The 60,583-nt window shown below is 36.1% G+C and overlaps 5 protein-coding genes, 3 long non-coding RNA genes and 1 pseudogene across 13 annotated transcripts in view; 5 read left to right on the top strand and 4 right to left on the bottom strand.

The window, feature by feature from the left end:
* The window catches only part of LOC103956758 (polyphenol oxidase, chloroplastic-like), a 2,338-nt gene extending 1,745 nt beyond the window's left edge, over window positions 1–593 (bottom strand). Inside the window, exon 1 of the mRNA XM_048591010.1 lies at window positions 1–593. This exon is cut by the window's left edge and continues 1,745 nt beyond it. Within this exon, the coding sequence (XP_048446967.1) occupies window positions 1–578 (578 nt within the window). The 5' untranslated portion in view covers window positions 579–593.
* A 6,501-nt stretch (window positions 594–7,094) lies between these two features.
* LOC125480446 (uncharacterized protein At4g04980-like) lies at window positions 7,095–9,480 on the top strand (the record flags this gene model as incomplete). The annotated part of the gene is made up of 5 exons (XM_048591332.1): window positions 7,095–8,200; window positions 8,285–8,450; window positions 8,554–8,718; window positions 8,806–8,958; window positions 9,047–9,480. Coding segments are annotated over 5 exons (1,794 nt in total), but the record flags the coding sequence as incomplete, so codon positions are not given.
* Window positions 9,481–18,499: 9,019 nt separating this feature from the next.
* Window positions 18,500–20,489, bottom strand: LOC125480329 (polyphenol oxidase, chloroplastic). The gene has a single exon (XM_048591009.1). The coding sequence runs from the start codon at window positions 20,472–20,474 to the stop codon at window positions 18,693–18,695; it is 1,782 nt and encodes a 593-aa protein (XP_048446966.1). The 5' UTR covers window positions 20,475–20,489; the 3' UTR covers window positions 18,500–18,692.
* A 9,051-nt stretch (window positions 20,490–29,540) lies between these two features.
* LOC125480445 lies at window positions 29,541–30,119 on the bottom strand (annotated as a pseudogene).
* A 4,175-nt stretch (window positions 30,120–34,294) lies between these two features.
* LOC125480495 lies at window positions 34,295–38,026 on the top strand. 5 transcript variants are annotated; one of them, XR_007260854.1, is made up of 4 exons: window positions 34,299–34,663; window positions 35,454–35,747; window positions 36,101–36,603; window positions 37,735–38,026. It is a non-coding gene; the product is annotated as an uncharacterized LOC125480495 (long non-coding RNA). The 5 variants fall into 5 exon arrangements; XR_007260853.1 differs by having other exon boundaries at window positions 37,731–38,026; XR_007260851.1 differs by having other exon boundaries at window positions 34,301–34,663; window positions 36,101–36,558; window positions 37,731–38,026.
* A 947-nt stretch (window positions 38,027–38,973) lies between these two features.
* LOC125480300 lies at window positions 38,974–41,127 on the bottom strand. Its single transcript, XR_007260664.1, has 6 exons — window positions 40,915–41,127; window positions 40,746–40,813; window positions 40,312–40,523; window positions 39,438–39,509; window positions 39,113–39,275; window positions 38,974–39,036 (listed from the first exon to the last, which is right to left on the bottom strand). It is a non-coding gene; the product is annotated as an uncharacterized LOC125480300 (long non-coding RNA).
* A 5,575-nt stretch (window positions 41,128–46,702) lies between these two features.
* On the top strand, window positions 46,703–48,726 carry LOC125480501 (polyphenol oxidase, chloroplastic-like). Its single transcript, XM_048591445.1, has one exon. It carries the CDS (start codon window positions 46,722–46,724, stop codon window positions 48,537–48,539), a length of 1,818 nt encoding a protein of 605 aa, XP_048447402.1. The 5' UTR covers window positions 46,703–46,721; the 3' UTR covers window positions 48,540–48,726.
* Window positions 48,727–51,052: 2,326 nt separating this feature from the next.
* LOC103944387 (auxin response factor 2B-like) lies at window positions 51,053–55,003 on the top strand. 2 transcript variants are annotated; one of them, XR_007260858.1, is made up of 6 exons: window positions 51,066–51,724; window positions 52,721–52,803; window positions 53,723–53,818; window positions 53,945–54,001; window positions 54,093–54,191; window positions 54,643–55,003. XR_007260858.1 is itself a non-coding variant. In XM_048591446.1 (5 exons), exons 2-5 carry the CDS (start codon window positions 52,774–52,776, stop codon window positions 54,724–54,726), a joined length of 267 nt encoding a protein of 88 aa, XP_048447403.1. In that variant the 5' UTR covers window positions 51,053–51,724; window positions 52,721–52,773; the 3' UTR covers window positions 54,727–55,003. The 2 variants fall into 2 exon arrangements, 1 of the variants encoding a protein (XP_048447403.1); XM_048591446.1 differs by lacking the exon at window positions 54,093–54,191 and having other exon boundaries at window positions 51,053–51,724.
* Window positions 55,004–56,712: 1,709 nt separating this feature from the next.
* On the top strand, window positions 56,713–58,807 carry LOC125480418. Its single transcript, XR_007260819.1, has 2 exons — window positions 56,713–56,943; window positions 58,402–58,807. It is a non-coding gene; the product is annotated as an uncharacterized LOC125480418 (long non-coding RNA).
* Window positions 58,808–60,583: the final 1,776 nt, after the last annotated feature.

Genomic DNA, 60,583 nt, shown 5'->3' with positions numbered 1-60,583 from the left:
AGCTCGAGTTCTGGGAACCCGGCTTGGTCGTACGCGCCGTCGCAATAAGCGCAATGCACGGCTGCCTGTTGCTTGAAGCTACGTGGATCGTCGTCGGGTAGGGCTTTCATGAGCTCCATCGCTTTGTAGAATTTGTCCCTGTAGGCTTTGTCAACGGCGTGAGCCGGTGGCCTGATGCGGAGTTTGGCGGGGGCAGGCAGCTTAAAGTCAATGATTTTTGTGGCGGGCGGCGGGCAGCAGTTGGTGGCCTCTGCACCCGGTGGCAAGTCTGCAGAACCACATTTAGATACGTCTGGTGGGGCTATAGGCTTGGCAAAGGCGAACGGGTCTGTGCCCATACCCGCCACGCTGTATAGACCTCCAAGACCAAGAAGCACATTTCTCCTGTCTAGTTTGGACTGTGCTTGATCATTTTGGTCATTGTTTGTGGCTTTGCATGAGACCTTACGTGCGAAGGAACGCTTGGGCTTTGTGAGTAGGGAAACTTGGGAGTTGTTTTGAGAGAAGGGGGAGAAAGGTTTTGTGGCGGGGTTGGGAACGGTGGGGTTGGTGACTAGCGGAGGTGAGAGAGACGCCATGGCTTAGCTCTCTGGCTTTGTTGGGTACATTGACAAAGGTCAAGGAGGCTGCTTTTATAAAGGATTTAGGTGGATCCTCTCCGGATCCACACATCATTAACCTGCTAAGGCGATCCGAACCGTTGAAATTTGATCAAACGGTTACAAAAATTTTTTTTTTTAAATTATAATAATTATAACCGTTGAAATTAAATTTCAACAGCACAAATCACCTGCTCATGGATCCGGTTTCGGATTTTATGACCAATAACCATGCAGATACCCCGTAGTTGACGAAATAGAAAAAGAAAAAAAGGACCCCCAATCGCCCCACGCGGGGGGGTTAAGAGAAAAGGAACTCGCAGAGAATCTTCCCTCCCTGGTAAATATTTTAATCTTCTTTTCTAGGTGTTTAACTTTAAGAACGAAGGAGAAAATCTTTGACTAACACACAATTGTAATATAATAGGATATAATTTTTCAAACAATATATAATGGTACCATCTCAACGTAGATGTCAACGAATGCACTATAAAATGGTACTATCTTGAATATAATATATTTTAGGTTACATCAAGTAGGTAGCCCTATTCAAATTCACTAACTAGTTATTATTTATAGATAGTGTTTTGCTACAGTAATAGAAAACAATTATGTTTATGTATTCATTGATTCTTTTTTTCTTTAACAACTAATAACTTAACTCACTAACGATATCATTAATGAAGTTACTATTTGAGTCCTACAGTATATATCATCTTGTTATTGCTTCGCAAAGGGTTAAGACAAGTCTACAACGGGAGACTTTGATTATCTTGCAAAGTGGATTGCCTAATCCCTTTATTCTTCATGGTATCTTTGTCAACCCAACGTTTTCTTAGTTTAGTGTTTGGTTGCCTCTTTACGCAAAAGCTAGATATGCGAAGCGATCTAGCTAGTAACGTGAGTAGAATTTTCTTTTTTTTTTTTTTTTTGGAAACAGAGTAGAATTTTCTTTGGGCTAACGGAAACGCGTCTAATTTGTATGCGCTGTTTATCCTAAATCAAATTTGGTTTTTGCGATATGGAGGTGACATTTTGGATATGCGACAGATCTCGGTCACGGTGAAAATAATTGTTGTTATTAATATTTATTTTAAAATTGTACGTTGTGGATTTCTTGAAATTTTTAAATGTGTTAGTGGTGGAGAGGTTAAGGCCTAGTTTGGTACTGAGGTGATTCTAAAAAAAGCTGGGAGCTGTTTTTGTGTTTGGTAAACATTCAGCTTCAGCTTTTTTTCACAGTTTTGGATGAAAAAAAGCCAAAAACAAGAAGATGCAAAACCCAGCTTTGAAAAACTAGCTTTTTTTCACATCTGTTTTACATAAAAGTTTACCAAACACTATAATACTGCTTTTTTTTTTTTCAAAAGCACTTTTACAAAAAAGTTTACCAAACACTCTGCTGCTTTATTTCGCAGCTGGTTATTCTCACAGCACAGCAGAAGCAGCTTTTTTGCAAAGCACAGCAATACCAAACCAGCCCTAAGTCTACCAAATCCACTAGGCAATTGGCCAATAAGAAATAACTAACATGCCTTCTAAAAGGAAAATGATTGTTTAATTGATTTCATGATTTGTCATAATAGCAAATTAGCAATAGCTCTAGTTGATTTACGTACACAGCGCACATGGTCACCTCTACAACCTTTGACTTTCTACAAGAAAATGGTTGTTTAAAATCTCATCGTTGATCAGCTATTTTATACTACATTTTGACAATAATTTAATATATATAAGTTGCTTAAAAGGGAATCGGATAAAATGTATGACTACTAATATTATGTCAATCGTTGTTGTTTAATTTTCTTTTATGGTGCTTAAATACTTTACGTAACTCTTTTGATATTGAGCTACAGTCTAGGCTAAAAAAAAAAAAAAATATTGATGTTGGAGTTCGTGGATAGAAGACTATGATGACGATGAAGACAAAAGATAATGAAGTGTCAAGGCACTTAATTAAATAAAGGACATCAAATTGAGATTAGTTTATGGGTTATATTAATTTAATCAAGAGTTGGTGGATAGGAGATTATGATGATGATGAAGACAAATGATAATGAAGTGTGGGTTACATTAATTTAATCAATTCGAACACATGGAACCCATTAATTTGAATCCTAAGACGATAACCTTGTTGAAGAGAAATTGTATGACGTGTGGAACGGCATTGAGTATGCTCTTGAGGACTTTATGCTTTTGGTTTCTGTCCCCCATCTTCTCCTCTTGTTGGTCCCCCCAAATGTTTTTGAATATTAACATGTGCCAAATTATTCAAGTATTATTCATCGAATATTAACGTGGCAAATAAAACCAACAATAAAAATTCTACTCTCCAGCATAATTAATTAGAGGATAATAATTGCGTTTCCTGCACAAGGGAATATACAAAGTGACGGTGTGAGTAACTAATATATTTATGATGAAATCGTTCATTTTTTTTTATACATTTTAATGATTGAAGGATCTCTGATTCGACTAACATTTTTATAAGAAGATATCTGCATGAATTTTTAAAAATTAAATAACTTTAACTATAAAATTTATATGATAAAGATACATGATTAGAGAATGGTAAAATATGTGCATTCTCTCATAAAGGGAACACAAGTATGATTATTAATTATATATATCACCCCCATTAGTCTTTGTCTCGTAAAAGAATACTATTTGTTGAGGAGAAAACATTGCCCGTTGATGTGAAGTCGAACCGACGTTGCAAAGATGAGTTGAGCTGAAGTCTAATTTCTTAATTAAAATGTTGTAAACTCCCTTTGCGTTCATGATTCGAAACTCTTTTTTTCAAAATTGTTGTAATAATTTTGAATTTTCTCACTTTTTTTAATAACAATAATTTTATTTAAAGAAAAAATTGCTGTAAAAGAGCTCAATTTGCTAGAACTGATAAGCAACTGATCAAATTGATTAAAAATATAAAAGATAAAAAACAAAGACTACTAATTAAAATCTACTGGGTTGCTTAACAATACTAAAAAAAAAACACAACTTGTTGGAAATAAAATATAGAGAAAAGAGAATAAGAGGGACAGGAGAGATTAGGATGAGAAAATTAGTCTTCCATTATCATTAGCCATTTTACATAGGGCAACAAATACATGAGTTATCATCCAAAGGTACCCCAAGAACGTTTCTATATTATTATGGTGTTTATGATGGTTTAGTACCATACAATGTATAAAGATATCCACATTTTGTTCCTCGACACTCCCCCTTGGATGTTCATGTCTCAATGATAAGTTATGTTCACAGTTAATGATAGTTGCCTTGATAAAATCTTGCTTGAAAAATTCAATGGAACAAAACCTAAGCGAAGGAGAAAAACTGAACACAGTTTAGAAAACATTGATAATGTAACATCTCACATCGCTCAGGGGAGTGGATCCTGTAAGCGTTATATGTATATTCCCATCTCTACCTATCACGAAGCCTTTTGGGAACTCACTGGCTTCGGGTTCCATCGGAACTCCGAAGTTAAGCGAGTTCGCGCGAGAGCAATCCTAGGATGGGTGATCCACTGGGAAGTTTTCATGTGAGTTTCCAAAAACAAAACCATGAGGGTGTGGTAGGAGCCCAAAACAGATCATGCTACGGTGGAGTCAGGCTTGGGTTGTGGTGGGGCCCGGGCCGGGATGTGACATATCAGGTGTTTTATTTTAAATGCATTTAAGTATTAAATACATGATAGACCTATTCATAATTAACATAAATACTGCTGATATATTGTCAATTTTATAACTTTTTATTGATTTTATACAAAATCACCATTTTTATTTTAAGTTTCCAACCAATTATATCATTACACCTGGAGATACAGGACTGTGTTTCCTAAGCATTTATTAGAGCTTCTGTCTATGGTAATTGTTATTGATGTTAGCTTTTAATTTGGTTTTACATGATTGACCTATTTATAATTAACATAAAAATTGCTGATATATTGTCAATATTGTAACTTTTATTGATTTTATAGGGAGTCACCATTTTTCTTTTAAATTTCCAACCAATTATATCATTACACCTGGAGATATATGACTGTTTCCAAAGCATTGATAAGAGCTTCTGTCTCTGGTAGCTGTTATTGGTGTTAGTTTTTAACTAGAAATTGATGCCCGCGCGTTGCTGCGGGATTAGAAATTGTATGGAAGATTGATAAGCTGATTCTAAATCATCAAGTTTCCAACTGCGATGCATGACAATCAATTGAAACAATTGAAACGTTTTCTCTAAATTATTAAATAACATTTAACACAAACTGACTTGCAAATTCAAATGCAAGAATGCAAATGAAGATAAATTGTCAAATTCCATACATGTCAAACTTCATTTAGGAAATTGAAAACCATAAAAATAAATTGATAAACCCACAAAGATAGTTCACAATTATAAATGTTGAATGCTGATAAAATATATATTACGATGATCTCGGTTTCTCTCATAATTATAGAATGTTGAATGCAAACAACATACCCAAATTACCAATCAAACCAATCAAAATTTCCACTCCTTGGTTAATATCAGAGAATGACAAATCCAAATCTACGAACCCACACTGTCAACTGATTCCTTACCAAAATTATGGCAAGTATTGTTATACAATTCCAATAATGTTGTTCGAGTATTCCTTGAACATGCATCATTTGGTATATCCATCCCTCCCTCTCTCTCTCTCTCTCTCTCTCTCTCTCTCTCTCTCTCTCTCTCTCTAAAAGTCATTGTTAACAGTAATTATATAATAACAGGCTAAAAGAACTGTCAACTACGTTATCAAGGAAAAACATATGTCAATGAGAAATGAAGATAAAGAACCTTTACTGGTGTACTCGAGAAATTGAGAATCGTTATCTGCAAACGGCCTCCGATCGGATCACCTCTAAAATTCTAAGGTGCTACAGCTACTTTAAGAATAGCTTATGTCCAATACAACCCTGCAAGAATAGTCATTCTTCAATATTTAAGCAGGGCATTAAGATAAGGTTACAAATATAGTAAGCTCCCAATCGAGTATTTAAATGGAAGAGATATGTGAAGGCAGTCAAAGAACCCAAAAATATCAATGTTTCAAACGAATATCTGTCACAAAATTATTGCACTCGAACTACCCTAATAACACGTCATGGGCATACTCCCATGATTATCTGAAAAGATATCGTTGGTTACCGTTGACAATATATGGCATTCTCTTAAATTGAAAGCGTAAACAATGAAGCAATTTCTTTGGAAAACAGTTTTACAATGCAGTAGTTTTGAATTGGAAATTCAAAATGAACTTAGTTCAAGCTACAAAATTCAATAATTTAATAAATCAAGACAAATGAGCAAAATTGTCTTATATTAAACACATAGTTGGAGCTTGGAACGCATAAAATGAAAAAGAAAATTAGACCTTGCTTTCCCCAACTAATTTTCAAATGTATCTGTGTTAATTTGAAACCAATATTTATCCAATTAGAAAGTGTAGAGTCGTTCATATGTAAATTGTTTAACCTTGAAGCTTGCGATAACCACAAATGTTGGCGGGACTAATTGTTGCAACACAATGGAACTGAAGTTCTTTGCAACATCAATCCATAGTGTAACTCTTTTTTTTTTTTTTTCTTTCTCTTGAATCAATAGACATAAACAAAAAAAAGTTAGTAAGAAGTATTGTATTTACAACATTTGGAGATGATTTGTCAACATGCTTTTACCTAATATTTTGAATGTAGATTTACACTTGTTTTCAAGCCTTCTAATCAGCCACTTTTTGTTCTAACTCTTGTATTGCATTAATGTGTCCAAGAACATCTTGTAATCTCAAAGAAGCTTATGATAATTAATATAATAAAACCTAAACAAAATACCAAATTCAACTCCAATATAACGAAAAACTAAATTAACTTGTGGTGAATTGATGGCTTACTTTTTATAGCAATTCTGTAATTACAAATTCTTCTGTTAAATTACGGTGACCGGGAGATGTTGAAGCTGCATAAGCTATTTGAATTATGCCTACTATAATCAACCAGGGAAGAATCCTTTGTAACCAAATAGAGGTATTGGAGGACTGATACCCATGAAAGCTGATATGCATTCTATAAACAACATAACTCTACCAAGTTCACAATTCTCTTAAATTCCATTAAAAAAATCTACCAAACGGAAAATTCACTTGGAATTTACTGTTAAGCCAAATACCAAGAAATTGGAACTTATTTTGTAAAATAATTAACCTTTTCAAGTTGAAGTAGCTCCAATCTTGGGGTTGGCGACCTCAAGCATTGTGGCAACTCCTCTGTTCTCATCATCCAAAATTGCTCCTTTTATATAGAGTATCCATCAATGCATTGCTGCTCAACACCCAAATCATCAAATGCGAGAAAAAGCATATTCTAAGGTTTAAATGGAATTCCACAAATTCCCCAAATGGGCAACTCTAGAATTGTAAAGAAATTGTCTTTATCAAATCTTCAATTAATTATAGCAAAACTCAAAAAGTTTTAATCAGCTTACAAATCACCATTGCTTTGGACTTTGAGAGTGCAAGCAGTTGGGAAGCTGAATCCAATTGATGTTAAAAACTTGTCTCTTCACTTGTCGAAACAAGGAGCTCATGGCACCGGCGATGGTATGGAAAAGATTGAAAATTTGGTTGAGGAACCATCAATTGGGACAGAATTAGAGAGCAACCCTCAAAAGAAAATTGCAGCAACAGATGAGGAAGTAGTAGCCCCAAATCTGAGTTTGAATGAGAACTCTAGTGGAAAGGGAATAGACAACACAAGTGATGATGTTGAAACTCCAACCACAACCCCTGAAACATTGGAAGCAGACACCACAGAATTGTCATTGCCTTCCTCGCCGCCAACACTACCACAACAAAAATCAGCGCCTCCGCCTCCACCTCCACCTCCACCAGCGCAACAACTTTCACTGCCTAATACACAAGCAGCAACAAGAATACCAACACCCCCTCCACCACCATCATTACCCACATTGAAGCTAAATGTTGCAACACCGCCACCACCACCATCAATGCCCACCTTGCAGCCACAAGTTGCAGCACCTCCTCCGCCGCCACCAACATTAACACCACAAAATGTAGCAGCAGTTGGGGGGCCACCACCCCCACCACCTCCACCAATGACACCAGGATCAGTGTCAGTAACTCCACCAACCCCACCACCAACACCAATGATACCAGGGTCAACAATAGTGGCTCCATCCCCACCTCCACCAGGATCGTCAAATGGAGCTCCACCACCACCTTCTCCACCAGGATCGTCAATTGGCGGCCCTCCACCCCCACCTCCTCCACCAGGACCATCAAATGGAGGTCCTCCACCCCCACCACCCATGTTAAAAGGCCCATCAAATGGAGCTGCTCCACCCCCACCTCCTGCACTCGGCGCAGGAAGATCCTTGCGCCCCAAGAAAGACACCAAACTGAAGAGATCATCCCAAATGGGGAGTCTCTATCGCCTTCTCAAGGGAAAGGTGGAAGGATCTAGCTTGGATGGAAAAGCATCCAATGGGAGAAAGGGCGGAGTTGGAAGCAGCTCTGGCGGAAAACAAGGAATGGCCGATGCTCTAGCAGAGATGACAAAGAGGTATTTCTTGTACGGATAAGTAATCTAAGTACTCAAAGCCAAATAAAGCGAAAATCATATAAGTTTCTACTTTTTGTGTCTCAGATCAGCATACTTTCAACAAATTGAAGAAGATGTTAAGAAGTATACAAAGCCTATCACGGAAATGAGAACTACCCTTAGTTCTTTCAAAACAAAAGACATGAATGAGCTGATGCAGTTTCACAAGAAAGTCGAATCTGTTCTTGAACACTTGACTGATGAGTCACAGGTCAATAACCACTCATTGTCCGCTTTAGTTTTGTTCATTTCCATAGTAGTTATATGATCACTTCATGATCGTGTTTCATGACATGCCGTTTTGTGAATTGTAGGTGCTATCAAGGATTGAAGGGTTCCCAACAAAGAAGTTGGAAACAATAAGGATGGCAGCAGCACTGCACAAAAAATTAAATACAATGCTCACTGAACTGCAGAATTGGAAACTAGTGGCTCCATTGGGTCAGCTCCTTGACAAGGCAGAACGCTACTTCAATAAGGTGCATAAATGTTCATTTTATACAATCTTAATTACTTAATTGTCTCTTTCCATTTTCCATAAACTAATAAAAAAATGTAATACACAGATCAAAGGAGAAATAGACGCCATGGAACGAACTAAAGACGACGAAGCCAAGAAGTTTCAGAGCCAGAATATCCATTTCGACTTCAATATCCTCATCCGGATCAAAGAAGCCATGGTGGATGTTTCCTCAAGCTGCATGGAGATGGCACTAAAGGTTAGCAACTCAGAGTTAATTACTTTAAACAATCATATAACAATGATTTGGAAAAGAGAGTTTGACTTTGAATTGTTATATGATGCAGGAAAGGAGAGAAGCAAAGGCTGCAGAGAAGAGTAATGGAACAAAAACTGATCAGAAGCAAACAAAGATTTGTGTTAAAATGCTGTGGAGGGCTTTTCAGTTTGCTTTTAGGGTTTATACGTTTGCTGGTGGACATGATGATCGGGCTGACATGCTCACAAAAGAACTGGCTAATGAAATTGAGTCCGAACCGCAGCACCACTGAAACCCTAATTCCCAGATGGTCTTAAGGGCTTTGAAAGCAATAAATCGTAGTATTACCCATAACTTAATCTCCGTATGATTAACAGCATTCTGTTTTTGTAAAACCAAAAAAAAGTTCATTTTTCTTTTGTTGTGACCCTTGTAAATAATCCGGTCCAAATAAAATCTTGTAAAAAAATTAAGGCTTTGTATGTATTGAGTATGATTTTGATTAGGAATTAATTAGTACCACTCCAAGGCCGACATGAGTACAGATCTTGTCTTTGTTGTGTCCTTGTAAATTGTATCTTCTTTTATATATATACACACATATATACATATATACATACATGTCTGAGTTGTTACATTAATTAGTTCCATGAGTTGAAGATTTCATATTTCATATACAATTTTATGCTTAATAACCTTGGTGATACTGATACAAGTTTTTTATTTTATTTTTATCACTGGGATAATGAATATCCGTACTTGGGATCTCTTCTAGCATTGAATTACCTCTAGACTACAGTATCTAGATTTCATAGTTTTTTAACAAGTTAAGGGTTGTAGGTAGGGAAGAATTGACAGAAAAAAAAAATGCCAAAGGCACAATTAGGAAGAAAATTGGCCAAAAGAAAAACATCAGACACATAAAAGAGGCAATGTTTTAGATCAAGGCTTGCTCCTCCGGCTTCTGGATTTTTCTTGTTTTTGCCCTCTCTTATTTGGGCCTATTCCTATTCCGTTATTTCCTTTTTTTAAAAAGGGTTTTTTTTTTAAAGGATGAAAAAATAAAATATTTTTTAACTTGTTATTCACGAAATTTGAACTTATGTTAATCTAGCCTTGCAGTCATAATAAATCAACACTAATATATAGTCAGAAAAAGAAAGGAAAATAGAGAGAAAATACTAGTCTCTGAATTTACAAGAACCATGAATATTAGGTATGAACAGGGAGTTGTAATTAAGGATATACAAAGAATATTAGGTATTGAATGGAAGTGCTTTACCTAATAATCAAATCTCTTAATTATATTTATTCTTTAGGCAACAACATCTTCATTAAGTGTGTGTGTGTGTGTGTATACACACAAAAATAGTAAAATACTACTCTTTTCACATATTTGTACTATCTCTTTAATAGAGATATGACCTACATGTGTTAGCAGATTCTACCTCAATTAAAAAAATAATATAAATAGATGATAAATGTAGTATTACTCATATATATAAATATATGCTCCCTCATTTGAGCAAGTAATTAATTAAATAGATGAATGATGGAAGCATAGTGGCCATGGATATGTCACCTTTTTATTTTATGGTTTATCTATCAAATTCATTAAATAGATTGCTAATTTCTAGATGCAGCGAACAAGAACTTCATTTGCTCTGTGAGGGGGAATTTGAATTTGATCAAATACCTCATCTACATTTCACAACTGTAACACTTTAATTATGCTCTCAGAGTCACTGTTAGCCTTTATATAATAAAATTTAGCTAAAATAATCTTGAGATTAGCACAACTCTTTACTTTAATTTCTGACAATGAAAATCGAGAAGTGGTTCTTGAGTTTGTCTATCATACATCGTTTTAGTAATTCCGTTAAAAATCTGTCAATATCCTCGTTAAATTGTCACATGAGCAACCACGTGACCACCTTTTTAAAGGTATTTTTGGCAAATCAACCCTCTACTTAACTAGGATATTGATAGAATTTTCAAGGAATGATCAAAATTATTTATAATGGACAAACTCAAATATCACTTCTATTGATTTTCACTGTCGATGACCAAAATAAGGAGTTATGTCAATCTTAATAATTATTTTGGTTAAAAGGCCATAAAAAAAAAACTAATTAGTTAGAACGTCAAACGTTAAAGGATGAAAACGAATTTTCATAACAAATAAATCTGTAAAAAGAAAATTTTGAAGCCAAATCGTCATTAAAAGAGATTTTAAAAAGCAACTAAATTTCCACAATTTTTATTCTGTTATAAATAGATAAAAGTTAGAGAGATAACCTTTCTAAGGATAGAAACAAAGCAGGTGCAAAATATCACACTATGACTTTAGTAGCTATAACACAAAAAGGATGATAGATAAAGAAAGGGAGGGATACTGATATTATTTCTCTTGCTTTCTTTCGCAATGCATTTTATAACAGATGGAGTGCTCTATTTATAGAGCGACTCTCATAACTACAACCATTAAAAATATAATGATAATAATTTGAAAGTATCAAACACTATTCCTAAGTCATACTCTTTTTGAGTGGGCATTCACATCCATCAATCCATCAATTTTACAACACTCCACTTTAGATGCCTCATTAAAACCTTGCTTGGAAAAACCCTATAGGAAAAAACCTTAGCGAAAGAAAAATAGTACAACTTTACATGGATGGTTGATATAGTGTTAAGTATGCTTATGTTGCCTCGTTAAAACCTTGATAGGAAAAACCCTATGGGAAAATCCTAGTCGAAGAAAAAAGAGTACAACAATCATGTATCATTGATGCTTCCCCTGATATTTATCTCCCCCTGATTTTGCATTCTTCAAATTTAGCTAATTGGTAAGTCAACGTAATCTGATACTCTTCACTAACTTCTGAAACGTGCACTTTGGTAGAGACTTGGTGAACAGATCTGCCAGATTTTCATTGGAACGGATTTGTCTGACTTCAATAACTTTAGCCTTCTGTAGCTCATGTGCACTGAAAAACTTTGGCGATATGTGTTTAGTCTTATCGCCCTTAATGAATCCTTCTTTCATTTGGACAACACAAGCTGCATTATCTTCATGGATGACAGTTGGATTGTCTGTCTTCGAAGGTAGACCACATGAATTCCTGATATGATGGATCATTGATCTTAACCAGGAACATTCACAACTTGCTTCATGTAAAGCAAGTATTTCTAAGTGATTTGAAGATGTAGCAACCAATGTTTGCTTTGTTGAGCGCCATGAGATTGTTGTATCTCCATTAGTGAACGCATATCTAGTTTGTGAGCGGGCTTTATGCGAATCAGAAACGAAACCAGCATCTGCATATCCAACAAGGATCAGGTCATTTGTGGATTTTCCTAAGTAGAAAGGACTCATGTATGTTGTCCCACGAAGGTATAGCAAAACATCTTTGACCCATTTCCAATGACGCATTGTTGGAGTAAAGTTATACCTTGCTAACAAGTTAACTGAAAAAGTTATATCTGGTCTAGTACATTGCGCTAAGTACAATAAAACACATATTGCACTCATATATGGTACTTCTGGACTAAGGACTATTTCATCATCTTCTTTTGGACGGAATGGATCTTTCTTAATGTCCAAAGAACGAACGACTATTGGTGTGCTAAGTGGATAAGCCTTGTCCATGCCAAATTGTTTCAGGATTTTTTCAATGTAAGTTGATTGGTGGACCAAAATTCCATTAGCACAATGATCGATCTACAGGCCGAGTAAATATTTTGTTTTCCCTAGGTCTTTCATTTCAAATTCGCTTTTCAAATATTCAGCAGTTTTATTGAGCTATTCAGAAGTTTCAACTAGGTTCGTATCATCAACATATACTGCCCCTATAGCAAATCCAGAATTGGATTTCTTAATGAACACACAAGGGCAAATGACATTGTTGATATATCCTTCTTTGATCAAATATTCACTGAGATGATTATACCACATTCGTCCAGATTGTTTCAGCTCATACAATGATTGTCTTAATTTGATCGAGAGCATACATTGTGGTTTGTTAGTTGTTTCAGACAACTTAAGTCATTCTGGGACCTTCATGTATATGTCAGTAACTAATTCTCTATATAGATACGCAGTGATGACATCCATAAGTCGCATGTCAAGCTTTTCTGAAACCACTAAACTTATTAAGTAACAAAACGTAATTGCATCCATTACAAGAGAATATGTCTCCTCATAATCAATTACAGGTCTTTGTGAAAAGCCTTATGCAATGAGTTATGCTTTGTATCTTGCTATCTCATTTTTCTCATTGTGTTTTCTTATGAATACCCATTTGTAGCCCACAAGATTTACATCAGGCGGAGTTTGGACTACCGGTCCAAAAACATTTTGCCTTTCCAAGGAATTTAATTCTGCCTGGATTGCATCTTTCCACTTAAGCCAATCTTGTCTCTGTTTACATTCATCAACAGAGCGGGGCTCAATATCATCACTTAATATGATTTCAGCGGCTATTGCGAATGCGAACATATCATCGATGATTATTTCATTATGATCCCACAATTCATTTGTACATGCATAATTTATGGAGATTTCTTTACTTTCATGTACTGCTGTCTCTTCAGGGACATGTGTCTCATCAATAACATTTTCTTTTTCTGGAAGTACAGAATCATGAATGCGGATTTTTCATTCATTTTCTCTTCTTGAATGATTTCATTTGGATTCAGATGTGCCCTTGTCTTTCTCTTTCGAGTGGCTGAATCTTTTGAACCTAGGGGTTTACCACGCTTCAGGCGTGCACCAGATGAATCATTCGCTGCCACTTTATTTTGTCCAGCAGGGACATCAATTCTTGCAGGTGCATTTGCAGCTGGTATATGTGATTTTGTCACTTTCATAGTATCATTAAATGTATCTGGCATTTGATTGGCAACACTTTGAAGATAAACGATCATTTTCACTTCATTTTCACATTGAGTGTTACGTGGATCAAAATGAGACAAGGTGGGTACAACCCATGTCAGCTCTTGCCGTTCTTCTGGAATGATCTTTTCTCCCCCTAACGACGGGAATATTGTCTCATCAAAGTAACAATTAGCAAAACGAGTTGTAAACACATCAATTGTCAAGGGTTCCAAATATTTAATGATCGATGGTGAATCAAAACCCGCATAAATTCTCAGTTTACGCTGAGGTCTCATTTAGTGCGTTGCAGCGAAGCAATAGGCATATAAACAACACAACCAAAAACTCGTAAATGTGAAATGTTTGGCTGATGTCCAAACACGAGTTATACTGAGGAGTATTGGTGGTTGGTGGTTGGTTATTGGTCTCAATCGAACCAATGATGCAGCATGTAAGATGGCATATTCCCATGAAGAAACTAATAATTTTGTTTTCATGAGCAGAGTGCAAGCTATTAACTGAAGCCACTTGATCAATGCTTCTGCTAAACCATTTTGAGTATGGACATGAGGAACAGAGTGTTCAACATCAAAGCACAATGTCATGCAGTAATCATCAAAGATTTGACATGTAAATTCACCAGCGTTATCAAGTCAAATTGACTTAATGGGATAATTTGGGAACTGTGCTCGCAACTTGATTATCTGAGCAAGAAGTCTCGCAAAAGCTACATTCCGAGTAGATAAAAGACAAACATGTGACTATCGGGTAGATGCATCAACCAAAACCATAAAATATCAAAATGGTCCACAAGATGGTTGCATAAATCCACAAATATCCCCTTGAATTCTTTGCAAAAATGATGGGGATTCAGCATTAACCTTTAGTTGTGATGGTTTAATTACCAACTTCCCTTGAAAACAAGCCTTGCAAGGATTATCATTTGAAATAGTAATGTCTCTGCTCAATAATGGATGTCCATTAAAGTTGCTAATGATCATACGCATCATGGTGGATTCTGCTTCATGACAACATGTGATTCAATTGTCATTATGTATGTATAATACAATCCACGTAACTTCTCCAATATACGCTTCTGGGTATCATTGGAGGTAATGCATAGATACTCCACATTTTCTGCATTTTTCGTTTCAATGTGGTATCCATTTAAACGTATGTCTTTGAAACTCAACAAATTTCAAGTAGATCGAGTAGCATACAATGCATTCTATATGGACAATATTGTTCCATTTGATAACATAATTTGGGTTTTCCTTGAGCCTTTAATTACATCCGACTGATCTGATATTGTTGTTACCCTTACTCTTGTAAGCATCAAGCTTGAGAAATAGTTTCGATCACGAAGTATTGTATGTGTGGTTGCGCTGTCTGCAAGACAAATATCTCCGTCATTTCTCATGTTTTGAGAATAATCATAGCTTTTATTTATGCTTTCTGAGTAAAGGGAATCACAGTTAAAAACAACTTAGAAATTCAAATGCCTATTTTATTGAAATGCGAGTTTTTAAACTACAAGTTCAAAATAATAAAAGTACATCAAATATAAATGATTCAGTCGAACCGATACACTTCATTCCTCCTTTCCACAATGAAGTCCGAGACATCTAGGTGGGTTGTATTCAACTGTCCTAATAAGTCGCACACTAGATCAGGTATATCCATTGGTCTAGCCTGGTCGAGGAAATTAGTCTCGACACCCTTCTTCTTAAAGGAAGCTTGATATAGATCCACCAGATGTTTTAGGGTACGACAGGTACGCACCCAATGCCCATCGCCACCACACATATGGCAGGCTCCATCAGAGTTTCTAAGAGTATTGTTCATACGAGCTTTGTTTTTGGCGATTTCCATTTTTAAAACTCGGGCCTCAATTTTGCCTTGGAATCTGGTTGTGAAACTGACCACCATGATTCTTGTCTTTCCTGTTCCACCAGCCTTGCTTATGGCCACGTCCTAGTTTATGATTATCGCCACCAGAGGATATGGCGTTCACTTCGAGGGAATCAGCATTCCCTTCTAGAATGGTATAGATCCAGTAGGTCGGGACTGATGATTTTTCATCAGGAGCTCATTGTTTTGTTTAGCTACCAAGAGCAGAGATATCAGATGGTTGTATTCAGTGAAGCCCCACGCTCTATACTGCTGCTGCATGAGCACGTTAGAGGCATGAAATGTGCTGAAAGTCTTTTCCAACATATCTTCCTCAGTAACGGTATCCTCACATAGCTTTATCTGAGAGGTAATTATGAACAACGCATAATTGTACTTAGCCACTGACTTGAAATCCTGGATCCTTAGGTGAGTTCATTCATAGAGAGCCCTTGGAAGAATCATTGTTGTCTGGTGATTGTATATGTTTCTCAATGGCTTCCAGAGAGCTAACGGATCCTCAACCGTTAAGTACTCACTCTTTAGTCCCTCATCAAGATGGCAACGAATAAAGATCATGGTCTTCGCCCGATCTTAAGAGGATGAACTGTTTTCTTCCCTAATGGTATCTCCAAAATTCCCTGCTTCCGGATGGATCTTGGTATCCAGTACCCAAGTAAGGTAATGCTTCCCAATAATGTCCAGGGCAGCAAAATCAAGTTTTGCCAAGTTCGCCATTTTCTTTTCTTTTTGAAAGAAAAATGAGATGCGTAAGAATTTGCAATAATATGTATTCCTGGAGGAAAATAGCGTTAAAACTTCTGGTTCTTACAAATTTTTCATTTTGATCTTCAGACCAAAAATGATAAGCACTTGAAATTTCAAGCTCGAGATTTTCCTGATTAATGAAAATGACGATTGTACCGCATCATTCTCATCGAAACAAGCATAAGATGGACGATTATTCCGCACCACTTGAACAACAGGAAAATTTAAATATGCAGGGTAGGGTAGGTGATTATACCGCACCACCTAAAATTACAATAAAATTATGCAGAGCAAGATATAATCGATTTGAATATGCAGAGTAAGGTGGACGATTATACCGCACCACCTAAAATTTGCAGTAAAATTAAATCTATAGCTCAAGATGGGCGATTGTACAGCATCATCTTTGATCGCAGTGAAAATTAAATTTGCAGTTCAAGATAGACGATTGTACCGTACCATCTTTGATTACAGTAAAATTAACATAAATAAACACTGGGTTAGAAACCAGGAACTGCACCAAACAAGAAATCAAAGATATAAGTAACTATTAAATTTAGAACGAGAAGCATGCATGGTGCTAGCAGTTCATCGCGAGGGTGCATCATGCAGACAAAGCAGAAGAAGAAGAAAAACAAGAAAAACCTTAAAGAAAGCATTTTTTTTCTTTTCTTTCGGTGAATGGGGATGTAAACTATTTAAGGTTAGAGAGTCGTGCTGATAACGTGTTATAAATAGACAAAAGTTAGAGAGATAACCTTTCTAAGGACAGGAGCGAAGCAAGTGCAAAATATCACACTATAACTTTAGTAGCTATAACACAAAAAGGATGGCAGATAAAGAGAGGGAATGATACTGATATTATTTCTTTTGCTTTCTTTCGCAGTGAATTTGATAACAGACGAAGTGCCCTATTTATAGAGTGGCTCTCATAACTACAACCATTAAAAATATAATGATGATATTTTGAAAGTATCAAACATTATTCCTAAGTCTTACTCTTTTTGAGTGGGCATTCATTTATCCATCAATCCATTGGTCATTTTGATGGTAAGCTGTACTGCATTATGATGCATGTTTAAAGTGTCCAAACTATACTTTAAAGGGGTAATATTGATATTGCACAAACTCTAGAGACTCAATTTGTGTATGTATGACAGTGTTGTACCACCAATCTGGATGCAACTCTCTAAATAAATATTTCTGACGTATTTCTTTATTTTTTTGGCCTATTACGACACTACTATGTCTTTCACTTTGTAATTCTTACTGCAAATCGTGATATTTAGGTCAATTACACATAAGCCGACCATTTTGCAAAAAGAAGGGAGTGGTTGAGAACTCGATCGAGAGACGAACCGCTCAAGCCTGTCCAAAAGCATGTAAGTGCTTTATTTGTGTTGAATACACTATTTAACATTACAGGAAATGTTGTCTTTCATTTTCTTTTTCCTTTGAGAATTAGGGCTTACATCAACGAACAGATACGATATTATATAAGAGATGTTTGGGTAATTTATCCTTCAGTTTGGACAATTGGTTGAGAAGATTGGGGACCAATTTGCCACAAATTGTTGTTTGAAGGGCACTTTAGTTTCCATCATTTCACTTCGGAAGTCGTTCCTCTAGTTAGGTGAAGCACGCAAGGACCTTAACTCGTTCTGGTTAAATCCCTTTTATAGTATTTGGTGTATAGGATGATATTTTCTTCAATAAGCATGAGGTAATTAGGTGAGCTTTAGTAATCAAATATAAACTTTTAGGTGTGAAGTTCCAAATCATCCTATATGTTATGAATATGTGTATTATAACAGTGAATAGAAAATATAACGTGCCACTGTTAGAATAAAAAATAAAATACTTTAGAACTGAATAGATAAACATCACATAACAATGTTATGATGATACTGTCAAAGAGTAAATATTACTAGCTAACTATTAATGGTTAATGCATATTGGGGGCGTTGGGGGGGGGGGGGGGGGGGGGAATTAAGCAAGGTGAAATTAACGAACAAAATGATTTCTAATTCATATTTCATGGTGATGAAAATGCCACATCATCATCATGTTTATTTTGTCCACGAACATTGATTATTCAAAAGCAACAAAACCACCAAATTGAAGAACTGCAACACATGATCGATCCAAGCATGATGATGATCATACGATTCTTGATGCCTCGGTTGACATAACTTAACTAAGAAGCAAACTCAATCTTGATACCACCAATGTTGACAGCGCCGTACTTGGGCACCAAAGTCACCACCACGCTGTCATCGTCCTCCGCCTCAATTTCCTCCAACAAATCTGTCAGCCCTAACCTCAAAATAGTGTTTATCTTCTTCTTGTGCTTGTGCCTGTGCGGCACACTTACAAAGCTTCCGGCAAACTCCGTCTTGTCAGGCCCACTCGGCAAGTCATCGACGTCATTCACAAACACATCAAACTTCACAGCCACGTCCCTGTCAAACTCGATTCCCTCAATCACCAATATCTCCTCCTCATCCTCCTTGGCCTTCTTGCTCCTCTTCTTCTGCTTCGGCCTCTTCACCACCGTGCTTATCTTCGACCCCAGACTTATCGGGAACTCAGTGCCTGCCACCACCTTGCTGGACGACGCAACAGCTGCGTGAGCAACTCCCAGCTTCTTCGCTATTTTGCCCAATGCAACTTTAGCCCTTCGCGGAGTTGGCTTCGAGCTGAGCCAAGGAATGTCCACATCTTGGTATACATACCCAAGATTTTTGGTCTCCAAACAGTCCCTGACCTTGACTCGGACTAACTCTGCGTTCTCGTTGTAAAACAAGAATCCGGAGTCCAACCAGTCCTTGTCAGCAAGATCAGTTCTCTTACCTCCAAGAGTTTTCCAAATACTCCACATTCGATCGACATTCGAATGGTGTGCATAAAATACGGGGTCCCTACCAGCGGAGTAAAAGTTCCCCATGTCCTCAAAGTTGGGCTGGGTGTTGTCACCGGTCCATAAATGAACCGGCCCGTGTGGGGTCCCCTCGATGGAGCCGCCACCAGGGTCAGGCTCGTCCCCTGCCCTGTACGGGTTCCCAAAGAACAACTGAGCATTCTTGGAATTGGACACCATTTGCCTGTACATGATTTTGAGATTGGCGTTGATTGTGGTTTCCTTTGACACATTGTCCTCGGTCCCGTTGTAATCGAGATCGATCAGAGTCGGCGGCTGATGTTTGGCAGATCGGAACTTGTCGTAGAGAGGGGACTTTGGATCAGCATAAATCGCGGGCAGTGGCATGCCGGCTGGCGAGTCCCAGTTCCAGAACGGCATAGCGAATGTCGGGTCGTTAATGAGTTTGCCTAGGATCTTCTCGAAAAAGTACAAGTAGTAACGGTGGAACGGGAAGAAGAGCCATGAGTTGTGGACTTGGAGCTCGAGTTCTGGGAACCCGGCTTGGTCGTACGCGCCGTCGCAATAAGCGCAATGCACGGCTGCCTGTTGCTTGAAGCTACGTGGATCGTCGTCGGGTAGGGCTTTCATGAGCTCCATCGCTTTGTAGAATTTGTCCCTGTAGGCTTTGTCAACGGCGTGAGCCGGTGGCCTGATGCGGAGTTTGGCGGGGGCAGGCAGCTTAAAGTCAATGATTTTTGTGGCGGGCGGCGGGCAGCAGTTGGTGGCCTCTGCACCCTGTGGCAAGTCTGCAGAACCACATTTAGACACGTCTGGTGGGGCTATAGGCTTGGCAAAGGCGAACGGGTCTGTGCCCATACCCGCCACGCCGTATAGACCTCCAAGACCAAGAAGCACATTTCTCCTGTCTAGTTTGGACTGTGCTTGATCATTTTGGTCATTGTTTGTGGCTTTGCATGAGACCTTACGTGCGAAGGAACGCTTGGGCTTTGTGAGTAGGGAAACTTGGGAGTTGTTTTGAGAGAAGGGGGAGAAAGGTTTTGTGGCGGGGTTGGGAACGGTGGGGGTGGTGACTACCGGAGGTGAGAGAGACGCCATGGCTTAGCTCTCTGGCTTTGTTGGGTACATTGACAAAGATCGAGGCTGCTTTTATAAAGGATTTAGGTGGATCCTCTCCGGATCCACACATCATGAGCCTGCGAAGGCGATCCGGATCGTTGAAATTTAATCTAACGGTTACAAATAAAATATTTTTTTTAAATTATAATAATTATAACCGTTAAATTAAATTTCAACGGCATGGATTGCCTACTCAGCAGCTATGATGTGTGGATCCGGTTCCGGATTTTATGACCAATAACCATGCAGATACCCCGTAGTTGACGAAATAGAAAAAGAAAAAAAGGACCCCCAATCACTTGCCCCACGCGGGGGGTTAAGAGAAAAGGAACTCGCGGAGAATCTTCACTCCCTGGTAAATATTTTAATCTTCTTTTCTAGGTGTTTAACTTTAAGAACGAAGGAGAAAATCTTTGATTAACACACAGTTGTAATATAATAGGATATAATTTTTCAAACAATATATAATGGTACCATCTCAACGTAGATATCAACGAATGCACTATAAAATGGTACTATCTTGAATATAATATATTTTAGGTTACATCAAGTAGGTAGCACTATTCAAATTCACTAACTAGTTATTATTTATAGATAGTGTTTTGCGACAGTAATAAAAAACAATCATGTTTATGTATTCACCGATCATTCCTTTCTTTAACAACTAACAACTTAACTCACTAACGATATCGTTAATGAAGTTACTATTTGAGTCCTACAGTATATATCATCTTGTTATTGCTTCGCAAAGGGTTAAGACAAGTCTACAACGGGAGACTTTGATTATCTTGCAAAGTGGATTGCGTAATCCCTTTGTTCTTCATGGTATATTTGTCAACCCAACGTTTTCTTAGTTTAGTGTTTGGTTGCCTCTTTACGCAAAAGCTAGATATGCGAAGCGATCTAGCTAGTAACGTGAGTAGATTTTTTTTTTGGGAAACAGAGTAGAATTTTCTTTGGGCTAACGGAAACGCGTCTAATTTGTATGCGCTATTTATCCCAAATCAAATTTGGTTTTTGCGATATGGAGGTGACATTTTGGATATGCGACAGATCTCGGTCACGGTGAAAATAATTATTGTTATTAATATTTGTTTTAAAATTGTACGTTGTGGATTTCTGGAAATTTTTAAATGTGTTAGTGGTGGAGAGGTTAAGTCTACCAAATCCGCTAAGCAATTGGCCAATAAGAAATAACTAACATGCCTTCTAAAAGGAAAATGATTGTTTAATTGATTTCATGAATTGTCATAATCGCAATAGCTCTAGTTGATTTACGTACACAGCGCACATGGTCACCTCTACAACCTTTGACTTTCTACAAGAAAATGGTTGTTTAAAATCTCATCGTTGATCAGCTATTTTATACTACATTTTGACAATAATTTAATATATAAGTTGCATAAAAGGGAATCGGATAAAATGTATGACTACTAATATTATGTCAATCGTTGTTGTTTAATTTTCTTTTATGGTGCTTAAATACTTTACGTAACCCTTTTGATATTGAGCTACAGTCTAGGCTAAAAAAAAAAAAAAATTGATGTTGGAGTTGGTGGATAGAAGACAAAAGATAAAGAAGTGTCAAGGCACTTAATTAAATAAAGGACATCAAATTGAGATTAGTTTATGGGTTACATTAATTTAATCAAGAGTTGGTGGATAGGAGATAATGATGATGATGAAGACAAAAGATAATGAAGTGCGGGTTACATTAATTTAATCAATTCGAACACATGGGCAGAAGATTTGAATCCGAAGAGGATAACCTTGTTTAAGAGAAATTGTATGACGTGTGGAACGGCATTGAGTATGCTCTTGAGGACTTTATGCTTTTCGGTTCTGTCCCCCATCTTCTCCTCTTGTTGGTCCCCCCAAATGTTTTCGAATATTAACATGTGCCAAATTATTCAAGTATTATTCATCGAACTCGTTTGTATAAAAAAATTATCCTCGAGAAATTAAAAAATTCGAATATAAATGTCATAGATCTGAAAGTAGATTAGTTTATGGATACAGAGCTTTATAGATCATGCACCCACTTGTCACAACCACTTCTTTTATAAGCAGCAGGATGAAGAGACTCGTGGCACTTTATTAAATAACGAGGTGTACAAGTAGTGGATTGGGCAGATGCATGAAATTTATTAGATTAATTGGTTGAGAGTATTAATTTCACATAAAATAAATAAATTTGTACGTGTTTATAAGCAAATGAATTGTTATTGGAATTTTAAAAATTTCATTTTATACTTTAAATTTTATATATTTAGAAAGAAAAATACACTGGTAAGAAGTGTAAAATAAAAATTTGAAAATGTCAATAACAAGTCACCAACCCCATGCGGTGGGGCAACTCTGCAACAAGGATGACAGCTTGAAGCTCTACATATAAGTATGATGTCCAAACTCTGAGAATAACCGCTAAGAAAATAACCCGTAAAATCACATAAGACCCCATCATAAACTGCAGAACCCGAATTACACTTAGCAAGAGCACCTATATTCCCTTTAACACAATTATACAAAGGAGGATGCTGAAGAATGAGACCAATAGGAGGAGCATTACATAACTTAGTTAGAATCTCGAGTGAGACTAAGGCCTAGTTTGGTACTAAGATGATTCTGAAAAAAGTTGGTATCAAAAAAAGTTAGGAGCTGTTGTTGTGGTAAACATTCAGCTTTAACTTTTTTTTCACAATTTTGGGTAAAAAAAAAAACCAAAAACAAGAAGCTGCAAAATCCAGTTTTGAAAAACCAATTTTTTTTCACATCTGTTTTACATAAAAGTTTACTAAACATTATAATCGTCTATCTAATAGGTTAGAGTTGTAATATTACTGGAAATAGGCTAGAGTTGTAATATTACTTGTAAAATATATATATATATATATCTCCCTCTATCTAATAGACAAATATTCGTAGTTTGACAGTAGATCTGGTCAATAGAAAAGAGCAACATCAGGGTGGCTGGATTTACACGCATAATCGTCTGTCGTTCTCTTAGAAACCAGATTTTCAGCTTTGGAATAATAAAATTGGATTTAGCCACGAATTGTCCTGGTGGGATGAATCCGACATGATCTCTGTAGTTATTTTCCCCAGTCAAACTTCAACGTGCTTATTAATTGGTATTGGTCCAAAACCCCAAAAGCTAATTAATTAGGAAACGGGCCAGAAAGTTAAGCTTGTTGGAACTTGGAATTCGCTTCTTAACGTTTGAAGTTAAACTTTTATTTATTTGTTTATTGGTTATTATTTATTTGGTAGGGAAAGTCCAAATAAGACACAGAAAAATTGGATATCGTCTTATCGTCTGCTCTTCCATTAAAGTGTGTTACATCGCATGTTCATACGAGGAATAATTTTTTTTTTTTTTTGATAAATTACACTTTTATACCTTAAGTTTAGGATTTATTTTAATTCTTAAACATCTTCAAAACATTTCATTTTCATACCTGAAGTACTATTTTATTTCAAAATAATACCTCTGTTACATTTTCCATTCATTGATCTGTTAAATACTGACGTGGCTGCCACATATATGTCACATGGCTGACAAATGTCTGCCACGTGGCAAATAAAATAATTTTTTTATTTTTTTAAAAAACCTGAATTTTCTCAAAAAAAAAGAAAAAATTTGAAAAAAAAAAGGTAAATTACACTTTCATACCTTAGGTTTGGGGTCTATCTCAATTCCTTACAACATCTTCAAAACATTTCATTTTCATACCTTAAGTACTATTTTATCAAAATAATACCTCTGTTACATTTTTCATCTATTAATCTGTTAAATGTTGACGTAGCTGCCATATATATGCAGCGTGGCTGCCAAATGTCTGCCACATGACAAATAAAATAAATTTTTAATTTTTTTTAAAAAACCTGAATTTTCTCAAAAAAAAAAAAAAAACCCACTATCCCTCCCCCTAATGACCTACATCCCTATCCCTAATCCAAAACCCAAAAAACCTGCTATAAAAGCAAGAAGAAGAAAAAACCTCCCTCCCCAACCACCCCCCCACATCCCTATCCCTAATCCAAAACCCAAAAACCTGCTGCAAAAGCAAGAAGAAGAAAAAACCTCCCTCCCCAACCACCCCCCCCCCACCGGCGCCGCGCAACCTTCCCCCTTCCCCGCCCCCTAGGTCAAGATCTCATGATTTTCAATATGGGTGGGTTTTGAAAATACTTTGAGTTTGAGATGATTTTTGGATTGGTTTTGTGGTAGATCTACCTAATCTCGGGTGAAATTTTTGAGGGTGATGGGGGATGGGAGAAAGGGGTGGCTCGGGTGGGATGAGTGTTGGAAATGTGCCCTAAAACCAATCATATGATGATACTTTACGGACATTTTAAACTAATGTAGTTTAAATGTAAAGGGCAAAGATTATTGTTTGAGCCGTCTCATATAAATGTTATATGCTTAAACGATAAGTCCAAGGAATATGTGATTGGAAGAATGCGATCTAAAGAAGTTAGATTCATGAGACCATTCTTTCGTTGACACATCCTAAACGTTCCTGATCATAGGATTGTCAATTGGGCATTGACAGTCCGTTAAGATCAGTACGTGCTATGTCTTCTCTCAGGGAGAGTGACTAATCTCGAGTCATTGGTGTGTGTGACATCAAGACAAGTACGTAGGTGCTCAATAGAGAATGAGTTCACTGAACACGATCAACGAAGAGTTCTCATATTCATGTCACATGAGAACTCATGGTTGAGATAATGCAAATTAGTCTTTTGACCTGAGGCATCACAGTTGTCTTGTGGTTAGGTCCTTAATCTTTGATTATGTCAAAGTCACTCCATCAGGAGGGTGTCCACGACATCGTTGGGGTTAAGCCACTTAGCCATGGAGGCAAGTGAATGCGCAACAAGGGATCTCTAACCTTCAAACTGTTTGAGGGAGAATACTCTATGATATGATTAAGAATCTTTGGCCAAAATATGAATGAGATTTAGGAATGTATTCCAAATCACATTCAAGGTAATCATATAAGCACAAGACTCACATTGGATAGTAGACATGAATAAACTATCAAACCAAACAATGTGGTCAAGAGTATTGTATTAGAGAAAGACCGTATTGCATTTGTAATCCTAAAACTGAATAGGTTCTCCACCTCTTCTGATTAGCTTGGGTAACCATGACATGCTGCTAGGCGTCAACCATGGTTTGTGGAAGCCCTAAAAGTGTATTATCACTAACGGGAGAATTGAAAGTAAGTTTCAATTCACAATCGATTTGAAAGAGTTTGAATCGCCCACTGTCTCGCTAAAAAGAACCTAATGGATCGTACACCGTATAAGGTAGAGATTGAAGATTCAACGGAGATGAGTAAGAATAATTAAATGGTTTAATTATTTATGGCAAGGATTAATTAATATGATTATTAATCAAACGAATAAGTTCGTTAAAAGACCTCGGGATAGTTTTGGACCTTAAGGCCCAAATAGCCCAATAAATCCCATATGGCCTGCCATTTAGAGGAGGGTAGTGAACTTGGCTTAATTGCAAGTTTGCCACTCCATTGTGAGGTGGTATAAAGACATCTTTATAGCCATTTCATCCTAAGGGTTTTCTTAGGAGTAAAGATGAGAACACAAAAACCTCCCTTTGCTCTCAAAGAGGCCGGCCACCCTAGAGGAAAACATCTAACAATCTTACTTCCTCTAGGTCACTCATTTCTTCTACAATATGCCTTGTTGTGGAGACTTAGAGGTTCTCAATTTTGGGAACTTGGAGAAACCTTTTCATCCATCCAAATCCATGGATCTAAGATGCAAGGAATGAAGGCCCTCTCTTTGGGTGATTAGCCTTTGCTTATGCAAAGAGGAATCTACAAAGGTATTGATTTCTCAACTCACTTTGTTTTGAGTTGAGTCTTGGTTCACCTATCTACTAGGCTTTGAAGTTCATGGGTTAAGTTTTGTTTTTGAGTGCATATAAACATGATTCCGCCTTTTAATTGTTAATTGCATGTTGTTGATGTTGCTCAAATGAACTTGTTTTTCACAAATCTTCCTTCAATGAGTTGGGCATTTTTTTTTTCTCCCTCTTCTTTTTCTTGTTGCAGGTTTTTGGGTTACGGTTGTTGGGGGGGGGGAGGGCCGGGGGAAGGCACTGGTTTCATTTTTTTTTTTCTTTTTTTGAGAAAATTCAGGTTTTTAAAAAAAATATTTTATTTTCCACGTAGCAGACATTTGGCAGCCACGTGACATATATGTGGCAGCCACGTCAACATTTAACAGACCATTGGATGGAAAATGTAACAGAGGTATTATTTTGAAATAAAATAGTACTTAAGGTATGAAAGTGAAATGTTTTAAAGATGTTGTAAGGAATTGAAATAGACCCTAAACCTGAGGTATGAAAATGTAATTTATCTTTTTTTGAGAAAATTCAGGTTTTTAAAAAAAAATTAAAAAATTATTTTATTTGCCACGTGGCAGACATTTGGCAGCCACGTGGCATATATGTGACAGTGACGTCAGCATTTAACAGATCAATTGATGGAAAATGTAACGGAGGTATTATTTTGAAATAAAATAGTACTTAAGGTATGAAAGTGAAATGTTTTGAAGATGTTGTAAGGAATTGAAATAGAACCCAAATCTGAGGTATGAAAGTGTAATTTACCCTTCTTTTTTTTTGTCACAAAGATCATTTTTATTACGTTAAAAATTAGTACAAGGCTCAAAAGAACCAGATAAACAACTATAGAAAAGGTAAAAAGGCCAAGCAAAATGAGAGTGGCAACCCAAAAAATAATGGGAGTTCCAAAGGTTGCAAAAAACCAACAATAAAAATTCTACTCTCCAGCATAATTAATTAGAGGATAATAATTGTGTTTCCTACACGAGGGAATATACAAAGTGACGGTGTGAGTAACTAATATATTTATGATGAAATCGTTCATTTTTTTTTATACATTTTAATGACGGAAGGATCTCTGATTCGAATAACTTTTTTATAGGAAGATATCTGCATGAAGTTTTAAAAATTAAACAACTTTAAATATAAAATTTATATGATAAAGATACATGATTAGAGAATGGTAAAATATGTGCATTCTCTCGTAAAGGGAACACAAGTATGATTATTAATTATATATATCACCCCCATTAGTCTTTGTCTCGTAAAAGAATACTATTTGTTGAGGAGAAAACATTGCCCGTTGATGTGAAGTCGAACCGACGTTGCAAAGATGAGTTGTGCTGAAGTCTAATTTCTTAATTAAAATGTTGTAAACTCCTTTTGCGTTCATGATTCGAAACTCTTTTTTTTTTAAATTGTTGAAATAATTTTGAATTTTCTCACTTTTTTTAATAATAATAATTTTATTTAAAGAAAAAATTGCTGTAAAAGAGCTCAATTTGCTAGAACTGATAAGCAACTGATCAAATTGATTAAAAATATAAAAGAAAAAAAACAAAGACTACTAATTAAAATCTACTGGGTTGCTTAACAATACTAAAAAAAAAACACAACTTGTTGGAAATAAAATATAGAGAAAAGAGAATAAGAGGGAAAGGAGAGGTTAGGATGAGAAAATTAGTCTTCCATTATCATTAGCCATTTTACATAGGGCAACAAATACATGAGTTATCATCCAAAGGTACCCCAAGAACGTTTCTACATTATTAAGGTGTTTATGATGGTTTAGTACCATACAATGTATAAAGATATCCACATTTTGTTCCACGACACTCCCTCTCGGATGTTCATGTCTCAATGATAAGTTATGTTCACAGTTAATGATGGTTGCCTTGATAAAATCTTGCTTGAAAAATTCAATGGAACAAAACCAAAGCGAAGGAGAAAAACTGAACACAGTTTAGAAAACATTGATAATGTTACATCTCATATCGCTCAGGGGGGTGGATCTTGTAAGCGTTATATGTATATTCCCATCTCTACCTATCACGAAGCCTTTTGGGAACTCACTGGCTTCGGGTTCCATCGGAACTCCGAAGTTAAGCGAGTTCGCGCGAGAGCAATCCTAGGATGGGTGATCCACTGTGAAGTTTTCGTGTGAGTTTAAAAAAACAAAACCGTGAGGGTGTGGTAGGGGCCCAAAACAGATCATGCTACGGTGGACTCGGGCTTGGGTTGTGGTGGGGGCCCGGGCCGGGATGTGACATATCAGGTGTTTATTTTAAATGCATTTAAGTATTAAATACATGATAGACCTATTCATAATTAACATAAATATTGCTGATATATTGTCAATTTTATAACTTTTTATTGATTTTACACAAAATCACCATTTTTATTTTAAGTTTCCAACCAATTATATCATTACACCTGGAGATACAGGACTGTGTTTCCTAAGCATTGATTAGAGCTTCTGTCTATGGTAATTGTTATTGATGTTAGCTTTTAATTTGGTTTTACATGATTGACCTATTTATAATTAACATAAAAATTGCTGATATATTGTCAATATTGTAACTTTTATTGATTTTATACGGAGTCACCATTTCTCTTTTAAATTTCCAACCAATTATATCATTACACCTGGAGATATATGACTGTTTCCAAAGCATTGATAAGAGCTTCTGTCTCTGGTAACTGTTATTGGTGTTAGTTTTTAATTTGGTTCTACCAATCATTCCAGGATACAGTGCTAAAGGTACTTGATACTTTGTACCGTGATCGAGATTAAGCAAGGTTCTCCGTACTGGAACTCAATAGCAGCCCACAAGCCACAAGGCCTCCGTTTCGGATTTCAGTTGCGTTCTTGCAAACCCTAAATTTTACACACACTTTTCGAGTGAAACCCAAAGAAAAAGAGTAAGTAATTTGTAGTTTTTATTCGATTTTTGTGAGTTTGTTAGTTATTTGTATTTCAGCTAAATGAATGTAATTATTACTATGATTTGTGGAGAAAGATAGTTGTTTGATTATGTGCTTGTGTTGTTCTTGGTGTTTCCAGATTTAAAAAAATAATAATAATAAAATAAAATTTAAGTATAAATAAAAAAACAAAACCGAACCAAACCTAAAGAGAATCGAAAAAACCGAATCACAAAAAATCAAGAGAAAAACTGAATTGAATTGAACATTAACTTGTGACCAATTAACCAACTAACAAAATCACTTGTTACAAATAACATCTTGTTGTTGCATCAAAATATATAAATGTTGACTAACGTGACTAACATTGATTGAACTTGGTAAAATGAAATGGTTGATCAATTGAAAAATGAAATTATTCAGGAATAACTATTGAATGGTAAGATTACGTATTGAATTCCTAGTAGCAAACACATAATAAAAAAGTGTGTGTTACTATTTCAGAAGAAATGAAACAAAAAATATGGTAAAGTTATGACAGTTATTGTCTAATGCTAGATGCAGAGGTACATAATAGATCAATATGAATATCAAGAGTTGTCCTGTAATGAAATCGGTTGTTGCTAATACTTTCTTCTCGGTTCCTTCTTTTACTTCTTCCATAACCCGAGCTCGGAAAATGAACAGATAAGAAGGCCCTATGGAAAATGTGTTCAAAAATTCAAAAAGAGTCTGACCATAACGAACGAGTTGATTATCTTCATGCATAAGGATATTAAATTACATAGTATAAAAGATTTTTCATCACAAACCTCCATTTTTTTTCTTTTCTATTCCGATTTCTAAATAATTATATGTTGATTTTTTACTTTTTCATATTAATGTTTGATTTTCAGTTTTCTTAGTTTTGACCAAAAACTAAAGTACTTGAAACTGAACCACTTATCATAAATACTTGATGAAAAAAATGAGGCATAGAGCCAAGTAATCTAGAACCTCTCTTTTGTTCATGAAGAAGAAAAATGTGGGAGTAGGATTATCTCCTCTCCTAATCTATTATCTATCTCTCCCTTCATCTCCTCTTATTTAAACTGTTACGATTACGCCACATTTACATCTTGTTTTGAAATTTTTATATAGAGAATAAGACCAAAAAAAAAAAAAAGTATGAGCGGAGGGGGATGGAAGGGGATAGTAATAGGAAGGGATAAAATCCTACTCAAAAAATGTGGTATATAAATAGATATAGACAGACTGATTGACGGTATGTTTCACAATGAATGGTCTCTTCGATCAGGTGATGATCATGCTGATAATTTTAAAGTTGTGGTCCTTTTTATGTTTGAGACTAGGATTCTCTCCCCTCCTCTTTCGATCCCCTTTCATTCTCTCTTTGTTCAATAGTTATTCCTGAATGTATTCATGAATAAGAAGTAGGATTCTCTTCCCTTTTTTTTCCCTCCCTTCAAACATAAAACTTAGTAAAATGAAATGTTTGAAGGAGGTGAAAGTTTGCTGTCCCGGGGACCTCGACAAGGAGCCCTTCCTGTTCTTGGAGCAGTGCCCTCATTTTGCTTTCGAGGGCACATGTTTCATTTCGTTTGTCAAATTTTATATTAGTGTGTGATATGGAACTTGAGTAGATCCCAACAATCTAATTATATGTTGCCGCGTGGATTAATCATTAGAAAACAAAAACAAAAGATCATCATCTTCATCTCCCCTAGGAGGAGCCTCTTAGTGTGAGGGACTTACTCGTAACTCTTCTCTTTACCGATTCGCCATATCCAAGGCGTAGAAAGTACTACCGTCACCAAAGCAATGCCTCGGATCGCTGCAATATTGATGTGTATCTACAAAAGCTCGATGTAATGGTTTAGAAACAACATTAATTAATTTTTAATTGAGTGGTCGTTGAATAAAATGTGACTATTTCAGATATTATTTATGATAAAAATACTAAAAATAATGAGAAGGTTAGTCTGAATATGTAAATTGACCTATAGTTTTGATACAAATTGATGGACAACAAAAGTTTGGATACAATTGGAGTGATTACTTCAATATTACTGCAAAGCTAAAAAGAAGAAAAAACAAAGTCGACAAAGAGCACCTCCAGCGCAGCGGAAGGCAAATTGCCTTTGCAATTGGAACCCTGGCCTTTGGACCGAATTTTGGTGCTCCAGCGGTGGAAAAAATGGCGAATGGGAGAAACGCAGGATCTCTATGGGCTGCCTTGCCAGTTGTTGCACGGCCTTGCGTCCTTTGAATCAACGATCGAAGAGATTTTCCAATGTGACCGATACACGGAGTGGTACACTACGTATTACTATACAAATGATACGATATGTGTGCTAAAAAGTTAATAACTTAAAAAATAAAATTTTCCATCACTTATATTAAAATACATAGTGTACCATTTGTGTTCTCGACACCTGGCATTCGTGTCGTGTTTCTCTTGTTCGTGTCGTTTTCGTATCATACCTAATAACTTAACGGATCATATCGTGTAATATCTGTTAAAGTAATACCAGTCTTCGTCGCGCAAAGGCCGTTTGCATGACGTTTTTGTGCGTCACGCAAGATTTTGGCGCCAAACCAAGAATGCTTTACCCTTTTTTTCCTAACTTTGCGCAACAAAGGCTGGCATAAAATAGCTTTGAGTGATGAATGCACACCTTCGTTGCGCAAAGTCAATGATTTTGTGGTATAACATAATATTTGTGGTATCCAGTTGTGTAAATATTTTAAATTGACGATCAAATTAGTTCATTGTATTCATATAGGATCAAGGAGTGTAGCTGTAAAAAAACATCAAAATCGAAGTTAAAACTATCGTTAAATCGCGATTTTTCGTTTCTAATCGTTAAAAAGTTTTGTCTCATTACTTAATTTATGAATGTTTGTTTTTTGCGATTTTTGGCGTATGCGATCTCAAAGTATATACAAACAAGTTTTTGACGGTTCGATCGTTGAAACTAATTTTGTAGAATGTATATCCCATCAAAACAATAAATTCACTAACACTTGAAGTTTATTTATACTTTCATTAAGTATAACATAAAGATTTTGTGGTATCCACCGGTGTAAATATTTTAAATTGAAGATCGAAATCATTCATTGTATTCATATAAGGTTAAGGAGTGTAGCTGTAAAAAATAATCAAAATCGGACTTAAAACTACCGTGAAATCGTGAGTTGTTTATAACCATCGAAAAGTTTTGTCCCGTTACTTGATCTCTGAATGTTTGTTTTTTGGGATTTTTGGCGTATGCGATCTCGAAATATATACAAACAAGTTTGACGGTTGGATTATTGAAATTAATTTCGTACAATGCGTTTCCCATCAAGTTTAATGGTGTATATATATTTACTAAGTAGATTTTAATTAATTTATTTATTTTGTATTCGTAAGCAAAAGGGGTAAAAAAAAAAACATTGCGCGACGCAAGTTTACCTACGTCGTGCAAAGTTTTTTTTTTGCCCTTTTGCTTTTCTTTTGGGGTTCTTGCATTGCCTTTTTCTTTTGTGGTATCCACTAACGTAAATATTTTAAAATGACGATCGAATTAATTCATTGTATTCATATAGAATCAAGGAGTGTAGCTGTAAAAAAAAAAAATCAAAATTAGAGTTAAAAGCACCGTTAAATCATGATTTTTCGTTTATAACCGTCGAAAATGTTTGTCCCGTTACTTGATATCTGAATGTTGGTTTTTTGCTATTTTTGACGTATGCGATCTCGAAGCATATATAAACAAGTTTGACGGTTTGATCGTTGAAACTAGTTTTGTATAATGCGTTTCCCATCAAACGATAGATTCACTAACATTTAGAGTTTATTTATATTTTCATTAAGTATAACATAAGATTTTGTGGTATCCACTTGTGTAAATATTTTAAATTAACGATCGAATTAGTTCATTGTATTTATATAGGATCTAAGAGCGTAGCTGTTAAAAATATCAAAATCGGAGTTAAAACTATCGTTAAATCGTGCTTTTTCGTTTATAACCGTCAAAAAATTTTGTCCCGTTACTTGATTTGTTTTTTGTGATTTTTGGCGTGTAAGATCTCGAAGTATATACAAACAAGTTCGACGGTTCGATCGTTGAAACTAGTTTCGTAGAATGCGTATCCCATCAAAACAATAGATTCACGAACAATTAGAGTTTATTTATACTTTCATTAAATATGACATAAGATTTTGCGGTATTCACTTGTGTAAATATTTTAAATTAACAATCAAATTAGTTCATTGTATTCATATAGGATCAAGGAGTGTAGCTGTAAAAAATAATCAAAATCAGAGTTAAAATAATTGTTAAATCTTGATTTTTGGTTTATAACTGTCGAAAAGTTTTGTCCTATGACTTTATCTCCGAATGTTTTTTTTTTGCGATTTTTGGCGTATGCGATCTCAAAGTATATACAAACAAGTTTAACGGTTCGATCGTTGAAACTAATTTCGTAGAATGCGTATCCCATCAAGTTAAATGGTATATATATTATTTATTAAGTAGCTTTAAAATTAGAGAGTTTTAACGAAAATCTCACAATACTGTTCACTTTAACGAAAAACCATATTTTTACATTAAAAAGTCAATCATGGTACTATTCACTTTACCCTTTATTTTGTCATTATCGTTAAAACTCAAAGTTTTCAAGTCATTTTCATTAGTTTTCCTTTAAATTTATTTACTTTGTACATATAACACTTAAGAAATTGAATGGCATGAATATTTATTAAATGACTTCAAATTTATTATTATAGTTCGAATTGGATTTTTGTTAAAAAAATATATTATTGTGAGTTTTACATAAAAAAATTGAATTTGAAAAGAATAAAGACACAATTTCAGTAAGTTTTTTTTTTTTAAATACGATTTGCACGACGCCACGATGAGTCGGTGCGCAAACTAACTTTGCAGTTGCACGACATCTGAATGTACACCAATGTTTTAAAATTTTTGGCGGTTTAATTGTAAAAAATACGCGCTTTCCTCGAATTTCCCAAATTTGGACAAAATGGAGGTGCAAGCCGTGCAATTGGAAAACAGTCGGTCTCTCTTCCCTCTCTCTCACTCGGTCTCTCTCTTTCTCTCTGTCACAAAATTGCAGAGGCCGAACGAAACCCTAAATACCAGGTAAGTCGTCCTCTCCTTCCATCTCCCCAAGCTCTCTCGCACGGCCTCTCACCAGTCACTGCTCACCAAGTCGCCAATCACCATCGTTTTCCCCCTCCAGTCGCGTCCTCCACCACCAAACTCCCATTCGCGTCGTCCTCCATCGGTTTTCTTTCTCTCACCATCGTCCTGCACCACTAGCTGCTAAGTGCTTACTTCGCCACTCCAATCTTAAGGTAAGACGATGTGTTGAATTTTTTTTTTTTTGGCATTTTATAAATTAGGGTTTTGGATTTTGAATTTACAGTTAGGGTTTTTCTTGATACATAATGTGATTCCGTAATCAATTACTCAAATTCTGTAATCAAGCTTTAATGCCTTAATTTGAAGATTTTGGTATTGTAATTAGATTTAATTTGGAAAATTAAATTAGAAATTGGGGGTTTTAGTGTTAAATCGAATTTTAGGGTGGTGGGTTGGTGTGCTATAGTTTTAAATCGAATTTTAGGGTGGTGGGCGGACTGTGTCTTATCATTGGATTGCATTGTAAGTGGAGGATAACAAATTTTTGGACTTTGGGATTCCTTATATTTTCTCCGATACTGTAAATACTAGAGACTGAATCTGTGATAGTACTGAATTCCTTCAATCAGATGATAACTTTGTGATTCCATTATCTTCTGTTATGAATTTAACTTTTCTTGCATGCAAACTTCAATTCCGGAGTTGGCAGCCTCACACCAATTCCAAAACAAATCCATACATAGATCAGATACTGAGATTTTGGAATATTCTGCATCGTAGAATTAGATGGTGTTGCCTACATGGTGATACTTAAAATGAATTTAATTTGTTAGTGTGCACGACTACTTATAATGTCCTTCTATTTATCACTTGATTATCTCAACCTTAGGTAATTAGTAATCAGTGACGAGAAAGTTATTATTTCTTTTAGATATAGCTCCTTGGCTTGATTATTATATTTGTCCAATTTTAATTTTGGAATTTTTTTTCAAGGAAATATAGGTTTTGGCCAACTGGTTTCCGTTGCTATAGCCTGCCTATATTTTCACTGTGTGTTGATTACCACGTGATTTCCATTCAAAATCAAGCTACCCAGAAAGATGTGTTCCAGTTGTTTGCTGAGAAGGTGAGAGACAATAAGGATTTAGTGTCTAGGTGGGCTGTTCTACAGGAGCCACATGTGGAATATTTCAGGGGAGCTAATCTCTTAATTGTTCTTGTACAATTAGCTTGCTGCCCTTGCAGTTGCAGGCTCTGCCCTTTAGTTTTTTCGTTTCATCTTGGGAACCACTTAAGGTGACTAAATCCGGCTTTTCTGTTTTAGTATATCTGCATTGCCTATGTACTCCTACTTTTTATGATCATACTACGCTTTTTATGTTTACTTTGGATTTGTGTACTGTTTACGTGTGGTGATATTATCATACCCTTTTGTACTTTTTACTTTAGATTGCAATGTTTTGATTTTATATTTATAAAACATTGAAAACTATGGAGGAAATGGGAGAACTTACTCTAAAGTGTTTTGAAATGTTCCTTTAGTAGGTTTACTTGTGTTTAAATCTTTTCTTTCTGTATGCTTTCTTCTCTTCATGTGTTTTCTAAGCACCACACACCACATCTGCTAAATGGTTTATTGTTATTTGCAGGACCAAGTATTTTCTGAGAACGATGCCTTCTCTGCATGGACTTTTGTAAAACGAAGGCCTCTCTGGCAAACACTTCTTTCATTTGTCTGGCCGGTGGTTACATTGGCAATATGCTTGTTTCCTGTATATCCGCATTGGTGCAAGCTACTAATACTCTACTCATGTCCCGGGGTCCTGCTACTTTTTTTTTTATCTACTAGTTTGAAAGTTCTGAACTTCTGGTCATTTGTTTTTAGTTTAAAATATTATTAGGAACTTTACATTCTCTTAAGTCTTATTGGTTTACAGTGATGTGGATATTAGAGTATAAATTATGTTCATACCACCCCTATTCAAAATGATCACTATTTTATTACACTTACTGCTGTGTTGGATATAGCGACAATTTTGCACATTAGTGATGTGGTGGACAGCAATGTGCCTTGCAATTGACATATCGAATTTCAGGGTATCAGAAGGTAGCTAAAGGGAAATTTAGTCTCTAGGCTCTTATTTTTACTCAAGTACTCAATTTCTCTCCCTCTTTCTGTCCCTATTCAATGTTGTCTCTGTAATTTCTTGAACCATTGGTTTTTAAATAATCTTGTATTGAAATATCATTTCTCTAATTAAACGGGTGTAGTTATTTTTTGAACATCATATTTAATTGGGTTAATGTGCATGAACTTTTCAAGCAATTTATTAGTGAATTTTGTAAATATTGTGAAGTTCTGGATGTATTTTGTAAGGGGTGTTGATTTGGATGAAGGGGTAGGGCAATTGTGAGTAAGTTTGCGTAGCTTGGAGATCCTGAGTATAATCCGCCTGTCCAAAAGGGCGAACTCCTATAAGTTTTTTACTTGAATCACTTGTATGAGGACTTAGCGTTATAAATCTTTGTTTGTAGTGACATTTATTTGTTTTGCTTTGTGGGATTCAGACACAAAGTAGGGCTTGAATACACCAGTTAAGGCTTTGTAGAAGTTGAATGGTTGTGCAAGCTGTTCTAATTTCTGTTTTAGATATATTTCATATCATCTGATTTTGTTTCAAGTTTTAAATGTGTTTATGGGTTTGCATGATGCATGCATTATCTGTATATCTTTCTTTAGCTACATGCTTGCTTGAGAGTTATTAGAGGATGAGTTTTGTCTCGTATTTGCAATGCGCCTATGTTGTAAGATACACTTTTAGGATTAATAATTGGATTAAGGTAGATTTCCAATATATAAATCATGTACCAATTGCCAACTATGACGACCTCTTATCCTTTTGAACATTCTCTCTACCTTAGCTAGCTAGCTATGAACTTGATGATATTGTAATGATGTCAATCAATTTAATCATTGAATTACTACTTTTATTTCAAATTATAGCTGCAAGCCAATCTTATCTTCTATGTACTTAAGCTTTCAATTTGCTTTGAGAACTATTAAATGTAATGAACTATGGTATTGCCTTTGTTCCCTTAATCTGTATATTGCCTTTGTTTCATGTATCTTCTCTGCAACCTATTGGAGTCTAAGTAAGAAATGGCTCAATTATTATGTTTTATCACATGACAACTCATATTTAGAACAAAGAGGGTGTGGTTTTGGTGTAGTGATATTTGTATCATAATTAAACTTGTGGTTGTGTGGTTTTGGTGTAGTAAGATATGAGGAGTGATGAAGGAGCTACATAAACTGTAGCGAGTTGCATGAAGTACTGAGATACATGAAGGAGCTATATGGAGTGATGAAAAAGCTATATGAAGGAGTGATGAAGTAGCTTCATACACTATATGTACAAAAGGGAAGATGCTTTTATCTGCACGTCTTCGAAAGAATTCAAGTTTGTATTTTGGAGTTTGAGGATGTGTGTTAATATATTCAAACATATTTCTTAGGTTTGTAATGAATGTATTGGCTTTACCAAATCGATCTTATATGCATTTGTTTTTATTAATGATAATGCAAAATATTCTTTAAACAATGCTTAGTGGAAATTTTACCAAAAAACATATATTTCTTGCCTCAATTTTCATTGGTTTATTAATTATTGTTTATAATTTAATTACAATATTTATTAAAAATTAAATAAAAAAATATTTAAGCCAAAAAAAAAAAAAAAAGGGTTTGTGTGACGAAGGTTCATTGGGCTAATTTTTGTGCGACGTTTTTTGACTTTACCTGACGAATGAGTTGCATTATGCAAAGTGTTTTTTATACTAGTGCTAGTAAATTAAAATGAGAGCATCAATTAAAAAAGTATGATTTTTTTTTTTTGGGCAAATAAGAACTTTGCTTCTTGAGCAGTAGCGTGTGCTCTTGGGACCAGTCTATTTATACAAATTACAATTGGTAATGTTATGTAAACTAAATTTGCAAATCAAATGATGTGTTACTGATAAGCACATTAATCAACACTTAAATAATAATTCAATCATCAACAAACACATTATTTGGTGTAGAAATTTAGCTTGTCTAGCATTAACCAATTGCAATATGATGAGTAAGTATTATGTTATATATTTTATCCTATTCTTTGTATTTTCTACATAGGACATTCGACTTCCTCTGAAACAAAACATAATCAAATGGACGAATTTTGGAGTGATTCAAGACGTTCGTGTGTCTCTTGCTGTCTTCGTGTCAAAATTTGGGATTTTTCTACCAAGCGGTTATTTTTTGGCAATCAAATAAAGAAGCAGTGTGCGTTGTTGAAAAGTGACGTTTATGGACTTAAAACTGAATTTTTAGAGCCCAAGATGACCTTAGATGGGTTCGTGTGTCACATCCCGGCCCGGGCCCCTACCACATCCCGGGCTAGACTCCGCCGTAGCACGATATTGTTCGCTTTGGGCCCCGACCATGCCCTCACGGTTTTGTTTCTAGAAACTCACGCGAGCAAAACTTCCTAGTGGGTCACTCATCCTGGGAATACTCTGGCCATTTTCTCGCTTAACTTCAAAGTTCCTACAAAACCTGAAGCCAGTGAGCTCCCAAAATGCCTCGTGCTAGGTAGAGATGAGAATATACATACAAAACTTACATGATCTACTCCCCTAGGCGTGGGATCTCACAATCCACCCACCTTAGGGGCCCGACGTCCTCGTAGACACACTTCTGGCCAGAGATTGGCTTTGATACCAAATAAACATACCCCGACCCGGAATGTCCACTAGGACTCCGAATCGAGCTGTGTTGGCCGACATCTGGAAGGTGACAAAGCCATAAAGTATAGTGATGTGGAAAATGGAATAAATTTAAACCTAAAAGTGCATAAAGATACAAGTGCGTTGTTAGTGGGAATGAAACCATTTCACACGCGATATCAGAGCATAAGTAAAGTACAGTAGTGTGGGTAAGGATCATACCCTCAGAGGTAGCCACCTATACTGAGATTCGCTAAGAATCCTCGTCGACACGAAATTTTCAGTAGCTAAAACCTGAAGGGGTGAAAAACAGAAAATGTGAGTAGGCAAAAACAAAGTTTTTTTAAACCATTTCTCTTTCCAAAAATAATAACCCCTCACCGTAAAACCCGCATAATTTCCCATAAAATAATACTAAATACGTATATGGAAATCATGCTCGAGAGTAGTGAAAAACCAAGTATATGCCATGTCAAGTATCTCAGCAATGAAATAAGTAAGCCAGGTGAAATAAATCAATGTAAAATGATATGCCAGCCGGAGTCACCTAAGGTGACCTGTATGGCTGAACCTATAACTCATCAGGTATGCCTATACACTAGTCGGAACCACCTATTATGGTCTGTACAACAGGGCTGAGTGTAAGTAAGTACGCTCAAATGCTACTATCAGGTGAAGGTTGTGCGAATAATTGAGGGTCACCTACGTGTCGGAACCACCTAATGTGGTATATACCACAGGGCTATGCACCAAACTTAGATCCAAGGTGAGCGTGCAGTGCGGGAGGTGATCATCATGTGAAGGATTGTGCCCTGGCCACGGGCGGGAGCACTAACACCGAGGTGCAGGATAATAAACTCTAAATGCATCTATGTATAACCATAAACAATGCAACCACTATCATCCTACAGTACTCACCTGAAGCTTACCTGGCCTCCGCAACATCATACAATATTATGCATACACATACTAATGCATATACTAAAATGAAATGCAAGTCTGACATGGCACTTAAAAATATACGCTTATTTAAAATAGTTTCTAGGAAAATGTAAAACATATATACATATATATAGAAAACCAAAAGCCCACTCACATGAAGTTCGCGCTACAACTCCTTAGCATAAACATTGAGGCGTCACGAACGATCGGCGCCTAATTGGAGTCCAAATGGTAGAAATGGCCCGAAAGACAGCTGTCTACTGGAAAATAGGTAAATTCGCCAGAATTTCTGGGCAACCTTTCAGCGTCCATAACTTTGTCAATACTCAACGAAATCTAATCGTCCACTGCCTCGGTAAAAGGAACCTAATGGATCGTGCACCAAGTAAGGTAGAGATTGAAGAAACAACGGAGATGAGTAAGGATAATTAAATGGTTTAATTATTTATGGCTAGGATTATTAATATGTTAATTAATCAAACGAATATGTTCGTTATAGACTTCGGGTTAGTTTTGGGCCACAAGGCCCAATGTGATTTGTTTCAACAACGGAAATCATAGTTCTCGATGAGACAAAGAGATTGGTACCTTGGAAATGACTATCTCGCCGTGATTTTACTGGAAAATGACTCGAGAGTGGCAGAGGTCGCCGGAAACTGGGCAAACATTAAATCGTTATAACTTTCTCATTTCTTCACCAAAATAAATGATCCAAACATGAAAATTTATCTAATCAATGAGAAGAATCGATTTATACCTATTTAGAGTTCAAAAGATGGCTGGAAATTTTCTGAAACTGAAGGGAAACCCACGGCTCCAATGAAGGTTCTTGAAATGGCATCCGTGCACAATATTCCGAGAAACCAAAATTTGATTCAGGTTTCTAGGTCCGAAGAGAGTAAGAATATGGTGATTTTCCAAACGTTAATTCGTCGGGAAGGTGGATTGGTGCTTAAGTGTCACGAGGAGGGAGTTGAAGGCGAGAGAGATATATATGAGCTGAGAAGAGGGTCATAGGAGCAAGAAGAAGAGGAAAAGAAGAATCCAGAAAAATGGGGACCAATCTTTGGGTCCCACGTGGCACGCAACCAATTTCACACGTTCAATTGTCAATTTACCTAAATGCCCTCGACATTTAAAGGTTCGTAGAATCTTCGTTATAACTCCAAATTATATTTTGTTTTGCCCACGCGTTCGTAGCAACGAGTACTACGAGAATACGTCAAGAAAACGAGTCTTACATGACATGACACAGCAATCAACAAGAGTCAACACTTTGCCTCAAAGGGCATTTTCGTAAATTCACATTTAAAAATTATAAAAATCATAATTTTTAGGGACGGGTCGTTACATCCTGGCCTTTTGGAGAAGTGTTTAGAATAGTCCAAGCTTTAAATCCAACTATTTTGGGTCAGTTTTGGAGCTGATTTAGCTCCAAAACGTGGATGTGCAGATTTTTGGACGAATTTACCAAATTAATTTAGGATTATGTTTCCTATTTTATTTCAATTTATTAGGTTTCCTAGTTTTATTCTAAGACATTTTGCTAGGAGGATTTTAATTAGAGTAGTACAAATAAGGCTTGTTAGCCATTCGGGTTTTTTACGCAACATTGGAGGAGAACGCACGCACTACTCTAGAGAGTTTTTGAAGTTTATTTTCTAGATGTTCTCTATCCTTTTTCTATTTCAATAAAATTTATTTTGTTTTATGGTTGTTTGTAACTAGTTTCATTTGTTAGGGTGATGCCCTGAGCCTTAGAATGAATATGTAGTTTTTATTTAATTGCTTATGATATTATGCATGCATACTTTGAATTATTAATCACTGTGCTTTAAATTGTCTCTATATCTTAATGCTTAGCTACCATTAGAATGTTTAGATAAGTAATTGGAAGTAATTTAGTCGGAATGCCACCGGGGAATTTAGTATTACTTTTTGTGATTGATAGTTGTAATTTCACCTAGGGTGAATGTCACGTCTTAGGGGTTGCATGGTTTTTCAAGGGGTTTTCACAAAACATATGAGTCATGCATATTTATATTTGATCTGAATGCCACAGACAGATTGCATGTTTGATATATGTTCTAACTTGAATGCCACAAGTAGAATATACATAAGGAAAACCTAACCTTCAAAGTTGCATGGGTAATTCATAAGTAATTGGTAAATCTATATAAGATTGTTAAGGAGACGGCGGAACCCTAGGTTTTTACAATTTGGTTTTCAAAACTCTTTTCTTTTGTTTTCTTTACTTTGCTAATTTCTTAAATCATTTTAATTAAATTCGTTTTTATTATTTTTAATTCAAAATCAACCATTTTCAATCTTTGTTTTCAAATAATTAATTAAGATTTGGTATTTACATAAATTATTCATTCAATTTCAGCGGAAAACGACTTTACTTGAGCCGTTTATACTACAACTACCTTGTTTTCTTACAAGTATTTTTAAGTATTTTTATCCTTATTTTTACAGGTGGTAAAAATTTCATCACAATATATGGTCAAAAGTGATTTGTTTGAATAAAGATCACGTGCATGCAATCCTAATCCAATGGAAGTAGCTATTGATTTGTTGGAATAATGACCACATGTATGCAATCCTAATCCAATGGAAGTAGCTATTGATTTGTTGGAATAATGACCGCACACATGCAATCGTAATCCAATGGAAGTAGCTATTCATTTGTTGAAAAAATGACCACATGCATGCAATCCTACTTAGTAGCACGGATGACAGGGGTGTGGATTGGAGAATTGTGGCCCTACCAGATTAATACCCAAATTAACCTTGTCACAATTTCTTGCCCCTACTGTTTTACCATCTTCCTCTGGAACCAAACAGAAATTAGGGTTGAAGTCCGGTTTTCCCTTTTCTGTTTCCCCAAGGCTTATCGAAGAAGAAAGCTACAATTGTTCGTGCTGCTATTCTCTTGGGAATTTCATTTTTTTGGTTGGATTGGGAATTTCCTTAAGAAGTAAAAAACAAACAAACCCGAATTATTGTATCACTGAATTTATAGGTAAGAACAAAATTGAAGTTACTTTATTCAGATTGTTGTGCCATGTTTATACTATTTTCACATAATTAAGAATTTAATAGTAAAGAAGAAAGCCAAGACGGGTCCGTCGAATATGTGGAATTTATTCTCAACACGTTCCTTCATGTATGACAAATTTTCAAGCTTAACATGTGAACAACACAACGGGATGACATGCAGCGCGTGTGGGTGTTTGACTTCACACGTGGGACAACCTGCTCTGATACCATGAAGAAAGTTAAGGTTTCACCATAAAATCAATTGACAATATGGAGAGTAACCCAACTTATTTATAAACTCATGCAAGGTCCCTCATCCCATCCATGCAAGATCCCTCCCCCTATAATGTGAGATTCATTCTCAACAGGGGACGACACACTCAATTAAAATAGGAAAACAATATCATTCTGAAATTTTTCAAACAAAGCACCCAATACATGGGTATTGGATAGTTACTTGATCACTTTTTTTTATAGGGAATTGTTATTGGCACTCTAAAATTCTCATTCTATACTCCAAACTTTTTATATTTAGAAAGAAAAATACACTTGTAAGGAGTGTAAAATAAGATTTTTGAAGTGCCAATAACACTTCCCTTTTTATATTTTTCTTAATAACTAAATATTGACTCAACTTTTTTTTTTTTGTAATTTTGATAAGAGTAATGCTATTCTTACCATAATTTTATCTCACATTTCTTTACCATCTTAGATGGCAGATGAGTTAGACAAGCTAAATCGTTTAATTTCAATTTTCTTATTAATTAAAACACTTAAATAAGGAAAATTGCAGACTTCAAAATTTCCCTCTGGCGTTAGTAATTTAATTGGGTATGAACTTGTTTGGACCCGATTTTACATTATCGGCCTGTGCAAACAAGACTATTGAGTAAGCATAGCTTCACACCGTCAGATGAAAAGTGGAGATAATTCATTTTGTTATTGTTAGAGGATAATGTTATGATGTTTTATCATAATTATCTTTTAATAATAGTTTATTATGAAAGATGAGATATGTATTTCCAACTGGAAACGGGACAGCACAATTCAAGTTGATTTTGGTGTTTTGGCGCGTGAATATGTGGGTGGCATCAGGTGGTTCAAATTGATTATTATCCCTTTAAAATAAGGTGAAAATCAAAAATGAATTTGAAGTTCAGGATGCATGTGAGAATTTTGGTAAAAGATAATGACAGCCTAGGAAAGTTAAGTTTTTGGTGATGATGTGGTGATGTGATAAGCCTAGGGTTTGAAAGCTACTGGAGTTTTGATAAAAGCCTAGGTGGGCTAGATTTCTTATGACATGTGATAAACCTAACTTTTTTTATGTTTGACAAGTCAAAGGAAAAATCCCATAGAGCAAGTTAAAGGATATGCCTTGGTTTCTGATGCGGATCAAGTTCAGTTCCGTGAATTAGAGTTGTAGTTGGACTCTACAAAATTATATGGTCCATGCCCAGTAGAAGATATGAATGCTATAAATACAAAGGTAGTGGCAACGAGAAGAGGACTTCCAATTCAACACACATCTGCCCTGCGCAAACCTCTCAAACATCTTGAGATTTTTAATTTTTTTTTCCACTAACACATATTCAGTTTGGATAAACAGCACTGTGAAGGCAACCAGTGAACACCTTCAATTTGGATAAACAATATTGTTGCCGTAGAATTAGTTAACCAAAGAACACCTTCAGTTTGGATAAACAGCATTGCGTCGAGGCCGACTGATTACCTATCTAAGTCTCGGTCGAGAAGGGTTTCATAATCCTTATTGGCAGAGGTCATCTTATTGGCCTTCTCGGCGAAGTAAGGTGTTACAAGTTACTACATTCGGCACCTTGAGAGCCGAATTTGATATTGAACTTCGTAGAATTAGCAGCCTTATCTTCAGGCTCGAGAACCTAAAGGCTGAGATTTGTTCCTTCCTCGACCGCAATTGCAAGATCAAGAAGTCAGCAACGCGCTCAACGCAACATCAACAAATTTGACTCCTCAGCTGACGAGTTGGCACACCCCGCATTAACCGAAGGACATAGTTAGCTCATTAATTACTCGGTCTGCGCACCACATAGGCTTTATAATTTTTAGGGTCAACAGAACCCTAATCCGATAGACAAATTTGATTTTGACTCCTAATTCGCATGAAAGCTGATAGGTGTTACTTAATGAAATAATCATATGAAATCCTTCTTTTAAACCACACAAAAAAAAAATGAAAAGAAAAAAAATCACGAGATGAACAAACATGGAGTACCAAAGAAGATTGGAGACATAAATACTTGAAGGGGAATAAGGATTAGGGCTACAGGGCATGAGTCTGGAGATAGAAATCTATGGTGATTGTGGTATACAAGTAAATTCTATAAAGATTGACCATAATCATGGAAATCAACAGAAATCAATAAAAAAGAAAGAGGAAGTAAGAAGAAGCGGGGGAAGGAAGAAGGAGACTCATTCTATACCATAATCATCATTTAATTAACAATCTTTTTATTAATTATTGATTAATATTTTGAAATTAAATGCTAATTAATTTAGATGATATCACTGTCTAAATCAAATGTCATTTAAAATGATATATAATTGTGATACAAAAATATGATAAGAATAACATTATTGCTTTGATAACGCTAAAACTAATATTAAAATATTTATGCGTACACGTTGTAAAACATTAGAATTAGAGCATCAATGTAGAAACTATGATCATTGTATTCGTACGACTTGCAATATATGGTCAATAACAGCTGTCTCCCACCGTGCTTTAAAAATCAAAGGGAAACTAGGGCCACTTCTTTTCCCCAAGAAAGCGAACAGTTTAATTTATTTACGGTTGAGAAAGTCCAAGCAAACTTTCCTACAACTTGCTACAAAAAGCACGTTTTTCGAATCTATTCCAATTTCCAAGCCATGCAAACCGTCCATTTTTTATACAGATTTTGACACTTATTTTGTAGAGTTTATTTTGTAATGTATATTAACGATTTTTGAATCGCCTATATTTCAATTTAACATTCATAAATAATCAATGCAAAAAATTAGACAAATTATAAAATTGTTAATTTACTCATTTGTAATGAAGAAAATGAATGAATATATTTTGCAAATAAACACTAAAATGACTATCATTTAATCTAATGGTCGTATAGTTTGAATTTTGGTGATTTTTTTATAGACATGATATTTAAGAGAAAACCTAAAAGATAAGCAAACACTTAGATTGTTAAAATACATCACAAAATAAGCTCTACAAAATGCGTGTAGCCTTCAATCCTAATTATATATATAGACATGTATAGATCAAATATTATTCCTCGTGAACCTTACCCGATTCTCTCTCCATCTATAAAAACATGCCACGTGCTATAGTACATGGTTGTCGTGTACTAGATGACCACGCAGTATTCCCTGTCAAACCCATCATGACCGACAAATGTGTACGGCCTGCCGACTGTGCAAAGAAAAGTAAAACCTAGAACACATTATAAAGGAAAAGCCCGTATTATTCAGAGTCAAGTAACCATGGCTTCTATGTCACCTCTACTCGTCACCTCCACCACAAGTATCATCCCCACAACCTCCCTCTCCCCTTTCTCCCAAAAGTACCACCGAACTTCCTTATTTCGAAACCCTAGGCATTCCAATTTACAAGCTGTCTCATGCAAAGCCACAAATAATAGTAGTGACCAAAACAAAAACCCTTCCACTAGCTCCAACGATCACGACAATGAAAACCCTTCTCCAGTAAACCTAGACAGAAGAAATGTACTCATAGGTCTTGGAGGCCTGTATGGTGGAGTGGCTGGTCTTGGCAGCGACCACTTCGCTTTTGCAAAGCCAGTGCCGCCGCCTGACATAGACAAATGCGGACCTGCGGACTTACCAAGTGGAGCACTCCCAACCAACTGCTGCCCGCCAACGTCCCAAAAAATCGTAGACTTCAAATTCCCCCCCCCTGCCAAACTCCGCGTCAGGCCGGCGGCTCAGTCCGTGGATAAAGCCTACATCGACAAATACTCAAAAGCCATCGAGCTCATGAAAGCCCTCCCTGACGACGATCCGCGTAGCTTCTCCCAGCAAGCCGATGTCCACTGTGCCTATTGCGACGGCGCGTACGATGAAGTCGGCTTCCCCAACCTCGAGCTCCAAATCCATAATTGCTGGCTTTTCTTCCCCTTCCATCGTTACTACCTATACTTCTACGAAAGAATCTTGGGCAAACTCATAGGCGATCCGACGTTCGCGTTGCCGTTTTGGAACTATGACGCGCCAGCTGGCATGCAAATCCCTGCCTTGTACACTAACCCGGACTCTCCGCTTTACGACAAGTTCCGCGCTGCCAGCCATCAGCCGCCGACTCTCATCGATCTTGACTTCAACGGCACGGATGAAACAATTTCCAACGATGCTCGAATCGACGCCAACCTCAAACTCATGTATAGGCAGATGATTTCCAACGCCAAGAAACAGCTGTTGTTCTTTGGTGCGCCCTTGAGGGCTGGCACTGAACCAGATCCAGGGCAGGGTTCAATCGAAACGGCCCCACATGGTCCGGTTCATTTATGGACCGGAGATAACACGCAACCTAATATTGAAGACATGGGGAATTTTTACTCCGCTGGAAGGGATCCAATATTTTTTGCGCACCATTCGAATGTGGATCGAATGTGGAATATTTGGAAAAGTTTAGGGACTAAAAATAAAGATATTAACGATCCGGATTGGTTGGATTCGGGGTTCTTGTTTTATGACGAGAATGCTGAGCTTGTTAGGGTCAGGGTGAGGGACTGTCTTGATAATAAAAAGCTAGGGTATACGTATGAAGATGTTGAGATTCCATGGCTCAAGACTAGACCGACGCCACGTCGGACAAAGGCGGCTGGAGTGGCGAAGGCCGCTGAGACGACGTCATTAGGGAAGCTGGTGGCGAGTAAAGATTTTCCAGTAAGTTTGGAGACGAAGATAAGTACGGTGGTGCCAAGGCCGAAGCAGAAGAAGAGGAGCAAGAAGGAGAAGGAGGATGAGGAGGAGATATTGGTGATTGATGGGATTGAGTTTGACAAAGATGTGGCTGTGAAGTTTGATGTGTGCGTGAATGACGTGGACGATGATGAGGCACCGAGTGGACCCATCCATAGCGAGTTTGCTGGGAGTTTTGTGAGTGTGCCACATAAGCACAAGGAAAATAAGAGGAGCAAGGGTTGTTTAAGGTTGGGGTTAACGGACTTGTTGGAGGATTTGGGTGCTGAAGATGATGAGAGTGTGGTGGTGACTTTAGTGCCCAGGTTCGGCACTCAGGCTGTTAAGATCGGTAGCATCAAGATTGAGTTTCTTGCTTGAACATATTGTGCTGAAACCCTTCTAGTTTCTAGTTAACTAGCCTCTCTGCACGTGCTTACACACGTGCGGAAGATCCTTTTATAATTATGGCATTCTATGTGCGATTTGTACAATTTAAATGTATTTATTTATGTGGATTTGAAAAGTGAATTAAACATTAAAAGAATGAATGTAACCTTATTATATATTTGATCGAAGCAAAATATCTTTGTACACAACATTTCTTGTGAAGATTCCCACAAATGAACAAACACATAAAACACACAGGAAAACAACATAACACACTAATTATGAACAAACTACCAAAATTAGGACTTCAATTTCAACACGATTACAAAGCCACTTGATGTTTAGCTCGTCAACCCCATTGAATGAAAACAAATTCAATAAGAAAACAAAATATATTAATGCCACACATGTACAAAATGTTTGTGGGGATGAGCAATACCTTATCATGGCCATGTATAACTTAATCAAAGCAACGTGAGAATTCCTGCAAAATTAAAAGAAAAGCATGTAAAGAAAAAAGAAATCAAATTTTTTTACTACTTCAAAAGCCAGAAATTCATCCACTGCCACAATGGCGCGCAGCACCAATTTCCATTGATATAATTAAACAGTATACATAAACAAAGAAATCATCTTTATATCTTGCAGATCAACTGTCATAAAATACATCAATTAATCATCTAACAAATAAAAAATAAAGTTGAAACCTTTTCCAAGCAGATGCTACACATACAAAAAGATATTAATCTTAAAGACCTTAACATCCGGCTTTGGATAATTGGCAAGTATCTGCTAACCTTCCCTTATATGCTACAAATTCTGACCTTAGCTTAGGAGCAATGGAATTTGATTAGAATTATTTAGAGTACAAAAATACGCGTAAAAACATACGAAATTCTTTGAGCCACACAATATTGCTCAATACATCATGGAGTATTAATCAGTCAGATAACCGCAATCAAGGCAACAACAATAAAAACAAAAGCAAAAAATCCATGCTTATACGAATTTAAAAGGTAACTATTTACTGTGTCTGTAATGAATGTGTGAAATCAAATAGTTAAACCCTAAAAAGCTACTAATATTAGTAAAAAAAAAAAACCAAAAAAACAGAATATGTTTCCAACGTATGAAGAAAAGTATGATGCTTCAGTGCAGCAGCAGAGTTGGAAGTCAGAGTCCTATGATTGGTGGCATATTATCTTAGAATTTTGATTCTTTCATTTGATCAGATTCAAGATTTCGAAACCAAATTGGAACCCTGCGTCCTTCCCCTTTAATTACGGAATATGCCCCTAAAAACTCAATAAATTAGAAACAAACTAAAACGCGGGATTAGTGAAGTCCGTAGCTTGGAAAGTACTTAACGAATGCTGCCAGATTACTTCTCTGAAGAGGTGACTTTCTTCGAAGATTACTCAATATCAATAGCGTCTCCATCTGTGGGATGAAATAGCACTGCTAACCCATGCCCATGTACAGTTTCTTTGGCTCTTACAAAACAGTTGCTACATCTACATGTATCCTTCTGTAAACACCATCAAATTAAGATGTAACACAATTAAAAAAAACACGAAATCATTAAATATAGCTTCGATATCTTAGAGAAGCCTAAACCAAAAGGTGAAAAAAAAAAAAAAAAAACTTTGGATTAAAAAAAGTTAGCAATAACTGAAGACTCCGAAAATTGATTCCTTTCAGAATTGTTGTAATAATAATAAATAAAAAAATGGGCAACTATGGATACAGAGCCATTAAAAACTGGGGATTCTTTTATCTTTTCGTTCACAACTATATATTCTTCTTCATGGGTTGGTACATACAACTATATATTTCATTTATTCTTCTTCATAGAGATAAGTAATTACAATTGAACCCACCTTTGCTAATGCTGACCCGTCAGCGAATTGAATTGCCTCTACATTAAAGCAGGAAAAAGTTCAATTTACATGGCTAAATAAGCTTGAGGGTTGCATAAATCAAGTTATTACTAAATAAGGAATAGAGAATCCATGATATTACTTTAGTCTAAAGAATGGTTTGGAATTGGCACTGTAGAAATGAATAGTGTTTCAATCCGAATTTCAGATTATTTACAACCATGCCATTGATCTTTCTGTTGGTTTTGGGTCAGCAGCCCGGCCTTCAGCCAGGCCCAAATGTGTTGGTTTTGGCTGGGAAGCCCGGCCCTCAGTGAGGCCCAAATTATTTAACTACATTTTTGCCCATTAAGATTACAATCCGATGGTGGGGATGATCTATTACGAAGGGCAATTTTGTCCTCTCCGTTTTGGGAGAGATGGGGGGTCACCGGGTAGGTGTCATTTGCTGTCGTTCAATTAGGGTTTCGGGGAGGGTCTGCGAGAGAGAGAGAGAGAGAGAGAGAGAGAGATGGCGATGGAAGGAGAGCGATGGGGAGGGGTAGGGGTCTTGGCACAGTTGCTGCAGATGGGCGGGTCGGTATGGTCAGAGAAGACCATATGGGTCGTCGGGATTTCAGGGAGAGGGGGTAGGGGTCATCAACAAACCCTACCGAGGGTGGGGTGTGCCGGATCTTGCGCTGCATGCCTCAAATCCAAAGATAAGTTCCTTTTTTAAATTGTTTTCTTTAATGGTGCCTTATATTTTCTAATTGTTTAGTATGTTAGGTCCGGTTTTGGGGATTTGTGATTTTATAGAGAGAGATGGATAGGGAGATAGAGATTGACAGAGGGAGGAGAAGGCATGGCTGTGTGCATTTTTGGGGTTAATTAATGGGTTAGTACGCAGGGTCAGTGAGGAGAGTGACAGAGGGGTGTATGGAAGGGTATGGTTTTCACTTTTTTGCTCTGATTCAACAGGTTATGCACTGTTTGCAAATCATTGTTTATTGTTTTGTTTTCCGTTTGCTTTGTTAAAACCATAGTTTCGAATTTTTTGGTTTCACTGTGCTATTTCTGTGCTTCTTGATAATTTCCTGGCGTTTGCTTCTCATCCCTCTGTTGGTAGATTTTTTTTTTTCCATCCCTCTGTTGCTTCTCATCCCTCTGTCGGCTTAGTTTTGGCTAAGAAATAATTAGAGTGCTACTTATTAAGTTGAGTTAACAAATTTGCAGAGTGCAACGGAATGCATGAGAGAAGTTTTGAAACGAGTTAAGAAGATGCCAGCTGAAAAGAGCATACAAGATAGGGAATTGGTATGCTGCTTTGTTTCTATGTTGGATTTATAGCGTTAAATCTGTTTTGAAAATGTGCTTAAAGATTGGACATGTTATTGTATATTAGTCATGTAGTTTGAATTGGATATGTGATTGAATATTAGGTATTTAGTTTGAATTGATTTGGATATGTGGTTTATTGAATTGGAATTTGGATATGCGCTAATTTGAATTGGATATGTTGAAACTTTATATATATCTCAAAAAGAAAATAAAAGGAATTCATTCCACATACAGTCTACATAAAAGATTCCCCTAAGGCATTAAAGCAATCAGGAGCTAGGACAATACTCTGGCAGAATGCAAGTCCACTGCTGGCTAGACATATTTCATGCATTAACAGCCCTGCAATTGTTTCTGATCTCTCCAGCAGACCCTGTAAGAGGACGAATATTCCCCATCTTGATCATAAAATTAGTCCCTGTTGTAGCTTTAGACCAAACTTTTAGTCCCTGTTGTCACAGCTGCATCACTATAAAATAGAATTTGATCTGAACATAGGAGATACAAGACTAATCAGTAGTTAAGGATGCAAATTCACCACTATATAAAACGAGATACGACAAGTAACAAAACATTTATAGCTTAAATGTTGGACAAGACAAAAAGTTATGCTTCTCAGTTATCAAATGTTCATATCAAGTACCAAATGTTCAATGCATTGATGCTTGAAATATTAAATCTCTATATAACTAAAAGAGATTGATAGAAATTGGTCTCTGTAACCAAGTCGTGCTCCTCCCCCTGAAAACATGTAAGGTTGAGGGTTTGATTAATAGGAGTGGAGACTCGGTTTGTGCCTCAAAATATACTCTCTTCTCTGTTGTGTGCTTGAATGCCTTGGATCTGTGACTCTGGATTGCTGAAAATTAGGTTCTTTGCACCCCAACTATCAATTTAGCGAATTTTTTTGTACGGATTAATGCAATCACAAGATTATTTTGTTGATTTTTATACATACGTTTGTGGATGAAGGGCTTAGGTGCTCTTGAAGATGCCCACCGTGATTTTTTTTACACCAAGGGGTGATGGCAACCCAGGCATTCCAACTTGCCCAGGTACTTCAATCTTTTCAGTTTTTGGTAATTTTCGATTGCTGTTTGATTCCTGAGAAAGAGAGGGAAAATAAGAGAAATCATCAAAGTTGATATATATCATTTGTTTTTAGTCACATTGATTTTTACTGTGAGATATTATATGATTATAGTTTATAATTACCTGTGGACTTGAATAGTATTATCTAAAGCTCTCTCACTACTCAGTTGTATCTATATAGTAAGAAATTGTTGTGTAGGTGAACTACAAACCTCAAATTCCCTCTGTCTGTATATTTGCAGTTGCTTTTCCGTATAAATCTTCTCTTGCAAAGAAATTCAAAGGCCTCTAATTGTATTCATGGACTATAACTGTAATTATACAATGTGCATTATTATTTAAACATAAAAAGGTATAATTATATATAAAGTCAATTGAAACTCTTTTTGCTTTGAGAAAGGGAACGGGTAAGGGAGGTATGGGTATGGGTTTTTAGGGCCGGTTTCTAGGGAGGTGGTCTGGTGTCAGTGCCTTCACAGGGTGGGGGTGTAATATGGGGGAGAGAGGAGAGGGGGTTGGTTGCAGAGAGTGGGAGTGTGATTTGGGGGAGATAGGAGAGGGGGTTGGTTTCAGAGAGAAGGTGACGGCGGGTGCACGATTAGGGGGACAGAAAGAGAGTTGATTGGGTACAAGATTTGAGGGTAGGGTTGAGGGAATAAATGTGTTGGCTGCAGAGAGTTGGTGGGGTTGAGTTAGTATCTCTCCCTTTCTGTCGCTTCTCTCTTCCTCCATCTATGACATCTTTGTTTTGGGGTCAAAATATGATCGCTTTTACATAGCAATTTGAGTGTTTTATTTATTTATTTGGGTTTTTGTAGCTGATGCATATTATGTTTTGTGTTTCTGGGTTTTGTCAATTGGATTTTCTGGTTTCAAAAATAGGTGGAGGCATCGACTAATCAGCTGGCTGATCAGCAGATGCCAGTGTATAATCTTGCATCGAAGATTCTTTGTCAGGTTATCAATGTATCATTGAAGGTAGTGTGGTGGCTGCTCTTATAAAGAAAACTAAGAATTCTGGATTTAATTGTTTAGCTGCTTCTTTTGTACTCAAGTTATTGGGCCTTGCGAGGGAATAATATGTTTCTTTCTGCTGAATTATAGGCTGAACCAGACACTGATGAAGTATTTGCACAAGTCACTTTACTTCCCGAATCAAATGTAAGTTGTTGGCTTGAGATTCTGATTTATTGTGGGCGGGTAAAACTGATTATGGGTTGAGATTCTGATCGTTTGATGTTATAAATTTTAGCAAGATGAGAATGCAGTGCAGAAGGAAATAACATAGGGCGCGCGTCCTTAAACGGGAAAAGACTTTGGTTAGGCAAAGCCAAATTAAGGAAGAGAATAGGTAAGGCTAAAACATAATCAAGTGGAAATTTTAGGTACAAAATGTGGAGTGAGTCAATGGTGTCCAACTGCTTTGCACCACGGCCACTTTAAAAGGCTTAGTTCTTTTTCCAAGTGAAGAAATAAAATGGCACTTGAATCGTAGAAATATTAACATCTATACTCAAATGAAAAAAACTGCATATTTGGAAGGAAAAAAACACACCAGCACACACATGGAAATAGCTGGAAATATTGGCAAACCTCACAATGTATATGCACGCTTTAGCAACCTTTATCTTAGCAATCCTCACTTATGCCCTGTACACATTCTACTGTTTAAGCAATGAAGAAAACTATTCTCAATGTCTCTAGCTATTCATTTATTATCTTCAATGATTTGGAAACCTGCTACTATAGTTTTCGAAATGGTTATGTCACACTCTGCTATTCTTCCTGTCAAAATGGGGAAGGTTTGCATGGCTATCACTCTTTCCAACAGGTTAGTGGGTTTCTCCGGATTTTCGTTTTTCTCTAGTAGAGAGACAAAGAGATAGAGAAAGAGGTGAAAATTACTCGCTGGTGACGAAGCTAATGAATTCGGAGACGCATTCCTGGACGGTGTTCGACTGATCGGCGCGAGTAAAGAGATGAGATCAGAAAGACAGAAAAATTAGGGTTTGAGAGATAAAGAAACTGAGGCAGAGAGAGACGGAAAGAAAGAAGTAGAAAAGAGGAAGGTAATTGAAACCTTCCAGCGACTTTGTTCTTTAAAAATAACTTTATGACAAAATTACCCTTGGATAATTTTATGCATTCTTTCATCACTTTGAATTTCTTTTGGCCGAGGGGCATTTGCATCCAATTATTTTTGTTGAAGCCGGTGACACCAAAACCGGCCTCCGGCTTTATATATAAAAGATGTGATCATTTGTTTCCTCAAGTCTATATTTTAAAACTATACCAAATTAAATTTGTAATGTTGCTGCTAGCCGCATAATCTTTCAACTACAATGTGAGCAAATTCTCTCAGAAGCGACTTTACTTGCGACTTGCTAACATTTGAAGTTTTGATCATAAGAAAAATAGAATTATATCAGTGGACAAGACAGTTAAATTCCTAAAAGAGTAATGCTAGGTTGACTAAATTTGTAAACTAAATAATGTGTTACCATAAGAAATAAGTCCGTTACTCAATACTTAAGTAATTGAGTATTGCTAGGGAGATTAAATTTGTATACTAAATTTTGGAAACTAAAGGACATAAAAGTTGATGATTGGTTTATTACTTAAGCATTGATAAACGTGCTCATTTTTATTGGTGACACATCATTTAGTTTGCAAATTTTGTCTCCAAATTTAGTTTCCCTAGCATTACCTTAAGTAATAATCTAATCATCAACTTTTATTTTATTTAATTTACAAAATTTGGTCAACATATCTATATTCCTTATGCATTTTGGGCCAAAAAGTGAGTACCCTGCACTCCGAGCCAACGTTTCACAGGCCTTATGAACATACAACACCGAGAAAAATGGAGATACGACGCAACTTTTTCTAGTTTGAACACTAAAATTTAAATTAGATTTTAATACTAATTGAAATGGCAAAGTAAATTTGAACAAACAAAACTACGGATAAAAAGTAAATTTGGAATGAAAGTTGTGATAAAATCTAAACATTGGTGACCTAAACTAAGGGGGAAATTGGTATTCCAGTAAATTTATTTTATAAATTGCTTTTGATGTGCTTTTATGAGCTGTAATGGGGTGTTGGGGGTTGGGGTTGGGGGTTGGGGGTTGGTGATGGTGGTGACGGTATTGGATCCTCTCCTGAGCAGGAGATCAGGATCCTCCTGACCCATTAACATGGACCGTTGAATTTTGATCCAACAGTTACAGACAGGGAATCCACTTAAAAGTTATAATAATCTAACGGCCCATGTTAGTAGATCAGGAAAGAATCCAATTCTGACGGTGACCATCGTTGCCCAAGTGGTGGCAACAACAACGTCCTTTTTCAATTTGTTTTTATATTTTTTTGAATATTACATGCATCCTTCACGTGGTCATGTATCTTTACTTTATTAATTTTACAATTATATTTAATATCTTAATATTTATTTTGAATCATAAATCATTTAATCATTCAAACGTATTAAATAATTGTACTTCATAAAAAATATATGAATTGGTACTCACATTGTCGATGTATTTCATACATTTGAATGCATAAACGATATATGTTTCGAATAATTGTTCTGTACAGATAATATTCAAATGAAGATTAAAAAATTAAACGCTTTTAATTATAAAATTTTTACATTGAAAAGGAATATCACTATATTGTAATACTAAATGACATTTAATTATCTTCTTTTTTTCATAAGATTTAATTAAATTGAAAGATTACCTATAATTAGTGTTTTAGACATGTGGCGCAATGAGGACAAGGAAAATAAAGAAGATATGAAGACCAAAAACGAATTTCCTTCAAAATGAGGAGTACAACGTACTGCATAGTGCATACACTGGAGTACAGTGTCTTGAAAGTGTACTACAGGTGGTAATATTGGCACTGTACAGAATAAATACGACTATTTAAACCCTAATCAGCTTTGCATATAAACATCAGTACCCTTTATTGAATGTGCTATCTCCGTCCTTACAAAAAAAAAGTGTATTTTCTCTCCGCTCTTCATGGCCTCCTCAATCTTCTGCCGGCTCTGTGATGCTGTTAGTAGTTGATTTTCTGTCTCCCTCGTTTGATACAAGGTGAAGTATTTCCTCATTGTTATAGCCTAGAAATACTAAGGAGACTATATTAAAAGTAAAATTTTCTCTAGATATATATGTTTATATTCACATATATGTTCTTAAAAAGAAATTTTCACTCAAGCTGCATATCAGCAAATAAATATGTGAAGGGGTATGTATACGCTAAGATAAAGAGTAATACTATGGAAACCATCAATTTAGATCATATTTCGTAAATTTAATGATGTAGTTGTTGATGATTAGATTATTACTAAGTGTTAATTAATATGCTTATTTCCTATTGATGAAGAGATTTTCCAGCACACTGAGAACATAGTCTGGTTACAATACAATTAGTTGGAAACTTGAAAATAAAAAATTTGCAATCAAATATATATTATGACACTTGGTGTTTTGGGTCGTATTTCCAGCATAGTGAAAAATTTTCCGTATTGATGACACATTACATAGTTTACAAATTTAGTCTACCTAATATTACTCTAGAGTAATGCTAGACAGAGCAAATATGCGAACCATATGATGTGTCACCAGTAGAAGTTAAGCACGTTAATCAACACTTAAGTAATCAAATCATCAACAACTATCACATCCCGGCTTGGGCCCCCACCACATCCCGAGCTTGACTCCACCGTAGCAAGATATTATCCGCTTTGGGCCCTAACCACGCCCTCACGGTTTTGTTTCTGGGAACTCAGACGAGAACTTCCTAGTGGGTCACCCATCTTGGGATTGCTCTCGCTTGTTACTCGCTTAACTTCGGAGTTCCAATGGAACCCGAAGCCAGTGAGCTCTCAAAAGGCCTCGTGCTAGGTAGAGATAGGAATATACATATAAGACTTACATGATCCACTCCCCTAAACGATGTGAGATGTTACATCAACTACTATTATAAAATTTATAAAATTTGATTTAATAAGTTGGTCCCTAGCATTACCAATACTGTAAGATCAATCTACTACCATGTGCAATACAGGAAATATGCATTTATAGTGATGCTAATAGGCGTTCATGATACCAACAACCAATTATTTGCATGATTTATTGCTCCAATTATTTGCTTCAATAATGGCCTTTATCCTTGTTTCCGAACCTCTCATTTTACCAAACCTCCATAAATTAAATGTGCAACACCTTATTTGGGATAAAGTGTGGGCTTAATTTTCGTTGTGCCATAGCATATTAGGTCACCCGTCAAACCCTATTAATTGTTTGCTGATATTAATGCAATTGATTGTGATTCACCTTTTATATGTACATTGAGGGCAGGTTTTTTTTTTTTTTTTTTTTTTTTTTTTTAATCTGAAAAAATAATTTAATTATTCTAATAGAAGGTTACAAGCCAACACAAAGGAAGGTAAAATAACTCAAATACATTGAGAAGGAACAGATACATAAAAGCCCAACCCAATCAAATAAATTAAAACAGAAATCTAAATCCCAAATTTTCAACCGCAGAAAGCAGCATCCGCCGCCATCATCGCCACAAAAGTCTTGCCAACAGCTACCGACACAGCAACACTAGAGAAAACGACTGAGTGGTGAAAACGAACAAGACATCGCAACACAAAAGTACCAAACCATCACCAAGAAGCACACCACATCCAGATTTCTTCACCAAAGACGTATAACCAAAAGATAGTCACCAAATCCAAATCTCATTCATGAATTCCTGCAAATATATAGAAACATAGTAACACATGGGTAGAAGCTGAGGATAAGGGGTATGTAAAATACCCTTACTTTGGCCGAAGCTGCAGTACACTTGGCCTCAATGAAAATTCGGCAAGTTTAGTAAACTGCCATTTGTTCATGGTAAATGGATTCAATGATTATGACAAGTTCATTTTTTTGTTTGAACAAACGATATTATCTATACTAAAGGGGATAAGGTGGGTATATAGATAGTTGAGTATATATGTTATTACAAAATTGCAATCTTATCATAGTTTCTGTACCATATTTGTATTATTTTTCTAATAAAAATGAGACATACATGTGTTGATCGGTAAATAGAACCCACATGTGTTGATGGACTCTACCTTTATTAGAGAAAAAGTACAAATATGATATGAAAAATGTGATAAATATAACATTACTCATGTTATTGTGAATGTATCGTTATAAAGTCTACACAATACTACAATATTAGCTTTAGATGGCGGATCATGGTGGCGGATATTAGAAAAATCATGTCGGATAAATTATATCTAACACATCATTTAATTAGTGGCGAATATTAGAAAAATTGTGTCGGTTATATTCAACATAAAGTCCTGGCAGATATTTGTTTTGAATCTTTTTTTTAAATATTTTTTTATAGATTATGGCAATTTTTAAGTTAATGGTGGCAGGTTATAACTAATAGAAATTGACTATTTTATTATTTTACTTTCTGGCGGTTATTATTTTAGTATTCTGCCGGTTATAACTGACATAAATGAAAATTTTGATTATTTTAAAATGTTATATTGATTAAAAATAAATAAATAAACACATATTAAAAAAAAAAAATTTCACTTGTGATCCTAAAGTCTAATGAACCTAATTCCCACGAGCCATAAATTTTATGAGAGAATAATAACAATAGACTACAATCTGAAGCTCTATCATTTTTGTAATAAGGATTATGCTCCCTCATAGGCAAGCAACAAGATACAAAGAAATTCAAACAATTTTTTTTCAATGTGTCACAAAGCACATTGTCTAGCACATAAACACACATGAACATCTGGTATACTCTATCATGTTTGATTTTATTATTTTAAAATGTTATATTGATTAAAAATAAATAAACACACGTTTTAATTTTATTTTTTTCCACTCATGGCCCTGTCGGATATAACCGATACGAACAAAGAAAAATTTTGGACGGCAGCCAGAATAATCTTTAAATGTTTTTTTTTTGGTTTTTTGTGATTTTTTACACATGCTATCTCGGAGTATGTACAAACATATTTGACGGTTGGATCGTTGAAACTAGTTTCGTAGAATGCATATCCTATCAAATTGATAGATTTAACAAACATTAAGAGTTAATGTTATACTTCCATTAAGTATAAAATAAGATTTATCCACTAGTGTAAATATTTTAAATTAAAGATCGAATTCATTCATTGCATTTTTATAGGATCGAAGAGTGTAGCTACAAAAAATCATCAAAATCGAAGCTAAAATAACCATTAAATTGTGATTTTTTATTTATAACCATCGAAAACTTTTGTTCCGTTACCTAATGTGACATCCCACATCGCCCAGGGGAGTGATCCTTAAATGTATATTCACATCTCTACCTAGCACGAGGCCTTTTGGGAGCTCACTGGCTTCGGGTTCCATAGGAACTTCGAAGTTAAGCGAGAAGGGGGCTAGAGCAATCCCATGATGGGTGACCCACTGGGAAGTTGCTCGTGAGTTCCCAAAAACAAAACCGTGAGGGAATGGTAGCCCAAAGCGGACAATATCGTGCTACGGTGGTGGAGCGGGGCCGGGAAGTGATCCGCCCCGGGCCGGGATGTGACAATTTGGTATCAGAGCCTATCCCTGGCCGGAAGTATGCCGACGAGGACGTCAGGCCCCTAAGGGGGGTGGATTGTGACATCCCACATCGCCGAGGGGAGTGATCCTTAAATGTATATTCACA

Source organism: the organism of the source record quoted next, unplaced genomic scaffold, assembly GCF_019419815.1.
Source record: "Pyrus x bretschneideri cultivar Hongxiangsu unplaced genomic scaffold, Pyrus_bretschneideri_v1 Contig33, whole genome shotgun sequence".
Lineage (NCBI taxonomy): Eukaryota > Viridiplantae > Streptophyta > Magnoliopsida > Rosales > Rosaceae > Pyrus > Pyrus x bretschneideri.
Note: the sequence above shows the minus strand (reverse complement) of the source record. Positions and strands in the feature narration are given on the sequence as shown.

What these genes read in the sequence shown, in the direction of transcription:
- LOC125480329 (XM_048591009.1), bottom strand. Translation starts at nt 20,474, where the DNA reads ATGGCGTCTCTCTCACCTCCGGTAGTCACCACCCCCACCGTTCCCAAC.
- LOC125480501 (XM_048591445.1), top strand. Translation starts at nt 46,722, where the DNA reads ATGGCTTCTATGTCACCTCTACTCGTCACCTCCACCACAAGTATCATC.
- LOC103944387 (XM_048591446.1), top strand. Translation starts at nt 52,774, where the DNA reads ATGGCAACCCAGGCATTCCAACTTGCCCAG. An exon ending in AGGCATTCCAACTTGCCCAG is followed by an intron (nt 52,804 to 53,722) that starts GTACTTCAATCT and finishes TTTCAAAAATAG; the next exon opens with GTGGAGGCATCGACTAATCA. An exon ending in TTATCAATGTATCATTGAAG is followed by an intron (nt 53,819 to 53,944) that starts GTAGTGTGGTGG and finishes GCTGAATTATAG; the next exon opens with GCTGAACCAGACACTGATGA.